Genomic DNA, 72,089 nt, shown 5'->3' with positions numbered 1-72,089 from the left:
ATGGTAGATCTGTTCGGGTTTTCTCTTTCCCGGCTGGTATACTTTGTAATTAACCTCATTCACTTTTTCCCTAATCTCAAATGGACCCTGCCATTTAGCTAGGAATTTGCTTTCCACAGTGGGTACCAAAACAAGAACTCTATCTCCAGGAGCAAATTCCCGTATCTTGGCACTCCGGTTATAGACCCTCTGTTGAGCACTTTGGGCCTGTTCCATGTGCTCTCTGACAACAGGTACCACGGCTGCAATCCTATCCTGCATTTGTGTTACATGCTCAATAACGCTTCTATAAGGAGTGGGCTGTCCTTCCCACGTCTCTTTGGCAATATCCAACAGCCCTCTGGGGTGTCTACCATACAACAAATCAAATGGAGAAAACCCCGTAGAGGACTGAGGGACTTCTCTGATGGCCATTAACAAGTAGGGCAACAAACAATCCCAGTTTTTCCCATCTCTCTCAACAACCTTTTTTAACATACTTTTTAATGTTTTATTAAACCTTTCCACCAACCCGTCAGTTTGGGGATGGTAGATGGACGTCCTGAGGTGAGTGACCTTAAATAACTTGCACAATTCTTTCATGATCCTTGACATAAATGGAGTACCTTGGTCAGTCAAAATTTCTTTTGGTATTCCCACTCTACTAAATACCTGCACCAGCTCCCTAGCTATCGCCTTGGTTGTGATAGTGCGTAAAGGGACAGCCTCAGGATATCGAGTGGCATAGTCCATAATTACCAGGATATACTGATGGCCCCGAGCAGACTTTAACAAGGGCCCCACGAGATCCATGGCTATTCTGTCAAACGGGACCTCTATAATAGGCATGGGAACTAGTGGGCTCCTGAAATGGGGTCTAGGGGCATGATACTGGCATTCAGGACAGGAAGAACAATATTCAGACACTTCTTTATAAACCCCTGGCCAAAAGAACCTTTGTAAAACTCTTTCAGTGGTTTTTTCTGCCCCTAAATGTCCTGCGGTAACGTGACTATGAGCTAAATCTAGTACCGTTCTCCGATAAGGCTGGGGAACTACCAGCTGTTCCACCACATCCTCACCCCTTTTGACAATGTGGTACAAGAGCTCATTACAGATGGCCATGTGGGGATACGTAACCCTGTCACCTGGTACCACAGGTTCCCCATTAACAATCTTAACATTCTCTCTAGCCTTTATTAAGGTAGGATCCTTTAACTGTTCAGACGCAAACAGATCCTTCTTTACCTCCAGGTCAGGCACGCTTTCAGTTCTAACTACTATGTCTCTGTTCCCGGCAAGAGGGTCCTCACTGGACTCCCCATCTGTCACTTCCCCAGCCAAACTAGCAAAAGGCAAAGGGCCAGAAAGTTCCGAAGACCCACGTACATCCATAAAATCACCGGTATTATCAACTGGCTTTTTACTTCTCACATCTGTTGATAACCGTGATTCCCACAGTTTCCAAAAATGAGGAAAATCCCTCCCTATTATGGCCTCATGCACCAAGGTAGGGACCAGTCCCACTTTAACCATTGCTGACCCACAACAAGTTTCTATATTCACCTCAGCAGTGGCATAATGTTGGGTATCCCCATGTATGCAAGTTACCCCAATAGGTATTTGCTGGACCTTTAAGGGGTTCACTAACCCAGCTTTCACGAGGGTAACTAAACTTCCTGAATCTAGCAAGGCCTCTACCCGGTTACCTTCTAAGAACACATCACACATTTGTTTTTCCAGCTCAGGTGAAGGTACCACAGTACAAGCTAACCTAGCAAAGAAAGACATTCTGCGACATTCAAAGGCAGCATCACATTGCATGGGTTCTTGCATGACTGGGCAATTGGCAATAACATGACCTGGCATACCACACCTAAAACATTTAACCACACGATTATCAACCCATTTGGGCAGCATAGACCGTTCTAGCCCCATTGGCCTGTTTCCAGGGCCAGTGTTTACAGTCTCTCCAGCCTTGCGTTCTCTTAACCGCCCAGCAACGTTTTCCCACGGAACAGTCTTACCAGTCTTTACTGAAGGGCGCTGTCGAGGACCTATGGGTTGCTGGGTGGTCATCAGTAGTTCCTCTGCTGCCAAATACCTCTCTACCATGTCCACTAATTGGTCAGCAGTACCCGGGTTTCCATGGCTCACCCACTTGCGCAGGACCATGGGCAAAGATCTCAAGTAGCGGTCCATGACGACTCTTTCCACCATCTGGGGACCAGTTAATGTCTCTGGCTGCAGCCATTTTTTTGTTAGCTGAATAAGGTCGTGCATCTGGGAGCGCGGAGGCTTCTCCATGGCGTACAGCCAACGGTGCACCCGTTGTGCTCGTACTGACAGCGTGACTCCCAGGCGGGTCAGGATCTCAGTCTTTAGTTTATCATAGTCCCGAGCCTCAGCAGGGCTTAAATCAAAGTAAGCTTTTTGGGGCTCACCTGACAGGAAAGGTGCCAGCAGACTGGCCCACTGTGCTTTCGGCCAGTTCTCACGCTCGGCAGTCCTTTCAAACGTGGTCAGATAGGCCTCCACATCATCAGCCTCTGTCATTTTCTGCAGGAAGTGACTGGCTCGTATAGAACTAGAGCTGGTTGGAGCACTGACGGCCACATCTCCAACCCGAGCTGCAAGTCTCTGCACCACTTCTGTTAAGGCCTCTCTATCCTGACGCTGTTGCCTGTAAAGTTCATCAACAACTGCCTGCTGTTGTCTCTTATTTTCCTCCATTGCCACCTGCTGTAGTCTCCAATTTTCCTCCATTGCCACCTGCTGCTGTCGGTTGGCCTCCTGCTGAGCCGCTGTAGCTTGCAGCAAGGCTTTAAGCAGATCCTCCATGTCGACAGATTTTTCAGGCGGCTTTGCAGCTGATTTCACCCAGGACATATATCAAACCCTCAGGGGTGAGTCTCAGTAACTTCACACTGGGCTGTATCTGCATAAACCACCGTTTTCTGCAGGCCTCACAAAGCTGCTGCTTTCACTTATGCGCAGAACGGCCTGCTCGCATTCTCCACCAAGTTGTAACACTGTAGGGGTGCAAGGTGCCTTTTCCTGGGGAATATGGCAGCCCGCAGCAGCTGAGGAACAACACAAGTCCAGTTTCTGGTACAACTGACCCCGGCCAGTTTTATTGAAACAGAAAATAAAACAAACCCCAAAATAAAAATACCTTGCCTGTCCGGCACTAACTAAACATAAGATGTTCCTAACTGTCACTAAACAAAACACAGAGTTCTTCAGTACATACTGTATAGCTTACTTGCATCAGAAAGCGTGTCTCTCACACACAGATCCTGCAGCCTTCCCAGGCAGTCTGCCCATACTAATCAGGTTAGAAGCACTATATCACTCTTACACAGCTGAAACCCTGATTAGCCCTCTGTGAGGCCAAAGACCCGAACTGGGCCCAATGTCTAGAACTCGCCTTATCTCTCTCTCAGAGCCTTTTCCCAGCTTTTACAGCAAACTGAAAAGGTTCAGACAAAACAAAAAGCATTTTTCCTAGAAGTTAACATTTTCTAAAACATGTAAGACAAGAACCTGGGACAAATATACCTGCCCTCAAACACTATCCCAGTGTTCTTGTCACAATACATACATACTAGTTACGAGTATACTATCTCTTTATCAACCAGTCTATATATTAGCAGCAGACACAGTACAGTGCGGTAGTTCACGGCTGTGGCTACCTCTGTGTCGGCACTCGGCAGCCCGTCCATAATTGTATATACCACCTAACCGTGTTTTTTTTTTCTTTCTTTATACATACATACTAGTTACGAGTATACTATCTCTTTATCAACCAGTCTATATATTAGCAGCAGACACAGTACAGTGCGGTAGTTCACGGCTGTGGCTACCTCTGTGTCGGCACTCGGCAGCCCGTCCATAATTGTATATACCACCTAACCGTGTTTTTTTTTTCTTTCTTTATACATACATACTAGTTACGAGTATACTATCTCTTTATCAACCAGTCTATATATTAGCAGCAGACACAGTACAGTGCGGTAGTTCACGGCTGTGGCTACCTCTGTGTCGGCACTCGGCAGCCCGTCCATAATTGTATATACCACCTAACCGTGGTTTTTTTTTCTTTCTTTATACATACATACTAGTTACGAGTATACTATCTCTTTATCAACCAGTCTATATATTAGCAGCAGACACAGTACAGTGCGGTAGTTCACGGCTGTGGCTACCTCTGTGTCGGCACTCGGCAGCCCGTCCATAATTGTATATACCACCTAACCGTGGTTTTTTTTTTCTTTCTTTATACATACATACTAGTTACGAGTATACTATCTCTTTATCAACCAGTCTATATATTAGCAGCAGACACAGTACAGTGCGGTAGTTCACGGCTGTGGCTACCTCTGTGTCGGCACTCGGCAGCCCGTCCATAATTGTAAATACCACCTAACCGTGGTTTTTTTTTCTTTCTTTATACATACATACTAGTTACGAGTATACTATCTCTTTATCAACCAGTCTATATATTAGCAGCAGACACAGTACAGTGCGGTAGTTCACGGCTGTGGCTACCTCTGTGTCGGCACTCGGCAGCCCGTCCATAATTGTATATACCACCTAACCGTGGTTTTTTTTTCTTTCTTTATACATACATACTAGTTACGAGTATACTATCTCTTTATCAACCAGTCTATATATTAGCAGCAGACACAGTACAGTGCGGTAGTTCACGGCTGTGGCTACCTCTGTGTCGGCACTCGGCAGCCCGTCCATAATTGTATACTAGTATCCAATCCATCCATCTCCATTGTTTACCTGAGGTGCCTTTTAGTTGTGCCTATTAAAATATGGAGAACAAAAATGTTGAGGTTCCAAAATTAGGGAAAGATCAAGATCCACTTCCACCTCGTGCTGAAGCTGCTGCCACTAGTCATGGCCGAGACGATGAAATGCCAGCAACGTCGTCTGCCAAGGCCGATGCCCAATGTCATAGTACAGAGCATGTCAAATCCAAAACACCAAATATCAGTAAAAAAAGGACTCCAAAACCTAAAATAAAATTGTCGGAGGAGAAGCGTAAACTTGCCAATATGCCATTTACCACACGGAGTGGCAAGGAACGGCTGAGGCCCTGGCCTATGTTCATGGCTAGTGGTTCAGCTTCACATGAGGATGGAAGCACTCAGCCTCTCGCTAGAAAAATGAAAAGACTCAAGCTGGCAAAAGCAGCACAGCAAAGAACTGTGCATTCTTCGAAATCCCAAATCCACAAGGAGAGTCCAATTGTGTCGGTTGCGATGCCTGACCTTCCCAACACTGGACGTGAAGAGCATGCGCCTTCCACCATTTGCACGCCCCCTGCAAGTGCTGGAAGGAGCACCCGCAGTCCAGTTCCTGATAGTCAGATTGAAGATGTCAGTGTTGAAGTACACCAGGATGAGGAGGATATGGGTGTTGCTGGCGCTGGGGAGGAAATTGACCAGGAGGATTCTGATGGTGAGGTGGTTTGTTTAAGTCAGGCACCCGGGGAGACACCTGTTGTCCGTGGGAGGAATATGGCCGTTGACATGCCAGGTGAAAATACCAAAAAAATCAGCTCTTCGGTGTGGAGGTATTTCACCAGAAATGCGGACAACAGGTGTCAAGCCGTGTGTTCCCTTTGTCAAGCTGTAATAAGTAGGGGTAAGGACGTTAACCACCTCGGAACATCCTCCCTTATACTTCACCTGCAGCGCATTCATAATAAGTCAGTGACAAGTTCAAAAACTTTGGGTGACAGCGGAAGCAGTCCACTGACCAGTAAATCCCTTCCTCTTGTAACCAAGCTCACGCAAACCACCCCACCAACTCCCTCAGTGTCAATTTCCTCCTTCCCCAGGAATGCCAATAGTCCTGCAGGCCATGTCACTGGCAATTCTGACGAGTCCTCTCCTGCCTGGGATTCCTCCGATGCATCCTTGCGTGTAACGCCTACTGCTGCTGGCGCTGCTGTTGTTGCCGCTGGGAGTCGATGGTCATCCCAGAGGGGAAGTCGTAAGCCCACTTGTACTACTTCCAGTAAGCAATTGACTGTTCAACAGTCCTTTGCGAGGAAGATGAAATATCACAGCAGTCATCCTACTGCAAAGCGGATAACTGAGTCCTTGACAACTATGTTGGTGTTAGACGTGCGTCCGGTATCCGCCGTTAGTTCACAGGGAACTAGACAATTTATTGAGGCAGTGTGCCCCCGTTACCAAATACCATCTAGGTTCCACTTCTCTAGGCAGGCGATACCGAGAATGTACACGGACGTCAGAAAAAGACTCACCAGTGTCCTAAAAAATGCAGTTGTACCCAATGTCCACTTAACCACGGACATGTGGACAAGTGGAGCAGGGCAGGGTCAGGACTATATGACTGTGACAGCCCACTGGGTAGATGTATGGACTCCCGCCGCAAGAACAGCAGCGGCGGCACCAGTAGCAGCATCTCGCAAACGCCAACTCTTTCCTAGGCAGGCTACGCTTTGTATCACCGCTTTCCAGAATACGCACACAGCTGAAAACCTCTTACGGCAACTGAGGAAGATCATCGCGGAATGGCTTACCCCAATTGGACTCTCCTGTGGATTTGTGGCATCGGACAACGCCAGCAATATTGTGTGTGCATTAAATATGGGCAAATTCCAGCACGTCCCATGTTTTGCACATACCTTGAATTTGGTGGTGCAGAATTTTTAAAAAAACGACAGGGGCGTGCAAGAGATGCTGTCGGTGGCCAGAAAAATTGCGGGACACTTTCGGCGTACAGGCACCACGTACAGAAGACTGGAGCACCACCAGAAACTACTGAACCTGCCCTGCCATCATCTGAAGCAAGAAGTGGTAACGAGGTGGAATTCAACCCTCTATATGCTTCAGAGGTTGGAGGAGCAGCAAAAGGCCATTCAAGCCTATACAATTGAGCACGATATAGTAGGTGGAATGCACCTGTCTCAAGTGCAGTGGAGAATGATTTCAACGTTGTGCAAGGTTCTGATGCCCTTTGAACTTGCCACACGTGAAGTCAGTTCAGACACTGCCAGCCTGAGTCAGGTCATTCCCCTCATCAGGCTTTTGCAGAAGAAGCTGGAGGCATTGAAGAAGGAGCTAAAAGGGAGCGATTCCGCTAGGCATGTGGGACTTGTGGATGCAGCCCTTAATTCGCTTAACAAGGATTCACGGGTGGTCAATCTGTTGAAATCAGAGCACTACATTTTGGCCACCGTGCTCGATCCTAGATTTAAAGCCTACCTTGGATCTCTCTTTCCGGCAGACACAGGTCTGCTGGGGTTGAAAGACCTGCTGGTGACAAAATTGTCACGTCAAGCGGAACGCGACCTGTCAACATCTCCTCCTTCACATTCTCCCGCAACTGGGGGTGCGAGGAAAAGGCTCAGAATTCCGAGCCCACCCGCTGGCGGTGATGCAGGGCAGTCTGGAGCGACTGCTGATGCTGACATCTGGTCCGGACTGAAGGACCTGACAACGATTACGGACATGTCGTCTACTGTCACTGCATATGATTCTCTCAACATTGATAGAATGGTGGAGGATTATATGAGTGACCGCATCCAAGTAGGCACGTCACACAGTCCGTACTTATACTGGCAGGAAAAAGAGGCAATTTGGAGGCCCTTGCACAAACTGGCTTTATTCTACCTAAGTTGCCCTCCCACAAGTGTGTACTCCGAAAGAGTGTTTAGTGCCGCCGCTCACCTTGTCAGCAATCGGCGTACGAGGTTACATCCAGAAAATGTGGAGAAGATGATGTTCATTAAAATGAATTATAATCAATTCCTCCGCGGAGACATTGACCAGCAGCAATTGCCTCCACAAAGTACACAGGGAGCTGAGATGGTGGATTCCAGTGGGGACGAATTGATAATCTGTGAGGAGGGGGATGTACACGGTGATATATCGGAGGGTGAAGATGAGGTGGACATCTTGCCTCTGTAGAGCCAGTTTGTGCAAGGAGAGATTAATTGCTTCTTTTTTGGGGGGGGTCCAAACCAACCCGTCATATCAGTCACAGTCGTGTGGCAGACCCTGTCACTGAAATGATGGGTTGGTTAAAGTGTGCATGTCCTGTTTTGTTTATACAACATAAGGGTGGGTGGGAGGGCCCAAGGACAATTCCATCTTGCACCTCTTTTTTCTTTTCTTTTTCTTTGCATCATGTGCTGATTGGGGAGGGTTTTTTGGAAGGGACATCCTGCGTGACACTGCAGTGCCACTCCTAGATGGGCCCGGTGTTTGTGTCGGCCACTAGGGTCGCTAATCTTACTCACACAGTCAGCTACCTCATTGCGCCTCTTTTTTTCTTTGCGTCATGTGCTGTTTGGGGAGGGTTTTTTGGAAGGGACATCCTGCGTGACACTGCAGTGCCACTCCTAGATGGGCCCGGTGTTTGTGTCGGCCACTAGGGTCGCTAATCTTACTCACACAGCTACCTCATTGCGCCTCTTTTTTTCTTTGCGTCATGTGCTGTTTGGGGAGGGTTTTTTGGAAGGGACATCCTGCGTGACACTGCAGTGCCACTCCTAGATGGGCCCGGTGTTTGTGTCGGCCACTAGGGTCGCTAATCTTACTCACACAGCTACCTCATTGCGCCTCTTTTTTTCTTTGCGTCATGTGCTGTTTGGGGAGGGTTTTTTGGAAGGGACATCCTGCGTGACACTGCAGTGCCACTCCTAGATGGGCCCGGTGTTTGTGTCGGCCACTAGGGTCGCTAATCTTACTCACACAGCTACCTCATTGCGCCTCTTTTTTTCTTTGCGTCATGTGCTGTTTGGGGAGGGTTTTTTGGAAGGGACATCCTGCGTGACACTGCAGTGCCACTCCTAGATGGGCCCGGTGTTTGTGTCGGCCACTAGGGTCGCTAATCTTACTCACACAGCTACCTCATTGCGCCTCTTTTTTTCTTTGCGTCATGTGCTGTTTGGGGAGGGTTTTTTGGAAGGGACATCCTGCGTGACACTGCAGTGCCACTCCTAGATGGGCCCGGTGTTTGTGTCGGCCACTAGGGTCGCTAATCTTACTCACACAGCTACCTCATTGCGCCTCTTTTTTTCTTTGCGTCATGTGCTGTTTGGGGAGGGTTTTTTGGAAGGGACATCCTGCGTGACACTGCAGTGCCACTCCTAGATGGGCCCGGTGTTTGTGTCGGCCACTAGGGTCGCTTATCTTACTCACACAGCGACCTCGGTGCAAATTTTAGGACTAAAAATAATATTGTGAGGTGTGAGGTATTCAGAATAGACTGAAAATGAGTGTAAATTATGGTTTTTGAGGTTAATAATACTTTGGGATCAAAATGACCCCCAAATTCTATGATTTAAGCTGTTTTTTAGTGTTTTTTGAAAAAAACACCCGAATCCAAAACACACCGGAATCCGACAAAAAAAATTCGGTGAGGTTTTGCCAAAACGCGTTCGAACCCAAAACACGGCCGCGGAACCGAACCCAAAACACAAAACCCAAAAAATTTCAGGCGCTCATCTCTAGTGCTGTGACTGCCTACCAGTGCAATGCCCCACCTACTGGTGTGATCTCCACCTCCTGTGACATGATCCTCCTGCTGGTGCTGTGACTGCCTACCAGTGCAATGCCCCACCTACTGGTGTGATCTCCACCTCCTTTGACACGATCCTCCTGCTGGTGCTGTGACTGCCTACCAGTGTAATGCCTCACCTACTGGTGTGATCTCCACCTCCTGTGACATGATTCTCCTGCAGGTGATGTGACTGCCTACCAGTGTAATGCCTCACCTACTGGTGTGATCTCCACCTCCTGTGACATGATTCTCCTGCAGGTGCTGTGACTGCCTACCAGTGCAATGCCTACTGGTGTGATCTCCACCTCCTGTGACACGATCCTCCTGCTGGTGCTGTGACTGCCTACCAGTGCAATGCCTCATCTACTGGTGTGATCTAAACCTCCTGTGACAAGATCCTCCTGCTGGTGCTGTGACTGCCTACCAGTACAATGCCTCATCTACTGGTGTGATCTCCACCTCCTGTGACATGATTCTCCTGCAGGTGATGTGTCTGCCTACCAGTACAATGCCTCACCCACCGGTGTGATCTCCACCTCCTGTGACAAGATCCTCCTGCAGGTGATGTGACTGCCTACCAGTGCAATGCCTCACCCACCGGTGTGATCGCTACCTCCTGTGACACGATCCTACTGCTGGTGCTGTGACTGCCTACCATGCTGCATTAGCCTTGCTTACTACCACTGTGGGTAATGCTAACGATTTGCTTAAGCCCAATTTGTGTTGGGCCCCACTTATAGCTGGCGTACTCCAACCTACATGAGGCCACTTTTCATATATTTCCAGGGCCACTTTACGTTCCCAATCCGCCCCTGTCTGGCATGGAAGAAATGTGAATGATAAATCAATGTAAATGTACCAGGAGGTATTGACAAGTCTTTATAACATTATCTTATACAGTGTACTGTGAATTTCTTACCCTGTTTCCAAGACAATTAATTAATTGAATTGTTGATTAAGTGAAAGGAAGACGTGATATTTTCCGGGAGATATATCAAGCCGTGGAGAGAGATAAAGTTGAGTATATGCCCAAATCAAATGAAGCTTCTAACTACCGGTATCATTTCATGTACTGTGCTAGATAAGTGACAGAAGATGATTGGGTGGTTTGAACATCTGCACTTTATCTCTCTCCAAGGCTTGATACATCTCCCCAAGAGTGCTGTATATAAAATATATGTCTGGTTGCTATACAGCAGGCCAGGAGCACCAGTAGGATAGTAGAGTAAAAGTCATATCAGTAATAATTTGCAGACCCTGTGAAATTAGCATTCAGTAAAGACGGGAGACTCAGTCAATGAATACATAAAATTTTTTTTGTTTATGTTAAAATATAAAAAGTTTATTAAGTGGAATATTTAATAATAATATTTGCGAGACATCTCCAAAAACAGTCGTTTTGGGGGGCTGCCCACAAATATTAACCAGCCCCTGAATGTATGTACTGGGGACTGCAATGGATATTTGAGATACCTATTGCGTTCCTCCTATTATGAACACAAAAGCAGCCACCAAAAGTTTCTACGGCAGATGGTAAACTGTGAAACTCGCCAAGCTCCAGAATGCAAAGCATTTCTGAGCTTGGCCCGGCAGCTAATGCCATTTCTAAATGGCTTTTGTAGCCTGTAGGCTACATTATGCAATAATTCTCAGAAGGATCCTTGGGATCCCTCTGCATTACTGTCTGCTCTCACATACGCAGTCTGACGATTGCACATGTGAACTAGCGCAGCCGGGGTCTAAACCCAGAAGTAAAGTGATCGCATTAGCAATTATTTTACTTCTTATACATTGCAGGGACGGGCATGAGATTGGTACTCATTATGGCATAAAAGCTACACCTCTGGACTCACAAAGAGTCATCCTTCAGCACTCAGTAGAGGAAAAACCCCCTTGGGGAGAAACCTCTGGGCAACCATGGCCTCAGGAACACCCTTCCCTCTGGGCCTTAAGAGGTGTACTAATAGAGGGGTCAGTATGCTATCTCAGTGCATGGGATCCCTGGTGGTTGTCACACCGATGCCGGGATCCTAGTACAGAAAAGACCAACAGGGGTGATTAAGGGGTGTTCTCCCCTCTCCCCACCCCCCTAACCCTGCCTGCCTGCAATCTAACCCTAACCCAGTGGTTCCCAAACTGTGTGCCGTGGCTCCCTGGGGTGCCTCGGGACACTTGCAGGAGTGCCTTGGATTGGTAGTCAAGGACCAATTAAAATTATGGTCAATATAATAGGCAAAACTAGTGCTAGTAGCTGTCCGTCATAAAATATGGGGACAAACAGAAGCAAATCTTGTCCCTCACCACATAATTGAGCCTAAGGATGACATATAAACACAATCTACTTAATTTAATATTTCTTTCTAAATTTCTCAATAAGAAATTTTTGGCCTAGGGGTGCCGTGAAAAAAATTCTGATACTCTAGGGTGCCGTGGTTCAAAAAAGTTTGAAAACCACTGCCCTAACCTCTTCCCTTTGTGCCTAACCCTCCCGCGGAGGTGCCTAATCCTAACCTTCGTCCCTGCAGCCTAACCCACCCTACCCACAGCCTAACCCTAACTTCCCCCCACGTGCAGCCTAACCCTATCCTCCCCCCACCTGCAGCCTAATCCTAACCCCCTGCCTGATGCCTAAACCTAACCCTCCCATCCCCGCAGCCTAACCACCCCCGGGGGTGCCTATCCCTAACCAACCCTACCCACTGCTTAACCCGAACCTCCCCCCACCCACAGTCTAATCCTAACCCCCGCCTGACGCCTAAACCTAATCTACCCACTTGATGCCTAAACCTAACCCTCCCTCACTCGCAGCCTAACCATCCCCAGGGGTCCCTAACCCACCCTACCTGCAGCCTAACCCTATCCTCCCCCCATCTGCAGCCTAACCCTAATCCCTCCGCCTGATGCCTAACCCTCTCCCTCTCCCCACCCCCTAACCCTGCCTGTCCGCAGTCTAACCCTAACCTACCCCTTTGTGCCTAACCCTCCCGCGGAGGTGCCTAATCCTAACCTCCATCCCTGCTGCCTAAACCTAACCCTCCCACTCCCGCAGCCTAACCACCCCCCCTCCGTCCCTGCTGCCTAAACCTAACCCTCCCTCCTTCGCAGCCCAACCACTCCTGGGGGTGCCTAACCCTAACCCACCTTACCCGCAGCCTAATGCAAACCTCCAGCGCCTGACGCCTAAACCTAACCCTCCCTCCCACGCAGCCTAACAACCACCGGGGGTGCCTATCCCACCCTATCCGCAGCCTAACCCTAACCTCCCCCCACCTGCAGCCTAACCCTAACCCTCCCGCCTGATGCCTAAACCTAACCCCTCTGCCTGATGCCTAAACCTAACCCTCCCCTGCAGCCTAACCACCCCCCCCCGCCCGTGCCTGATGCCTAAACCTAACCCCCCTTGCCCAGCCCTAAACCTATGATCGTGGGTATACGGCCGTCGGTATCCTTGCCCATTCGGAGATCCAACGTAGGGATTCTAAAGAGTGTCGGGATCCCAGTGTCAGTATTCTGACTGCCATAAACCCAACAGCCGGCATCTTTACCGCTTCTCCTAATAGGTAATGCATATGTCCCAACATTTGGAGCATGTGTCCGCAGCTCTCCCCCCAGGGCAGCTATTCAGGGATCACCCACTGCGTGTAGACGAAGAGGAAGAGATGAAAAATCATTGTTAGTGGATGAACAAGCAGAGAGACAAACTGCAAACAGTGGTGTGGTTGTGTAGAGAGAAAAATCTCTCTATGTAAATATGTTACTCTAACTACTGAGGACATGGAAAATACCTAAAATAAGGACAATTGTCCCAAAGGGCCAATTGTTTTTATACAATACACACATTGGGGGGATAAGTTCTCTCTTATAGTAATTAGTGGGTACCTTCAGAAAAGAAATATGACCAGTAAATAATAAAAGCTATAAATTGCTAACATTTAGGGGTCAATCCAATTAGGTACGAGTTACCATTGCTGCGATGTTTCAACAGCATCCAAACTCACACCCTTTGTGGCCAGATTCAGCGTATGGGGCTACCAGAAAGTGCGGCTGTTGTAAGACAAACTCGCACCTAATTAAAGTGACCCCATAGTTGTTAAATGTGATAAAATAGTAAAACGTTATGGTGTAATTGTGGGCCTGATTCAGTTGTGGTTGTTGAAGCGATCACTGCTGCAGTCTTGCCATTCACAATTGCATCGTAAGTCTTTGCAGTCGTAGGCTGAGCAAGTCTCCTAGACACATGGGGCTCTCCAGCAGCAACACAGGTCACAATGGGTAATTTATGCACGCACATGGAGCGGCGTTTGAATGGACCTGACACGCCTGTATACAGTTAGCCATCCCCGTTACCACCTCAGACGCTGACTTCCTGTCAATCACTTTGTGATGTGATCCTCTATGTGAGCTTGATTTAATTTTGTGCGCATGCACAGTGAAAAAGCATTGAGCCACTTGGTGCAACAGCAGCTCTGCGTCCGCATCTGAATCAGGCCCCCTAAGCGGTAATGAGAAGGACTGTAGGTAAAGGACTGTCACCTTTATTATATGTAAAAATAGGGAAACAGTCACTTGTTACAGCTCCAATTCAGATCATTTATACCATTCTGTACCATTTCATCATTTGGTTATTCTATGGGGGAGATGTATTAAGCCCTGGAGAGTGTTAAGTGGAGAGAGGTAAAGTACCAGCCAATAAGCTCCTAACTTCCATCTTACATGCTGTGTTTGAAAAATGACAACTAGGAGCTGATTAGTTGTTAGTTTATCTCTCTCCACTTTATCACTCTCCCAGGCTTTGTACACCTGCCCCCAGTTCACTTATATACTGTAAATGTCAGCCAATTCACTATCTCCCCCGATCTGTATTGTTCTTCCCCCGATCTGTATGTTCTGTGTCATGCTCTCCCCACCCTTCCTGTTTTACTGTATTATAGTATGTTCTACATCTCGCAACCCCCAAAAGTGTATGTCCTTCCTCTATATGTCCTATAGAGAAAGTCACAATTTCTATGTTTTTGTCTTGTGCACCCACAACATCTGAATGTGCTATACCAAGTTGCCCCCTTCTGCATGTTTTGTATTGTTCACTCTCCCCCACCATAGACCCTATGTTTTGTACTGTGCTCTCAATACCCCCCACCACACACACAATTAAACAAGTGTGGTAACTTACCTCCTGCATGCTATTCTCCAGTCACTAATTCCTCTGTGACCCCTCCCGTCGTCTTCAACTGACACTCTGCAAATCTCTTTGCCAGAACTTTGCCAAATGATGATCTAAATAACCAGAATTTCCTGGTCAGATATACTATGTGTATAATTATACTACTACATTTTGTTATGTACTTTCATTTTTATTCATTTGCAATTTATCTATTTTATTGACTTTTTATCCAAAACCCAAGATCCTTTCTCATAGAGACCCAAGTTATCTGCTTCAGGTCTTCCCTAGGGCTAGGACCATGTTAGTATTATACACTGGGCCTAATTCAGACCTGATTGCAGCAGCAAATTTGTTCTCTAATGGTCAAAAATATATGCACTGCAGGTGGGGCAGATGTAACATGTGCAGAGAGAATATGATAACTTACCTCCTGCATGTTATACTCCAGTCGTTGCTACCTCTGCGACCCCTCCCGTCGTCTTCAACTGACACTTTGCAGATCTCTTTGCCGGTCACCCGACACTCTGCAATTCTCTTTGCCAGATGATCTGAAAAACACAAAAGACTATCATTAAGCATAGTGCTAGTTTAAGTACAATAAAATGTCCATGAGTCAACCAGTTTTCCAATTTTCCTTAAACCAAACAAGATACTTTCAAAGTTATCAATGTCACATTTATCTATTTTATTAACTTTTTCATCCCAAAGCCACGATCCTGCCTCATAGAGACCCAGGTAACCTGCATGTGTGCTTATCCTCCATACTGCCCTCTTTATTCCTATTACGCTACATTTTTATTCCTAAATTATGTAGTTCCTTCCTGCGCTTCTCCTATTTATGTGTCCTTGTACCTGTATTCCCTGTTCTGTCTATCTTGTCTTGCCTTTCAGCTGATTATACTGCACTCTATCTTCCTTACCCCTCTCCATGATACCCTGCTATGTAGGACTCACCTCCTCCTACCTGTCTCCCTGCATGGAAACTGGAAACGTCAGCAGCTGTAGATAGAATGTTACAGGAAGAAGCATTGTGATGTCCATGATGATGGGCCTATTTATGCGGTGTCTACGTATGTAATGCGGTGTCTACATATGTAATGTGGTGGCTATGTATGTAATGTGGTGCTGATCATATAATGTGGTGCTATACGTGTAGTGCGGTGCTATACCTGTAATGCTGTGCTATTTGTGTTATGTGGTGCTATTTGTGTAATGCAGTGCTATACGTGTAATGTGGTGCTATACGTGTAATGCAGTGCTATTTGTATAATGTGGTGCTATTCATGTAATAATGAGTTGGCTATGTATGTAATATGGTGGCTATGTATGTAATCAGGGGCGGATTGGCCACTGGGACAGATTCTGCTGCACTGGTCCCCTGTGTCTGTGTTTCACTACTTGTGTGTGCTCCTGTGGAGATGTGCCCTGTACTACACGGCACATCGTGGCAGCGGCGGGTGTCCGGTGCAGGGACCAGATATTTCCCTGCACCGGACTGTCGGCAGCGGCGGGTAGCGGCGCGGCGGCGCTTTAAACTTGGCGCCACTTGGGCCGCCATAGAGAAGCACCGCCGGCGTCTGTTGAAACCCGGCGCCGTCCGCGAGCCAATCGCGGCTCGCGGGGCACCGGCCAATTGGAGGCGGGCGCGGCGAGCCAATAGGCACTCGCCGCGTTATGGGCCCCACCCCCTGGCGTCTGACGTCAGACGCCGGGCGGGAGCCTAAGAAGAGGACCGCGTGCGGGAGCGGAGAAGACGCCGGACGGGAGCCAAAGAAGGAGGCCGCGTGGAGGAGCGGCGAAGAGCCGGACGGGGAACCGAGGCGGCGTAGAAGAAGAAGACGGCGGCCGTGGGGAGAAGAGCTCCGGCGGCCGCTAAAGAGGCCGGAAGATGTCGGCCTCCTGAAAGAAGATGTCCAGCGGCGGCTGGACTCAGAAGGATGGCGGAGGCGGCGCTGCTGGCCAGGACGGGTCAGCAGCAGAAGAGGGCGGCGGAGATCTTGTAGGGACTACAAATGAAAAAGGGGGGGGGGGGGGAAATGTGGAGATGTGCCCTGTACTACAGGGCACATCGTGGCAGCGGCGGGTGTCCGGTGCAGGGACCAGATATTTCCCTGCGCCGGACTGTCGGCGGCGGTGGGTAGCGGCGCGGCTGCGCTTTAAACTTGGCGCCACTTGGGCCGCCAATGAGAAGCGCCGCCGGCGTCTTTTCAAACCCGGCGCCGTCCGCGAGCCAATCGCGGCTCGCCGGCCAATCGGAGGCGGGCGCGGCGAGCCAATTGGCGCTCGCCTCGTCATGGGCCCCGGCGTCTGACGTCGGACACCGGGCGGGAGCCTAAGAAGAGGACCACACGCGGGAGCGGAGAAGACGCCGGGCGGGAGCCGAAGAAGGAGGCCACGTGGAGGAGCGGCGAAGAGCCGGACGGGGAACCGAGGCGGCGTAGAAGAAGAAGACGGCGGCCGTGGGGAGAAGAGCTCCGGTGGCCGCTGAAGAGGCCGGAAGATGTCGGCCTCCTGAAAGAAGATGTCCAGCGGCGGCTGGACTCAGAAGGACGGCGGAGGCGGCGCTACTGGCCAGGACGGGTCAGCAGCAGAAGAGGGCGGTGGAGATCCCTGGACCAGGTGAGGCCTCAGTGTGGCTTATCCCACCCCCCTTCCTTCAAGGACCACCAAGGACGGGCATTAGGCCCGGGGGCACAGTTCAGGCACTAGGCCTATTGCGCAGTTGAGTTTGTCACCCCCTGATTTGGTGGTTTGGGCATTAGGCCCAGGCACTGTAATTGGCTGTGTAGGCGGGCATTAGGCCCGAGGGCATATAGTGGGCATTAGGCCCAGATTAATAGGTGCGCCCCCCCAGATGATAAGGGTGGTACTGGGCGCTAGGCCCAGGCCATCCCAACGTGCACAGAGTAGGCAGGCTTGTAAGCCTGAGCCCCACTCTATAAGGTGACCCTGGGCATTAGGCCCAGATCACCCAACGGGCACCAAGATAGGCGGGCACTAGGCCCGAGGATAAAGTCAGGCCTCTGGCCTGGGTGCAGATAGGGGGCAGTAGGCCCAAGTAGGGGCACGGGAGGTGGGTGAGCTGTACAGCGCCCACTCCCTGGCGGTCTGATTTAGGTCGTTAAAGGGACAGCACCTTGGTTGTTACACTGTGAATGTGATTGCATATGTGTGTTACCGTGCAGGGCAAATTGTAAGCTTGTTAAGTCTGTGTTTAGTTTTGTTGCACCACACCCACAGAGCTAGTTTGAGGGCTCTGCCGTTGTAGTTAGTATAGGTGTGTGACACTAGGTTAGAGTTAGGCCCTGCACAGCTGTTTGTTTGCCTCCTTACAGGGACCTGTAAGAGGAGAAGACGTTCACAGTGCGGAACTGACGGTGAGTAGCATCTGTGCACGTTTGTCCCTTTGTCTGTCCCCGAGCGCCGGAATAGGGCTTTGCTCACGGACGTGAAAACCCCTTCATCACACTACGCGCGAGAGTGCGAGTGTGTGAATTCTCGGTGGCTAAGGCTTTGTGCCTGTGATGACCTTTCACGCAACCGGTGAAGGTCGCCGTCACCCCTGGGGTATCCCCTTTCCCGGTGGAAGAAGGGTTGATACCCCCCCTTAAGGTAGACTATTTTCTCCTCAGCTCGCTCGTCCGTCAGCTCCGAGAGGGAATCGCCGTGTCCGGATCCGACTAAAGATTGCCAGGTCCGTTGAAGGTTCCGGTACCTGAAGGTGAGAGAGAGCGGCGCCTGGTGAGTAGTGAAACTACACCTGCACGGCAGCAGGCACTACACGCACCGCCGCCACCCTCTTACACTCCCTCCCTGTACTGTGCTGTATGTAGTATGTGCTCCCCCTCCCTGTACTGTGCTGTATGTAGTGTGTGCTCCCTCCCTGTACTGTGCTGTATGTAGTGTGTGCTCCCTCCCTGTACTGTGCTGTATGTAGTGTGTGCTCCTCCTCCCTGTACTTTGTACCATATAAGGTTAAAAAAAGGGGTTTGTAGAATGAAAAATCAATAAAATCAGAAGTATATTAAAGGCATGACTGCAGTGTCAGTTGACACTGAAAGTGGGCATATCAGTCCTTGTATATTCAGACGTACAGATGTGCATCAGGGAAGGGTATTGTAGCAGCATATGCATAACGGGGGTTATTCCGAGTTGATCGCTCGCTGACGATTTTTGCAGCACTGCGATCAGGTAAAAAAATTGCAAAACTGCGCACATGTGCATTGTACTGGTACAAAGAGCATCGTTGTTGTGCAATGCCTTTAACGACAAATCCATTCGCACAGCCGATCGCAAGGAGATTGACCGGAAGAGGGCGTTTGTGGGTGGCAACTGACCGTTTTATGGGAGTGTTTGGGAAAAAGCAGGCGTGTCCAGGCGTTTGCAGGGCTGGTATCTGACGTCAATTCCGGGACCTCCGTTGCTAGAATCATCGCACAGATAAGTAATTACAGAGCTGGTCTTGTTTTGCACAAAATGTGTTTGTGTCGCCCGGCTGCACTTGCGATCGCACACTTGCAAAGCGAAAATACACCCCCCCCGTGGGTGATGACAATGCGTTTGCATGGCTGCTAAAAGTAGCTAGCGAGCGATCAACTCAGAATGAGGGCCACAGTCACAGGTAAACGATAGCATAACGTAAAGCAAAGGAGGCCCCAACTGTGTCTATCTCAGGATCAGGACCTCTGAGGAGTGGCCCCACCCTCTTGACAGGCCCCTCCCCCTCAACAGACTCCACCCTCATTAGGGCTGCTTCCATAAATTTCCCGGGCTGGTGTTCGATCCCAAACCGCCCCTGGGTTAGAGTATTACGGATAGGGTAGAGTTGATTTAGCAGTTTGGGTTAGGATATTAGGCATAAGCTGGATACACACTGGAGCAATGGGGATTTGTTAAGACATCGGAACGAATCCCCGTCAGCCCGGATTGCCTGTACACACAGGAGCGACTTTAATGAAGGACGGAACAATCATGTTCTGTCCTTCAGCAGCATACTACAGGATGCTAGCGATATCGTCAGATTTGATGTGCTGCACATGAAAAGTGATACTGTCACTAGCAATGGTTTGTTGAGCCCAGTGATACTGCTGTTGCTTGTTTTCTTCCTCATAGTGTTTCAATATTGCTATAAATAGTGATATGAATTGCTTGGGGGCGGGGGGAAAGGGGGATGACAACCAGTATCTTGCCTAGGGCCCCATGAGGTCTAAATCTGGGTCTGACTATTGGCAATATCTCCAATTTGTAACTCCTATAGATATACAATATGATACATCTCCCCCATTGTGTCTGATGCCCATGCTGGATGGAATTCAAAAGGCCAAAAGGCCAGATAATTGTAGTCCCTTTGGGTCCTTTGCAGGAGGTACTACACTAAAGGGGGGTACTCACGGAGTGATCGCTGCTTAAAATCTAAGCAATCTGACTAGATTGCATAGATTTTATGTCTGATCTCTCCGTGTGTAGCCCCTACAGCGATAGCGACGCGCATCGCTATCGCTGGTGCTAGATTGGCTTGCCGTGCAGGCCAATCTAGCGGGTCGCTCAATTCACCCGCTGGGTGAAATGAGCGGCCCCCCCGTCTCCCCCCACACGCTCAGCACAGATCGCGCTGTGCTGAGCGGCGGGAGAGATGTGTGCTGAGCGGTTCGCTCAGCACACATCTCTCCCGCATCGGCCAGTGAGTACTGGCCTTAAGATTTACTGATTTCTCTTCCCCCAATAAAATGGGCAAGCATTTTCTAACAGTGCCTCCCATCTGCTGACATTTTCTGAGACTCAGCAACCACCAATTTATATTGTATTCTTGTTACACATTTTGGATAGAATTATCTCATCATCATCTGCTGAATCTGCCAGTTTATCAGTGGGTTTGTGTCTGAAGGCTGGCATGTCAGCTGAGAAGCGGCGTCACATTCCAGTCTTTTCTGAGGATAGACACAATAGCAGTCCGTGGCTTTGGACAAGTTATTATCTCGTCAATCACATCGGCCTCTTTCTCTTCTTCAGTGGGCCCAGTTTCCTTAATTTTAGGATTGGACAACACACTCATTATGGCTGGCTGATTGAGGACCTAATTAGTTCTTTTAGCTTTCGAAACCTCCATCTCCTTCCTTTGCGAACTAGCAGCCAGTTGACTTGGGTTGATGCTCCTAGAATGATGGTTGTTGTAAATGTCTCTTTAGATGACTAGCTCTACATCACAGGGGATAAATCCCACTGCCACACTTTCACATCCAGGGGGAGATGTATCAGACCTCAGAGAAGAGAGAATCCCCGGGGTGGGGGGGGGGGGGTGGGGGTGGGGGGCATGTCTAGCACCGCCTTTTGGGCATGTCTAGCACCATCCAGGGACATGACTAGAACTATTTTACATTCTCTCAGTAAAGTCACATGGCTTAATCTAATTTCTCCCTAATAATAAAGTAGATATAATACACCCCAGAGAAAAAAATGAAAAAACACAATGGTGCGACCACCATGCAGTACTGACGGCCTGCTACGGCATAGCCCTGAGTGCTAGCTGCCGCTGCACACTATCACTGCTTACAGTTCCCTAATCTATACCTGACCGAGTGGAGGAACTAGAGAGTGATGGGCCTAGGTGCATATGCATTCCCTTCCCCAGCCCTTGCACAATCACCAGGCAAATGGGAGGTGATCACGAGACCGCCTGTCGGAATACCGGCGCCACAGGCTTTTCTCCCTCTGTGGGTGTCCGTGTCTGCAGCGTGGCGAGCCTGCAAGGGGCTTTCTAATGCTCATCCCGCTGCCAGCATACTGATGGCCGGTATCCCCCTGTCGGGATCATGACAGCCGGGATCCCGGACGTTGCTAAGAGGTATGTATTCTAGGATGAACATTTCCATTTTAATATAACACATGTAAGTTTATAATTTACACATGTGCCATAAGAGCCACATTTGCCTCTTTCTATGCCAACAGACCCCTCCTCTGCAGGACACCAGCATTTGTCACAAGTGCACCCATGCTCACCAGCTACTGACAGTAGTGCCCCTTATTCACATTATGTCACTCATACTCAAAATTCACATTATGCCACACAGTATGAGCCGAAATTCACATTACGCCACACAGTATGAGCCGAAATTCACATTAAGCCACACAGTATGAGCCGAAATTCACATTACCCCACACAGTATGAGTCGAAATTCACATTACGCCACACAGTATGAGACGAAACTCACATTATGCGACACAGTATGAGCCAAAATTCACTTTATGACATACAGTATGAGCTGAAATTAACATTACGCCACACAGTATGATCCAAAACTCACGTTATGTCACACAGTATAAGCTAGAATTCACATTATGGCAAACAGTATACCCCCAGCAGTGCCAGATACACATAATACCCCCCATAGTGCTCACCGTAATTATAAAAGTATAACACATTATTAATAAATATTTTGAGGGATATAAATAATCCATAGTAATAAAAAATCCAAAATTAACATATATTAAACAGAACTGTCTCAGTGACACACTGACAGATAGTGTGTGTCTTACCCTCTCTGCTAAGTGCTGAACTGTCTCAGGCCCACTCAGCTGTGTCCTCCGCTCCGGCGGGGACTCTGATTCCTTCTGAGAGGAACGCTGCCTGGGCGTGGTTGGTGGCGGCAGTTGCAAGACACTGCGCAATGGCAAACGCAGGATTTTATGGGGGTTTTCCGTATATATATATATATATATATATATATATATATATATATACACACACACACACACACACACACACACACACACACACACACACACACGTAATTTCAGCAAAAACAATGGCAGGCACTCCAAGGAGATGTTAATAATTAAACCACATCACAGCATGTCACCAATCACATAGTCCACATACATGCACAGCATACATGCACACAGGAAACTCACATGATAGTATACATACATACATGATATACTTACATACACACACACACACACACACACACACACACACACACACACACACAACATGCATACATACTTACAGTAGACACATACAGTAGCATACATATACACAGCAGACACAGCTGACACCAAAGTATAGATACTGTACACTCATCTCTTTCACACAAAAAATAAAACACAGCCACCATAATTGCATATAGACGCAACCAGCCCCTGCCGGGTCAGCGAGAGCCCGCCCGCCCAGCATCTTTAATCAAAGACGCCTGCTTACCGATCCCCCCACTGGACCTGCCACTACTGCCGGCACCCCCTGACATGCGTCTCATACTTGCAGACAGGAAGCGCTGCATCCGACTGGGCCAGTCCACTTCAGCCCCATGAGTAGGGAAATGCCTGAGGAACCGCCCCTGCATGCTGCTGGAGGAGACTGGAGAGCGCGCTGGGAGGCGGAACTTGACCTCAGTCACCCCCTGTGTGGCCGTTCGGCAGCCATTAGTGACAGCAGCATGTGCGTCTATAAATATATTGTCCACGGTGGCGGGTGCAGCAGCACAGTTGGTCAGTGCAGCAGGCTGAGATCGGTGGCTTATCGCAGCCAGAGCCAGCCCTAACCGATATGATGCCCTAGGCAAGATTTTGGCTGGTGCCCCCTAGCACAACTGCTAGTTCCGACTCTGACCCTGCACCCCTTTCCCAGCACCATCACCCCCCACCCATAGCAGTCCTTTTTTTTATCTACCCCCTGTAATTTAAATAACAGTGTGCACATTCGGCGCACAGGCCAAAAAGGTATGTGTTTTTGCTGGCAAGGGGCATTGCCACACAATAGTACCCCCAATTCAACTTATGCCTCACAGTAGTGCAACTTTATTCACAATGTATAATGCGAGTGTCCCTTATTCACATTACATCACACAATAGTACCACTTTACCTTATATACGTTACTCCTCACAGTAGTGCCCCTCATTCACATAATATCATACTGAATTGCTCCTTATTCACATTACACCACACCATATTGCTCTTTATTCTCATTACACCACACCATATTGCTCCTTATTCACATTACAGCACACTATATTGCTCTTTATTCACATTAGACTACACAATGTGCCCTTTCTATACATTACGCCACACAGTAGATCACCTTATACACATAATGCCACACATTGGTAATGCATTTATACACATAATACCACACATTAAATGCCCCTTACACATATGACACACATTATTAATGTCCTTATAAACATAATGCGCCTTACACATTATGCCAACCCTTATTAATGCCCTTATACACATAATTTCCCTTACACATATGACACACATTGTTAATGCCCTTATATACATAATGACACACATAATGTCCCTCACACATATGCCGCACATTATTAGTGCCCTTATACACATAATGACACACATAGTGCCCCTTACACATATGTTACACATTATTAATGCCCTTATACACATAATGACACATATAGTTCCTGGCGTGAGTCATCTGGCAGCTTTGCTAACGTTGGGTGCCTATTTTTTATGAAAATGCATCTTATTTGCATTGCTATGTAGCTAGGATGCACAAGCAGCTTCCGCTGATTAAAATGATATGCGTCATGCCTATATACTGTGTGCGACTGTGACTGTATCTACATACAAAATGCTACACACAGAATATAGGCATGCCGCATATAATTTTAATCAGCAGAAGCTGCTTGTGCCCCTAGGCATACCAGATGCCCTAGGCAATTGCCTAGTTTGCCTATGCCTAAGTCCGGCTCTGATCGCAGCCCCCCACGATCATCGCAGGTGTGGAGTGCGGAGTGTGCCGGACATTAGGGGGTTCCTGTGCGCACCAGTCTATGGTTTCATTTGCTGTGTTTGGAAGCTGATTGGTTGGTACTTTATTTATCTCCACTTTATCCTCTCCAAGGTTTGTTACATTCCCCCTCCCAATAACAGATTTGTAGCGACTTTCTGCATCTTCACAAGTTTTATATGGTAAACATAACTTTGCTGTCCTGCGTTCAGACAGTCGCCGCCCAAGGGGGAGTGTATTTTTGCCATGCAAGTGTGCGATCCCATGTGTATGCCGAGCTGCAAAATGCGCCGCCCAGAACTTACTCCTACAGTGCGATGAGAACGGGCTGATCGGGGCCGGAGCTGACATCAGACACCCTCCCTGAAAACGCTTGGGAACATCTGCGTTTTTCCGGGCACTCCCAGTAAACGGTCAGTTAGCACCCACAAATGGTCTCTTCATGTCAAACACCTTGCAAACGCCTGTGCAAATTAAATTTTCGCACCATCCTGTCGCTGACCGGCGATGCCCGTTGTTGTCCAACGTGTGTGTGCATTGCCGTGCATACGCCTGCGCAGTTTATTGCTGATCACCTGCTGTGTGAAAACTCACAGCAGCGATCAGGCCTGAATCACCCCCTATGCAGTAGCAAATTTCCCATTAGGCACGAGGAGCTTGTTTGTGGGCAGCCCTTGGATGCTTGTGTTGGTTCAGTCAGCCCAAAAAGTACCAGTAACGGCAAAATATTTCCACTGTACTGCACCATATGCCATCCTGAATGGAGTGTAAATGGGTTGGACATGCACATACTGCCCCTGTAAGCTATCCCATTTAGTAAGTATGTATATATAATAAAAAAAGACAAATCATAGTTAGTGGCTTTTTTAAATTATTCTATTAGATTGTCTATCATCAAATGAGGTTTTCTAACCAATAAAAAAAATGCAGGTGGGGGTGGGAGGGGCAAGCCGTTACTGTAGTGACTAGGGGCGCCCTAACCCCTAAATCCGGCCCTGCCCCTATGCAGATGGTGTCTGACTCTGATTGCTCCTCTAGTCAAATGGTTTCCTCCCAGGAACAAGCAGCACTGTAACACTGTGGTTGTATTCTTCTGGGGAACAATAGTAAACTGGCTAAATAAAAAAAAATAAAAAATATTCAAAAGTAGACTGACTAAATTTTTTTTTAAAGTTTACTACATTCAGAGCTGATCATAAATGTGCGAAACAACGCACATCTACGATCAAATTCTTTTACATGTGGGGGGGGGGGGAGCCTCGCACAGGGCAAGTCCGCCTCTCATGCCGGATTCTGCCCCCCGGCAAGGCAGTGATGCTTTTGCATGTTTCGAGTAGCAGACAGCTACCTGCCACATTAAGGGTCGCAGCGGCTGCGTGTGGTGTCACGCACCCGCTGCGACCCACCCCAGCAATGGTCTGGACACGCCTCCGTTGTCTGGACCATGCCCATTAAGCGGAGCGTCGACGCCCACAAAACGCAGCGTCAGCGCCCTTTCCCACCCCCCTCCAGGTCTTATACTGCTTTCTGAAGAGAACGCAGTTTAGGACCTTGAACATGCACATATCGGAGTACGCGCATGCGTAGATGTGCAAAAATCGCTTCATATCTTTTTTGCACATCAGCAACAGGGTCTGAATTAGGCCCTAAATGCAAATCACTGTGAACAAATGTGAAGTGTGTTTGTGTACCAAGAATACAAAATAAAGTGACTGACATTCATGGGGTCTTTTATATCTTGTGTCATAAAAGCAAAGACAACTCTGATACAGTGTTATACAATAAGCCTAGAGTGCCCTCACAGCAAACAGGTGGTGTTATAGCAAATACAGTATAGAGTAAATGTAGCTTATCTGAGAGCTGCACGGATCTAGATCTTTAAATCCAGGAGGCACACAGACCTCTATGTTGTCTAGAATAAGGATATGGAACTGCAATTAAATACAAATACACCAGTACACGTACATAAACAATGCAATAGTAGTGTATCTAAAAAATCCTATGTGCATCCCAGGATCCAGTATTATGTATGGCAAAGTTCTTTCAGATGGAACAGATAATGACTAGACACCAAAGCTATAGACATCAATTTGGCCCAAAGTGGAGGCAGTGCACGGGTGGCACTGGGGTTGGTGACACCTGGTGCGCCCAATAGCCGTCCCTGTGCGCAAAAGTCATGCGTATCTGAAAAGGGGCATGGGCCCATGGAAAGGGGTGTGGCCTCACCAGAGCCTCATTCTACATCACTCTGGGGGCATGCCCAGCATCCCTGGAGATGCTGGGCTGCCTCCAGAGACTATTACTTCACTGTTGGCTCCTTCTCAGTGAGAGGAGCCAGGCACTGCAGTATAATGTCGCTCTTCAACCCCTGGCTCCTATCACTGTGGAGTATCCAGGTGCAGTACACATCCCCTACATCCTTCTTGTGATGCCACTGAGGCAGCGTCACTTTCTGTGAGGTGTTCTCATGAGTTTTACAACAGTTCTCAACCTCCTCAGTAGTTGAAACATATATACTGTATGTATGTCATATGCATTTAACCAGCGGCTGCAGCACCGACCGCACAGTGCAGGGATTGGTAAGCGCTAAGCACATATAAACATACATGTTATGCTGTATTATGTACTCGTATATGTGCTGCATAGTTATCCTGGGGATTGGTAACGCTGTGTGTATCACAGTCAGGGCAGTCGAGAGCCAGGCTGGGACCAGGTACTTTTCAAGGGGTGTGGCCTAATCACAGGAGGCGTGGTCATGTTCTCTTAGAAAAAATACTGAAAAAAAAAGGTATTTTAAGCACCTCCCTGGCCACACTGCAGCCCAGCACACAGCAGCGTGTGCTGGCCTGAGGGGAAGAGCTGCAGCTCTTGCTGCCATGTAAGGGGGAAGAGGCCTGGGCCCCTACTGGACACTCTCTGGGCCCCTCCATCAGACCTGGGCCTGGGTAATTTGTAGCCTTTCTCCCCTCTCCCGGCACCACTGATCACAGTCAACGTGCGGCACCCGGGATTCAGTAGCATTATGCTTCACACTCCTTCCAAACCCATCCCTAGATACCCATTAGCTAGTCTGGGGGTGGGCTTAGAGGGAGAGTGATGCCTAATGCGGAGTCCTGGGGGCTGCACAGTGGCTTTACACACGCTGCCGATCCCCAGGATAACCAGCCAGCACATATATTACATACTGCATAACATGTGCTGAGTGCCTCCCACCCTTCACTGTGTGGTCGGTGCTGCAGCAACCACTGCATTTATCTATTTAATGTTTTATAACCAACCTATGTAACTGGTCTACTTGCGCTTTACACCACTCACAAAACCATAGTGATAGCATTCTAAGGCCCTTCTGCATGCATATATATTTTTTTATTTTTTCTTTCAGAATACTACTTATCCTAAATAACCTCCTGCATTCAGTTCTACTGACTCTAGCACTGCAATGCGGTACTTTTTATAATTTTTGAGTGGTCCATATAGTATCTCCATTATCCCAAACCTTTCGGACAGTATCAATGTTATCTTACCAATGAAAATGTAAATAAAAATTATTTTTAAGCCTACAAGTAGCAACATATCATCTAAACTTATTGAACTCCATGTCAAAAGACACAAAAAGATATATAGCTGTCCGTTCATTTCAGTGACTAAAAGAAACTTGAATTCTAGCCAGAAATCCAACTTCTCATGTTATGCTTTATGCTTACTAGAACATACAAAAAGTACTCATTCTCATATGAACTCAAATTCTGTTGTCTTATTGATCAACAATTCCTTTCCATTAGAAATGGAACACAAAGATACTGAATAAAGATGTATTGTTTTAATATCTAAACTTCTACAATTTGATCTAACTATAATAAATTTGTATGTAACCAGTGCAAGGCACTAAACATTTATCTCTGGTCCCTTCCAAAAAGTAATAAAAAAAATTACAAAAAGCTATATTATTCTGTTTGGAGACCGTAACATTATCATGGACATCAGAACGGAAAAGTCCACTTCTAAACACCATTTACTTCCCTATCCTGACTCTAAGCTCTATGTAAACACGTGAAAATCTTCAATATGAATTTGAGGTCCTTCATACTAAAAGCCTACAATATTTGGATTTCAAGGAAAATTCTTTACAGCAATCAAAATATCATAATTCCTCTACAGTAGTCACTACTGTTAAAATGTCATTTTCTCCCTTTAATATCTAAAATGTCCTGCCTTTTCCTTGATTTATGTAAGTACTTCTCATAAAGTTAGCTACTTGTAAATATTACTCATTGTAACTAATCTTTTTCAAGAAGTGTCCATCCATGGCTTATTATCTATCTACACAATTAACAATCAGAAATCATTCATACATATCAAGTATGTACTTAATTAATGGAGCTCAATTATGACTTAAAGCAAATATGGGGCTTTAACTAGCAAACGGATACAAAGTTTAGCCAAACTCATTATTTTTTTTTTTTTAATTATCAATCAAATAACCATCCATGAAAATGAATGAATAAATAATAATAATAATAATAATAATAATAATAATAATTATTATTATACTGTCATATTTGCTTTAATCTATATAAAAAACTACTTGTTCAAATTCCAGATTCTCAAATCAACATTCTTTAGGTAATCACTTTTTTTGGGGCAGACAAAAAACCCCAAGGACCAAATGTAAAATATTAGCAAGATCTTCAGTCACAGGAGGCATATATCTCTCACTTTTTTACAAAAATATTTCAAAGTGGCACAGCTCAGCCAAATCATAGCTGAACCAAACATAAAGGGGCTAATTCATAGATTTACACAAACTGATAGTTTATGTACATCTCCCATGATTACTGAACTGCACAGGACCCGTACTGCTCATGAGCAAATCAGATCCTGCGTCACTGGACGCAGTGCCACCTAAGCCGCAGCCTGACTGACTGAGCATTTGGTGGCAGCGACAGAGAGCATTCTCAAATACAGCGTGCCTAGGCCAGTGTCTGCCGACACAGCTTCACTGGACCCACACATGAAAAACACGCATCTACGTCTAAAGACAGCTACTGAGTGATCTGCGTCTCTGAATCAGACCAAAAGACAAATCAAGACCATCAATATCTTACTCCTTGGACTTTTTGAAAAAAAAAAAAAAAAAAAGTAGAAGCATTATCTGGTACCCACCCTCCAACTCAGCATGGCATTATGTAGCTAAATCTCCAAATTTACATTTCAGAAATAAACGATAATAAAAAAAGATCATACATTGAAAAACCCTTTACATTTGAGCCATGCTTTCATTTATATATTTCAAATCTTAATGTGATTTACTCACAAAAGCATTTTACAAATATTTGCAGAATGTTTCTGTTTCTGTTAGAAGAATGTCTATTGCCTCTTCATACAGTAACCTATTTCAAATGTCTATACCTTGCTTTACTGAGCCTGAAAGAAGCAATATCATCACTCAGACACCCAACATTGACACTCATGAACATGGTGAGAGCCAGGATAGGGAAAAAGGATATGTAGAGATGGATCACCAATGCTTGGCGGTGATGTCATCTCCAAGCACCAACAGTGGGAAAACGTCATCCGGGTCCAGTCTGTGGTGTGAATTGGGTTTCATCCCGCTGTGATATGGCTTGATACAGGTTGGGTGGTTTGGTGTTAAAGGCAGTGATGGATTGGGGATGTTATTCAGCCCTGGCAGTGTACTATGCGCACGCGCAACAAGGGGGCATTCCATGAGTCACAGGGGTCTCCATCTCTCTATGCCAGACGGCCGAGCAGAGCACTGGGAGGCAGAGATACTCAACCAGTCACTGTCTCTCTGGATGCCGGGCGGCCCAGCAGAGCACCAGAAGACAGAGCAGCTAGGCCAACCCCTATCTCTCTGGGTGCCACGCAGAGCTACTCAGCCAGACTTTTAGGCCATATCGTCCCATTAGGCCATCGGTGCTTCTGACATTTGCCAGAAGTGCTAGATGGCAAGTCCGGCCCTGGTGAAAAGGATATAAGTGAAAAGATATATAAACTGCCAGAGAACAAGCACTAAACCCTCATACCGGGCACCTCTTGTTCCACTACCATTGATATAGGGGCCCTTTGAACAAATCGGCATGGGCTTGGTTGGGCCCCTAGAGAAGTTGGTTCAAGGCCACTAGTATGTTTTGGTGGTGCTAGAGTACGCAACACACTATACAGAGGCAATACTCTTATGAAATGTAAAGTCTACATGATATCAAGGGAGCTGGTTCACTTGTATGTCCAATTGGGAGTCCCTAAGGAAATTCTTATTGAACATGGTAATCCATTCATGTCCAGGCTAATGAGGTATATGTGTCAACTGCTAGGGGTGAAAACGCTCTGCACTTTTGTTTACCATCCACAAAAGGATAGACTAGTGGAGAGGTTTAATCAGACCCTGGAGCATATGATCAGGAAGACAATGATGCAGCAAAAGGAGGATTGGGACACCCTTCATCCTCACCTGTTGTTTGCTGTCAGTGCAGTACCCCAAAGCCACAATAGGATTTAGACCATTTGAGCTACTGAATGGGAGGCAAACCTGCATTTTGGATATGGTAAAGAAGGGTTGGGAAAAACAGGGGCTAGAGAACCAAATGTGGTGCAATTTGTTTCTCAAATGTACGAGAGGTTGGGGAAGATAAGCCCTTTGGTGCACCAACACATAGAAGGTCGACAGAAGAAAAATCATGATACTACTGCGATAACCTGGTCTTTCTATCCCGGGTATAATGTTTTGTTTCTAGTACTGACCCAAGAGAGCTAGCTCTTCGCTCATTGGCAGGGGCCCTATGAGGCGGTAGAGGCAGTTGACCCTGTGAACTATAAGGTCCGGCAGGCCGGGAGGAGTAAGGAAGGGCAGATATATCATGTTAATCTTTTGATGCAATGGCATGATGAGGATCAGTGCCAGGGTTGTTGAGTACTGTAGTGGAAAAGTCCTTGGTTACCATAGAACCTACCTTTTTCACAGACCAAAATTGGCAGCTGGAAGGATGTCTTCTCTTTCCGACCAAGGTGCACAGCTTTGATTTAGCCACCCCTCATATCACAAGAGGCTATTTGCAGATTCCTCTTATACCCACAGCCAAGGAAACAACTGCTTTTCCTACCACTGAAGGACTTTTCCAGCACAAGGTCCTTTGCTTTGGTTTGCATTGAGCGCTGGCCACTGGCCAGTGACTTCATACTGCCTATGGAGCTGCCTATCTAGATGACATAGTTATACACGCACAAGACTGGGAATCATATCTCCCTAAGGTTGAGGTGGTACTGGCCTCATTGAGATCTGCAGGTTTCATGGCTAAACCTGAGAAATGCGCAGTTGCCCTAAGAGAAGATAAGTATTTTGATTACATAGCTGGACAGGGTCAGGTGAAAACTCAGAAAGGAAAGGTTGAGGCAGTTAAAAATTGGTCAAAGCCAAAGTTGAGAACCTTCCTGGGCTTGGTAGGTTACTATAGGCAGTTTGTCAGTCACTTTGCAACTAGAGCGGCTCCATTAACAGACTTGTTAAAAAAACAAACGCTACCCTGATCGACTGGACTGCTAAAACAGCATGGGCAGCTCTTCATCTGGTACTACACACACATGATTTAGCTGGCACATAATTCCTGCAGATATACGCCTTTGATGTTGATAGGTGCAATCCCGACCAAGGAAAGTGAGGTGATAGAGCAGCCCGTATTGTACTTAGGCAGGAAATTGTTGCTGAGGGAACAGAACTACGCTACCCTGATTGACTGGACTGCTAATACGGCATGGGCAGATCTTCATCTGGTACTACAGGTACACGATTTAGCTGGCAGATAATTCCTACAGATATACGCCCTTGATGTTGATAGGTGCAATCCCGTCCAAGGAAAGTGAGGGAATAGAGCAGCCCGTATTGTACTTAGGCAGGAAGTTGTTGCTGAGGGAACAGAAATACGCTACAGTAAGGAAGGAGTGCCTGGCCATGAAGTTGGCCATAGAGGCGCTTCGGCACTATTTGCTGGGGAGAGAATTCTCCTTAATCACAAGCCATGATCCATTACAATAAATGCAGAGAAGCCAGGTTTCCAGTTGCTTTTTGGCATTACAAACTTTTAGATTTACAGTGGAACATAGACTAGGGATCTTACACAAAAATGACGGTGCCCTGTCCCGGACATTTGTGCTTCTTGCAAGGTCCACGTTGTCTGCCTTGTCAATGTCAACGTCATGTATTTGGAGGATAGAAAATAATAATAATAATAATAATAATAATAATAATAATAATTATTATTATTATTACTAATTTATTTAAATAGCGCTCTTTCTCCAATAAGACTCAGGGCGCTTAACAGATCCATAGCTTAATATATTACAGAAAATAATGAAGTACAGAACAGCTTTTCATAAAATACAGAAGCATGAAGATACTAAAGGGACATTATGGAAATGCTTGAGTAAACAGGAAAGTCTTGAGTGTACTTTGTGTAAAATGTGTGTCTTACCTGCAGGGCACCTCTCCCCTGCAGTCTGGTACAATTGAAAGCATGTCAGTGATCAACCAGAACACCTTTAAAGATCTTCCTTATGAAGGCAGGGTTGGTGTGTCGCTTGCCGGTCAGGCTGAGAAGAGGTGGAGTCTAAGGTATAAAAGGCTGCCTTTGCCATTTATCTGTATGACAGATGCTGGAAAAAGCTGGCTGGGGACTAGGGAATAGATCTCTGTTAGCTAGTGTTAGTGCCATGAACATTTACTGTGTGATGGATACTAGTTTGCCATCAGACTACACACAAATTCTAGCCTATACTCTTCCTCTGCATAGTTGTAAAATTTTGTGAATATCACACAGACTCTCAAACCCCCAATGCTATAGAAATGTATATTCCCAGCTGGACCTCACCAGATATCCCATTTGTGCATACAGGAATATTGCTACCATGTTTAGAGGCAGCCTAGTAATAAGGTAGAAAAAACCATGAACATTTAAAATGTTGTATTAAATGTCATTGCCACACAGCGGCGGCTGCCGAACTTACCCTGATGCATGTCCTGGTCCCTGGGGCGTCCTCTCTCCCCGCCGGCATCTAGGTCTCGGTGTGCGGGTAGCGCTGCCGTCTGCGCTTCCCCACTCCGTGGGCGCCGCCATGTCTAGCCCACGTGGGGCGAGGGGGCTGGTGAAGTAATCACAGCCCAAGGAAAAATAAAGAGTGGAGACTCCTATCAAAATGGCGCCTACAAGCTGCCCTGAACTGTGTCCCCCCTTAGAGTATCACCACACTCCCACACAAACGGTAAGTACAAGAAAGTAGAAGGGATGCAATCCTTAGCGCTATATTATAATACTTTAAGTGTACATAGATCAACAAATGCACAATACGTCCCTTTTAGTAGATCCTCCAAATTTTTCTTCTTTTGTATTCTTCTTATAGTCATCCGATATTGTATTCCCGTGATGTGAATAATATATAAAAGATAAAAAATGGTATATGTGTAGAACAGTCTATATTTTCATAAACCACACTGTATAGCAAGTCCTTTAAATGGATGATCAAAGACGTAGTCTAGGCGTACCCCAACTCACACTATGCAGCGTAAAATTGTATATATAAAGGTATCTTTATCTTTCATTCCTTCACCAGATCACCAATTTAACTGTGTTTCTGAATTTGCGTACCCCACTCACTAGATAAATAGAATGAGGAAAGCACATAAAGGTATCTTTGTCTTCAGATGCGTACCCTACTTACAGGGTTTAAAGATGACCATAAGCGTATCAAGGTTTCTTTTCCCCTTTTGATTTTCCACTGGTGGTAGCCTTATACTTCTCCACAGTCTCTCTCGCTGTCAGGTATATGGGAGAAAAAAAGGACAAATGTGTAGACTGAACCAGTGAATTAGTGCAAAAAATGTGCAAAAAAGTTTTGATTAAAAGATACCTGTATATAAAGGTATCTATATATATGTGTCTTAAAATATAATGATCCTTATACAAAAAATACTCATTCCAGTGTATTTAGTTTCTTTATGAAATACACCCTAGTGCAGGGATGTCAAACTCAAATTCATCGGGGGCCGCATCAGCAGTTTGGTCCCCATCAAAGGGCCGGTTGTATCTGTAGGTCTATCCAAAATTTACCGCTCCACCTGCCTTATATGTGCCCAGCCATGTGCCCCCTTTTATAGTGCCCAGCCATGTGCCCCCTTTTATAGTGCACAGGTCCCCATTTTACACATTGCGGCAGGCACAGGTCCCCATTTTACACATTGCGGCAGGCACAGGTCCCCATTTTACACATAGCGGCAGGTACAGGTCCCCATTTTACACATTGTGGCAGGCACAGGTCCCCATTTTACACATTGTGGCAGGCACAGGTCCCCATTTTACACATAGCGGCAGGTACAGGTCCCCATTTTACACATTGTGGCAGGCACAGGTCCCCATTTTACACATTGTGGCAGGCACAGGTCCCCATTTTACACATAGCGGCAGGTACAGGTCCCCATTTTACACATTGTGGCAGGCACAGGTCCCCATTTTACACATTGTGGCAGGCACAGGTCCCCATTTTACACATAGCGGCAGGTACAGGTCCCCATTTTACACATTGTGGCAGGCACAGGTCCCCATTTTACACATTGTGGCAGGCACAGGTCCCCATTTTACACATTGCGGCAGGCACAGGTCCCCATTTTACACATTGCGGCAGGCACAGGTCCCCATTTTACACATAGCGGCAGGTACAGGTCCCCATTTTACACATCGTGGCAGGCACAGGTCCCCATTTTACACATTGTGGCAGGCACAGGTCCCCATTTTACACATTGTGGCAGGCACAGGTCCCCATTTTACACATAGCGGCAGGTACAGGTCCCCATTTTACACATTGTGGCAGGTGGTGGAAGGAGGGAGAGAGAGAGAAAGAGAGGAAGGGAGAGGGGCTGACTTACATTTGAAGCGGTTCTCGCCGCTCTTCAGCCGCCTCTCCCTCCTCGTCTGCGCGGCTCCCTTCTCCCTCCTCCGACGGGGTTTCGTTGAATGACGCGTTTGCGCCGTGACGTCACGACGCAATCGCGTCATTCCGCGAAACCCCGCCCCCCCCAGCTGGGCACTCGGGAGAAGGGGGTTTCATGGCGGCGGCACCGCGGGCCATCAGACGAGGTCTGGCGGGCCGGATTTGGCCCGCGGGCCTTGTCTTTGACACCCCTGCCCTAGTGATATAAAGTGATATAAATTTGTAGTGAACGTACCCCACTTACACAAAGTGGGGGAAGTGTTATATATATAACGGTTTCTTTGTATAGAAGAAGAAAAAGAGGTTCTAGCGGGCGTACCCCACTCACAGTCTAGCTGATTCTTGTCATACACATCAGGGTTTCTTTTATATCCTCTCTCATACAGCTCTTCTGGAAATCTTCCAGCCAAATGCATGCAATTCCATAAATTTAAGAATCCACGTGAGGATAAAAAAATTCTTATATTTTATTCCACACCACTCGCCACATGCGGGTAGGTAAAAACAACAATGTCCAGAACGATACAGTACATACAAAGGTATGGAGGCAGAAAAAAGGTGGAAATTTTTCTTCTACATCGAAAACCATGAAAAAAAGTAAAAAAATTATTAAAAATTAAAAAACAATTCTTTACCTTACTGAGTCTTTAAAGGTAAAACTGGAAAAAATGGCTGTCCACACCACACCTACTGGGAGTGAATCTTAGCTTATCAAAATTGCGAACGAAAGATTAGCAAAATTGTGAATAGACACTTCTTAGCAGTTTCTGAGTAGCTTCAAACTTACTCGGCATCTGCGATCAGTTCAGTGCTTGTCGTTCCTGGTTTGACGTCATAAACACACCCAGCGTTCACCCAGACACTCCTCCGTTTCTCCAGCCACTCCCGCGTTTTTCCCAGAAACGGTAGCGTTTTTTCACACACTCCCATAAAACGGCCTGTTTCCGCCCAGAAACACCCACTTCCTGTCAATCACACTACGATCACCAGAACGAAGAAAAAACCTCGTAATGCCGTGAGTAAAATACCTAACTACATAGCAAATTTACTTGGCGCAGTCGCAGTGCGAACATTGCGCATGCGCATTTAGCGGAAAATCGCTGCGATGCGAAGAAAAATACTGAGCGAACAACTCGGAATGACCCCCTCAGTCCGATAATACTGTATCAATAGCTCCAGTCCAATATTCCAATAATAGTCAGATAAAAAAATAAATAAAAAAAATTATAATAATAATAATAAGAATAAGAATAAATAATCCTGTATTATTGGTTCCTTTCAATAATCATGTAACATTGGTTCCAGTCGAATTTCCTGTGCCATCGGTTCAGTCCAATAAACAATGCCATCGGCTTCAGCCTGATCAGTTGGTGTCATCGGCTCTAGTCCGACACTTTGTGCCTTTGGTTTTAGTTCTATAACTTGTATCATCGCTCCTAGTTCTCATCTAGTACCCTCAGAATCTTAGTTGACAGAGATCCACAATTGTCAGAACTGGGAAACCCAGGCAGAGGGCCGTGCAGGCACAGCGAAACCCAAATCCCCTTGCGAGGATCCCTGGAGAAAACCACCTATGGGTTAGACTCTGCACCTCTGTCCTGGGTATTCGTCAATTCCGTAGTACCCGTCTGTGACCTCACCATTCAGCATCAGATACTAGTCTGCAAGCATCAAGATACAGTTTTCCTATTTCCTTTTCAGGCACAAGAACTACTAGTAGCCTCCGAGTTTCCACTTCTCAGTATCCACCACTGACACACTAAGGTCACAGCTGGGAACACAAAACCTCACAGATCTGACGTTACTAACTACATTATTGGGTAGATATAATTGCGTGAAAGTAACTTGGTATCAATAATCATAAAAAAGGGTTTGCTTTCCTATCTGTTTTTCAGTATATACAGTAATGCCCATAACAACAGGTTCATCGGCAAAATGTAGAAAAAGACTTAGAAGCAATGAAGTAGGAGAAGCCATCCAATCATGAAGGGGTCGGATTGTAACCATCCAATCATAAGGTGATAAACACATGGGTTGAATAGGACTTTAATGATTTATTTTATTTGTAATTTAATCACTTCAGAATGATGTAGAGAGTACATTGAGGATAACTGGGAGAAAGAGGTGTAACAGAAAATGTGGCTTGGGGACATGACTTAAAACTGGGACTACCTGTGGGGAATCCTAAATTCAATGTATTGATGTGCATTGCCTACAGAGCACTTCTTGCTAGAAAGGTAAAATATTCCAATCTGTACTCTAAAGAATGTTTCATTTCATTCATTTGCAAGTTTTCATTTAGATGGAGTATTTCAAAGTAGCGTGGAGTGCGGAGATGCTGGCTTTTGTTTTGCATTACTGTGCTGCATATTCATGAGTTTGTAGTGACAACCTTACTTTTAAATTTCTCAGTGCATTTTTACTAACTCATCTTAGGTGGCTTGAGTGCTATCATATGAAGTGTTAAGTAAGTCACTTATTCCCTTTTGTGATAACATCACTTTTTAAGTGTTGTATAAAGAGAAATGAAAGTGGTATAAACTATGGCACTGTTTATACAACAAATTACAAGTAATGTTTTTGCAAGTGAAAAGTAAGTGATTTATCATTTGTGACAATAATACTCCAACTACCTCAGCTGAGGTCTGCCTAAATAGAAGAAAAGACTGCCTGACGATCGTTACTAGTTTGTCTCAGTCATTAAAAACAAAATATTGACATGCAGGCAGAATTTTTCTCTACCTCTATGCTGATTAGTGGATGGCTGGAGCTATCCACCAATCAGAGTGCTGACAGCCATTCACTGTATGGCTGTTAGAAAAACAGCACAGGAGTGCAGGAGGGGCATGTTATGATATTTTTTTATATTCCCATCAGTGCTTAAAGTGGTCCGAGAGAGGTGGGGGAACTCCCCCCCCCCCCCACCCCCGTAGGTGCCAGGGCCACACCCTAGCCCCTCCCACCTTGAAAATGCCCCTCCCACCTGTTGTCACACCCCTAGCCCCTCCCCTCAAGAGAGCAATGTAACAGCATCACTCACCCTGCCATTGTATAATAATCACAGTTTATGATATAATTGCAGAGTGAGTGATGCTGCTACATTGCTCTCTTCCACCCAATATTGTTCTCTTTAGCAAGGCCAGCAGACACATTTAATGGCAGATGCTCACAGTGTAAAGTTATTTATTATATGTCATGTGAAGGTAAAATTACATATAGTGCATACAATATGAAACATACAGGTATGTGGTGATACAGGTTAAAAAAACAGAGGACTGTCCACTGCTTTAACCTGTATAATCACATACCTGTATGTTTAATATTGGAAAGAGACAGACAGACAGACAGACAGACAGACAGACAGACAGACAGACAGACAGAGAGAGAGAGAAAGAAAGAAATAGAAAAAGAGTAAGAAAAAGAGAAAGAGAAAGGGGTCAGGTCTGCTTACACCCCTATTTATGTGACACATGCACACACAGGAAAGAGGCGGCACTCTCCGGATTTCAAATAGAAAGAACTGTATTCAAAATTTAATCTCAAAGTGCATAACAGGTACAGATATTTCAACACAATTTTGTTATTTGCAGCATTTGTACCTTGAAAAAAACTCCCTGCGCGGTGTTGAAATGTCTGTACCTGTTATGCACTTTGCGATTAAATTTTGAATACACTACTTTCTATTTGAAATCTGGAGAGTGCCGCCTCGTTCCTGTGTGTGCATGTGTCACATATATAGGGGGGGTAAGCAGACCTGACCCAGGGAACCCATCTTTCTCTACTATACATCCTGGATGGCACCCCAGTGGATGTTCATATTTACATTGAGTGCCAGCTATATATGACTTTATATATAACACTGTGTTGGCGGCGCTCAGGAAATAAAGACATTCATGTACAGGTGTAAGCTTCAACGTTTTTTCGTAGGTTTAATCCTTCGTATATATGTGTGTGTATTTATATAATCTTACACTGTGAGCATCTGCCATTAAATGTGTCTGCTGGGCTGGCTAAAGAGAAAAATAATGGGTGGAAGAGAGCAATGTAGCAGAATCACCAACAGAGTTTCTCAGTCGTGTTGTGTCCAAATATATGAAATATATATTAGCATAGGCAGTTGAGATGAGTTATAAACTTACAAATAAATATATAATATGCAATTGCTTGGGTTGTTTTTTTATTATTACATGTGATGTGCAGTAGCAGTGTGATTGAATCCGTCTCCGACTGTCCCATCCCCTTAATGTCAGCGTGGCTGGGTACTTAGAGTCAGGGCAGCTCCTCTGCTCCCTTTAGCTGCAGACGTGCAATGTCATTATTTCCGCCGCCGGCAGAGGGTCTGGAGGAGGCAGGTCACGCTAAATCAATCATTCCTTCTTTAGCGCCACCCACCACCACATCATTGATATTGGTGGCCACGGTGCTGCTGGGCAGCGCATGGGGAGGCCCGGTACTTGAAGCCAGCCTCAGCTTCCTATTGATTCTTTCCGGCTGTCCCTAACCTGGGACTGGAAGCCGCCTCAGCCTGAGCCTTCTATTTTCCTATAGTCCTCTCCGTGCTGCCTGTGTGACTAGTTTAAGTGAATAGTGTTCTGCCTCCAAGTAGAAGTGCCGGAACACAGTTCTACCTCGCTCTGGCCCGATTTAACCTCCGCACACACCCTTTTTTCACTAATAACACCCCAGCATCATTAACACCCGCACCCCTCATTCACTAATAACATCCCCAGCAGCACTAACACCCACACTCCTTATTTATTAATAACACCCCTAGTAGCACAGACACCCCACATTAACTAATAGGATCCCAGCTACACCCCTTCCCCACCCTTCATTCACTAACAACTCCCCAACCTCAGAATATCACTCATAAACCCAGAAACTTGCCCACTCACTTGCTTGCTGATGTATGCTCCACAGCCAGAGCAGAGGGAGAGGGTCCCGTCACGGAGGAGGAACCGAATGAAGAGGTAGAGGCTGGGCAGGCACTGCTGTCTGCATGCCCGCTCTTAAACTGCAGCACAGCGCGGTCCTCATGTCTGTCTGCCCCGCTCCTCTGCACAGCTGCGCGCCACGGGAATAAGACGAGATGTCGCTCCGTGACGTTATCGCGTCTTATTCCCATCATGCCACTGAAAGGGGGAGGTGGGCCATGTTCCTGTAGTGCGCTCGCCTACCCAAGCAACATCTATTGTGATTGGAGGGCCGGGCTGCACACACTGGGATCGCAAACTACACCAGGCAGCCGCAGAGCTGCCTGTACAGTTAGCTGCGGAGATCGGGCAAGGTGGGCTGGCGGAGGCGGAACGCGTTCCGCCTCCGCCCCGTTCCGGCCCACTTTAACCCCTGATTCCCATGATTGGGTGGGTAGGGGCCCCAGTGCATTGCTTTGCCAAGGGCCTACAATGTTGTTAAGACAGCCCTGTAAGCAGCAGTACAAAAAAATGATTTTCTTTTTGTGGAAACGGAACCTGTGGGTCAAAAACAAGTGGCATCCAGAATTTCTCTTGGGTGTATATTTACTAACTAGCCAGTTGTCAAAGCTGACAGTCATTGGTGGATTTGACTGACAGGTGAAAAACTGCAATAAAAATAAATGCTAAGCAAGCTTGATTTTGCATTTATTTCTATTGCAGTTTTAAATCGACTGGTCAATGATTGGTGGCTTTGACAACCCACTGGTTAGTAAATATGTACAAAACATTTGCTGGTATATGATTTCATTAAGCTCTGTGTAGATTTATAGAACATTGGGGGTCATTCCGAGTTGATCACTCGCTGACGATTTTTACAGCGTAGCGATGAGGGCAAAAAATGGCATTTATGCACATGAAACTTGTGCGTAGATTTATAGAACATTTAATGTAAGAAAAACAAATGATAAATTCACAAATGTATCATTGTCCCTTTTTGTTTTGTTTCATACAATAAATTTCAACAAGAGAAGAAAAAGAAAGAAAAAGTGTGTGTAGAGAAGTGCAGAAAAAAAATGGTGATGTGCAACAGGGGCGGATTGGGATCGAAAACCAGCCCGGGAAATGTATGGAAGCAGCCCTAATGGGGTCGGAGTCTGTTGAGGGGGAGGGGCCTTTCAAGAGGGTGGGGTCACTCCTCAGAGGTCCTGCTTCTGAGATAGACAGTTGGGGCCTCCTTTGCTTTATGTTATGCTAATGTTTACCTGCAACTTTATGCATAAGCTGCTACAATGCCCTTCCCTGATGTACATCTGTACATCTAAATACACAAGGACTGATATACCTACATTCAGTCTCTACTGACACTGCTGTCATGCATTTAATCTACTTCTGATTTTATTGATTTTCATTCTACAAACCCCTTTTTTTTAACCTTGTATGTTTCAAAGTACAGGGAGGGGGAGCACACACTACATACAGCACAGTACAGGGAGGGAGCACACACTACATACAGCACAGTACAGGGAGGGAGCACACACTACATACAGCACAGTACAGGGAGGGAGCACACACTACATACAGCACAGTACAGGGAGGGAGCACACACTACATACAGCACAGTACAGGGAGGGAGCACACACTACATACAGCACAGTACAGGGAGGGAGCACACACTACATACAGCACAGTACAGGGAGGGAGCACACACTACATACAGCACAGTACAGGGAGGGGGAGCACACACTACATACAGCACAGTACAGGGAGGGAGAGCACACACTACATACAGCACAGTACAGGGAGGGAGCACACACTACATACAGCACAGTACAGGGAGGGAGCACACACTACATACAGCACAGTACAGGGAGGGAGCACACACTACATACAGCACAGGGAGGGAGCACACACTACATACAGCACAGTACAGGGAGGGAGCACACACTACATACAGCACAGTACAGGGAGGGAGCACACACTACATACAGCACAGCACAGGGAGGGAGCACACACTACATACAGCACAGGGAGGGAGCACACACTACATACAGCACAATACAGGGAGGGAGCACACACTACATACAGCACAGTACAGGGAGGGAGCACACACTACATACAGCACAGTACAGGGAGGGAGCACACACTACATACAGCACAGTACAGGGAGGGAGCACACACTACATACAGCACAGTACAGGGAGGGAGCACACACTACATACAGCACAGTACAGGGAGGGAGCACACACTACATACAGCACAGTACAGGGAGGGAGCACACACTACATACAGCACAGTACAGGGAGGGAGCACACACAAGTAGTGAAACACAGACACAGGGGGCCAGCGCAGCGGAATCTGTCCCAGTGGTCAATCTGCTCCTGATTACATACATAGCCACCACAGTACATACATAGCCACCACATTATTACATGAATAGCACCACATTACATGTATAGCACCACATAACACGAATAGCACCACACTACAAGTATAGCACCGCAGTATACGACTAGCACCACATTACACGAATAGCACCACATTACACGTATAGCACCGCACTACACGTATAGCACTGCATTACACAAATAGCTCCACATTACACGTATAGCACCACATTACATACATAGCCACCACATTACATACATAGCCACTGCATTACATAAGTAGGCCCATCATCATGGACAGACATTGGGCAGCTATAGGGCTGAAGGACGTTGCATTAGAGATTGTCCCAGGGCTGGCTGTGAGTGCTGCCTGATTAGCTGGCATCCTGAGAACAAGGTACATCCTGCTCCTGTCCAGTCCCCAAACCATACACTGTGACCGGGGACGCCCTAACCCTTACAATTATGATAATGCAAATAATGTCATTATAAATAACCTCTCTGCCGGGTCTCCTTCAGTGCTCAGTTGCCGCTCGGGCCAATTCAGTGAGAGTGTGGGAGCTAGAGCTTGTGTCTAGTGAACTCCACTCCAACCTTCGCTATGCTACTGCTCCCAGGCCGGGCTTATTGAAGAGACTTTTGACCGGGGCCAGAGAGAGGATGCTGCTCGGCTGGTTAACTTTCTCCAGGTACCCCGTTGGTAAAACAGCTTCACCAAATTTCATGGCTAGCGGCACCCGGTAGTCCTTTCTAGCCTATCTTCCGGATTGCATTTCAATGAACCGCAAGTACTGGGAGCAGTGTGAGCCAGCCCAGCCTGAGTGTGAATCGGCCTGGCTGAGGGGGATATGGGACCGGCCCATCGGAATCTGCCATGGTGTCCTGGTGGGCCAATCCGCCTCTGATATGCAGTATTGCCCGCTGACCCAGAGAGCCCAGGCACAGGATTAGAAAGTCAGGCCAAGATCTACAGAAAAGTTAAGAATTTAGTGATAGAGGGATGGAAAAAGGCTTAGTTATATCCATTTTATCCCATTAGAAGAAGGAAGAAGAGACGAGAGTGACAGTGTCTTATGGTGTCTTAGGGCCTTATTCAGGTTGGATTGCGATTGAGACAGAAACTGCGATCTTCTCAATATTGCTTCTGATAAAAATTGCATGTGCAGAGCCCCTCAGAAAAGTAAAAATCAGATGTTTTGCAATTTTGCAACTGAACCTGAAGAAGGCCCTTAGACCTGACTATAATGCCCACAATACTAGTATTTTCAGTCACTCAGCCTCAGAGCAGAAAGTATTGTCATTTCCAAAGATATCAAATTCATACTTACATACTCTCCTGGATTTTGCAGTAGACACCCGGTTTCGTGGGTAGTATCCCGCAGCCCTGGAAGAGTGGGCACTGCCCCGCATTCTATCCACTTACTAGTGAAGTGTGCTGAATGGGGAGATAAATACAGCAAAGTCGTGGACAGGTCCTAATGATGCAACTTCCCTTCCCTCCCTTACCCTACACACATATGTTTCTCATCTTCTATGTGTCTATCTAATTCATTTGTCTACTACTTCCAATCCTGTCAAAATGGCAGAACAACTTAGCAGCTGTGTGCGCCTGATTGGAGCAACGCTTGAATTGCTCTGTCAGGTGCCATCTTGGGGCCACTAGCACTAATAACACTTGAATTCCTCTCATAGAGGTGAGGAGCAGCATTAGCCTTTTATTATATAATATATGTATCTTTTTTATATCTATATCATACAGTATCTATCCATCTAACTTTTTCATACAGTATGTCTATAACTGCTATCTATCTATCTATCTATCTATCTATCTATCACTAAAAACCCACCTGTTAATCTCTTCTTAAAGTTTATCCGTCAACCATGTAGCCATGTCACTACATAGTCTACTCAACCTTCTTGCACCCTCTAATTCTCCCACTACTGCTTCCTGAGCTTAGTCCTCCCTTACACTGGCTCACTCCATTTGTCTTGCTTTAGTCTCCCCCTTTATGAGTAGGGCCCTCATCCCTCCTGTTCTCATTACCTACTGCTCTTACATACCAGCTAACTACACATGGACTGACTTTGAAGCTCTCGCTGGGATTACTCTACTGCACTCACTCTCCCTGGTTACAGGTACTCCTCTCTGGGCACCCCTTCATCAGCTGTCCCTGCACTATAGGGCAGATTTATTAAGCCTGGTGAACTGATAAAGTGGAAGGTGATAACGCACCAGCCAATCAGCTCCTAACTTCCATGTTACAGGCTGGGTTTGAAAAATGACAGAAGCTGACTGGCTGGTGCGTTATCTCCTTCCACTTTATCCCTTCTCCAGGTTTAATAAATCTGCCCCGTCCTGCAATGTCCTACTATAACAGGACACAGTAGCTTTGGACTTCCATACAGTAGAAGTGCCCTCTACATCTTTCTTTCACCTCAGTAGTCCCCTCAGCTCTCTCATCCACCCACCTCTGCAGGACATGACTATGTGACAACAGAGGAACAGAGGCTGGGGGAATCAGACATACTGGTCCTATTACTCTCCTACCACCTGAGCTATTTTTAAACTCTACATAAAAATAGAAGTTGTTTCACATGTTTTTACACATGCACACCCTATATACGTATCAAATTGAAACCTTTAAGGAGGTGGGCATGTACCTCACTATCCAGAGTGATCTTACATGCTCTCTGTTATTCTGGGCACAGTATATGTGTCAGAGATTATTGGATAAAGGCTTTGTTTATTGAAAAGGACATTGGGCATATGATCGTAACTGTGGTGACACTATACATTTATGTTGATCTATTCTACGGTATGTTTACGTGCTTTGGTGAGGCTGAAACAATTGAAATGTGTGTATATATTGTATGTCTGAACCTTTAGGTTCAAACTGTGGTGTTAATTCGCTCTGATACCAAGTACTGACCAAGCTGGGATTAATGTACTGACTAAACTGGGATTATAGTAACCCAGAGCATTTGTAAATATTGTGTATATTATTGAATTGAATATATTGTGGTTTCTAGGAAGTTTTAACTGCTTGTATGAGTATAAGTGACCTTTTTAAAATGTACACAATGGAAACCTAAGAACTAACATTAGGATGACACTAGATACGATTCAATTCAGTGACAGCAGAATAGCTGGAATTATCTTCCGCCGCTATTCAGTACAGTGCAGTGGTAAATCGGAGAATGCTCGTTCTCCCGGTCTAAACAGGGTGTTTTGTCGGGAGAACGAGCATTCTCCGACTTAAGTGCCCGGCGAGACGCTGTTTTCGCCGCGCTAAGGGAAGAAATCATCATCGCGGCGGTAATTTTGTCAGATTTCTGCTGGCACCACTCCGGAGGTGCGAGAAGAAATCCCGTAATTCGGTGTCACATGGCGCCGTATTGAATAACGCCAGTAGCTAATTCCTGGCACTATTCAACTGTCACTGAATTGAAACATGGCCATAGTGTGAATGCCTTGTATACTACAGATTGTAACTCTGTCAACTATTATAGACATATAACTGTATGCGAATAGGGTACTCATATATACCCCCATGCTATTTGGATAAGCCCTTTATTTCGAACTCCAGTAAATGAAGGAGCTCCTTGTCACAGTGGGAAAAACACAAAACTAATAAATATTTACAAAATCCATTCATTGGGTTAGTACCCATTTTAACCTGTAAAAATTCACCTTACACGATTTAATAAGAAAATACGTATTTAAGAAATGTATATGACTTACTCAAAATGATCTATTAATCAAGTGGTCTAATACAATTTGTTTAAATTTTACTTTTTTAAGTTTCTCACATTATATTAAAATTATATATAATAAGGTTAAAAAGATTGCCCCTAAAAAAAGAGTCTTCTTATTTTCCCTAACTTACCATAAATATAGCCCTTGTAAAGTGGTCAGCATGCAAATTGCCACAGGAATTAGAATTTTTGAAATTCAAGATGGACACTGCGAGCCGATCGCAGCTCACCGCACCCCCCTTGGGGTTAACCCACTGCCACACCCCCCTTGGGGTTACTAGCCAGTGCCACCCCAGCCGATGACCTCCCTGCATGTCACTGTATCTAATTCATATCTGTCTATCTATTTATGGTATCCGGATGATAGATCATTACTGTCTAGATAGACAGTCAATAGGTCAACACCATATGGTACATTATGTCGACATGGTCAAAAGGTCGATAGGTAAAAGGTAGACAGTGCTTAAGGTAAACAGCTATAAAAGTCTTTTTTTTTCCAACATATATTTTATTGAGGTTTAGAAAATACAACAGTCAATGTCATAAGTAGCCATAGAATCCAGCCTAATACAGAAATATATTGCGACAGATACTTTCTAATCATATGGATATCAGTGCCTAGAAGAAAACCTCACTTTTTCCATTTTCTAATATATAATAACCGAGCTGTAGACGAAACAATTGCAAGAATTATGAAAAAAGCCACTCCACAAAAATACTGCTCGTCAATCAGATACAAAAACAAAAATACAAACAGTATAAACAGTTCAACATACTAATGCGTTCTCCCCAGTGGAGAACGAAAAACTAATAAAACAAAAAAAACAAAATAGAAAAACATAGGAAAAACAGTACCTGCCGGGGCATAGGGATCGCCGACCCATCCATGGAGACATCATCAGAGCGAGAGAAAGCATGTAGACAACGGAGACGCATGGATAAAATGTAGCGGGGGGGAAGCGAGGAAAGCTAAGGGAAGCTGCAGCAAGCAGTGTAGCAGTGAGGAGGGGGAAATGGGAAAGATAAGGAAGATGAGAGAATTATGTAGTCACGGGAGAGAGATGGGAGGATTATCAGTCAGGAGTTGATGGCCGTACCATGTGGGACATTGGAAGCCCTGCTTAATAGCCAATTTCGTCAGGGTGGGCAATCGGTTTATAAATCGTCCCCAGCATTGGAATAATGTAGGACTCAGTGTTTCTTTATTTAGAGTCATTTCCAGCCAGTCCATCGTGAATAGGAAGAGTAGTCTAGAAGTAGCTAGTGACAGCGTAGGGGGTTGAGAATGCTGATTTTCATACAGGACTAAAAGCAACACTTTAAAAAGACATTTCATACACTTTAAATGAAGCCGCTGCGGGCGCTATACTTAATCTGCAACCTACAGACTTTTTACACCGTTAGCGTACAGAGTCCCGTACCGAGTACGGACTTTGCGTACAAACGCCGCGCTGGCTTTACAAAGTACACACAGCGCGTACACACCCAATGATACACCGTGAACCCTTAACAGTTATGCAATGCGATAATAATACACTTTAAACCTTAGCAGGGAAAGGAAGACACAACACCAGATTGTAATTAAACTACTGGGTTCCGACACCACAGCGTATTATTACTGAAAGGGGGGTTACAATAACAAAGCAATACAATCCAAAAGAATAATGGCTACAGTCAATGATACATACTTGTTTGGATTTCGCCGCGCTACCAAGTCTGGTCCTCGGTCATCTAGATAGATAATTTTGTGAGTCTTGTGTGACCAGGCCTGCAGCAGGTATCTTTTATACAGTAGATCAAAACATAATATAATAGACACTGTGTGCTCTTCTTCCATTGGTTCGGGGGTGGGACATATCCTGTGCACTGGAGATCATTGGTCAGCTCAAGAAGTGGGCGATGGCTAGGACTTGAGATGTGGTTTCTGTTGTTTGCATCTGAGTTCCTGCCCCATGACCAGTTAAACCCATCACATTAATCATACATAAATCTGGTATTATTAATAACTTAATGTGGTAATATATAATAATATTCCTATTCCCATCAGATTTGTCTCTGAACAATATGATCCCACACATGATATGATTATCTATTTCCATCCTCAAGATATACATATATCCCCATATATCCATATACTCATATATATATATATATATATATATATATATGTATACACACACACACACACATACTCCTGCTATTACAATTTTTTAGGAATTATATATATAGCTTAAATATCCAGCTGTACATATATAAGTAATTAGTGAGGAACAGTTAAAAGTTCTTTGGTTCGGTATATAAAGCAGGATTTATCCTGCAAGCTATATAGCTTAATTGTCATATACTTTAATTGTTTTATATGGTATGGGTGTGTAAGATGTATTTTAATATATGATATTAAATCAATGACTTTGTAGTGTAAAAGTGCCAGCGCTGTTCTTTTTTGTGTGTTTCTTCTTTGTCTATTTTTAGGCTATGAACCAAGTCTTTGGAACGTAGCAGCAGGCACTCTTGCAGTAACAATAGCGCCAGACTATCTCTATATATTTTTTAGTGTAAATAAGGCCATTGTATTTTAGTCTCTGGGAGTTTTAATTTATGTGTGACCGATCTTCATGCTATTTAGAAGAAAAAGCAGACAGTGTGGGATTTATGTAATATATAGATTAGATTTATGATATGTCTTTGTGGCTTTTCCATGCGAGTACAAATTCCACTGTAATTACTCATACCACGCTCTAATGCGCAGGACCGCGGGAGCGACCATACGCAATTTGCGAATATGTGCACGCACAGCCGAACATGTACGCACACGGAGGCCATCTATGTGGTGTTTATACGTAATGTGTGTGTTGTAATATTTTTCTGACTTCGACAGTCCACCCTTTGGCAGTCATCAATAACTGCCACTAACTAATCAATAAACAGGAAAAAAATATTACCTATACAATATATTCAAAAGCTTGGATGATTGGGGAAGAGTTGTAGGTGGGAAATGTATGACCTAGTGGGATAGTAAAAAGCATGTATGTATGAATCCATGTCTGAGGGGCATGTATCATCGTGCCGTATATGTTCTAGATAAGCTTCAAGGTATTGCGAAGTATACATTAAATCCTTCTCATCCCGTATTAAGGGTCTGTAAATGGGACAACAAACACTACTGAGCTCTTTTCGGCTTCTTGTTCCATCAAATGGGGTGCACATTTAGTTGATGATACATGGAGGGGGAAACATATGTGAGTGCTAGTATATGTGGATATCACCTGTCGACTATGTGTGCCATTAACTGGAGGTTGCAGAGATGAAGATAAGACACATATATAAAATACATTCACATAAACATTTTGTGTAGGGCTGATGTCTTTTCCGGATGGATGTATCTGGGCAGAGGGGGAAACAAAAGAAAAACGGGTGAAAGAAACAGGCCATGAAATTCATTTGAAATCCTTATCATAACACTGTCTCTATGGATGGGTCATAAATTAAATCTGCTGCTATAACAGCACCCTCGCTCCTTAGACTCATCAGAGTTGTGCCGTGCTTGCGCCGCATTAGAATTCGAACACACCTAAATATCGAACCAATAATTATGACGACTCCCAGGATACAAAGGAGAAACTTCCCCACACTCATAATAACATTCTGAGCCCACTCTCCTAAACCTGAGAACCATTTGCGTGGGTTCAACCATGAGACCCAGCCATTCAGTTCATTACTCACAGTCGCTAAGGTAAGGTTGTGCTTCCTCCTGAACTCCCACTTCAACTGCAAGATATCGTCCATCTTTCGATCGATAATCTCCGTTGGGTCGTCAGTGCTGTTTGTAATATAAGTACAGCACTTCACACCATATTGAGTTGTCAGAGTAACACAGTACCCACCTGTCACGGCTGTGACATAATTAAGGACCATCCTGTGCTGAATCAGTTCCTTCTTGTAAGCTTGTAGCTCCCTTCCCGTATACCTGAAGATGTCATCATACATCTCAGTGATATTATCTATCAAGTTCGCTAGCGCATGGATATACCTATAATTTATAGTTCCTCTGGCAGTACGGGTAATGTCTAATGCGAGAAGGAACTGAATCCCGGTGGATTCGTGGATCAAATCAGAGGCTGCGTGCTCTGCCCTATCTATGAGCTGTCTCTTGATGATGTGTTCATAGTGAGTATGAGTATAAGGAGCCTGAGCACTGCGGTGAACGTCTTTAATTTTATCATGGGTTATGGTCATGACCTCTGGTAGTACTCTCCCAATATAACACAATTCCTCTGAGCTCGGGGCAAGCCACTTGTACGCCTTCCTCCCACATATGAAATAGGCATCATCTGGGAGAACATAGGGGACAAAATATAACATCACCATATTACAAATTTCTCTAACGTCCTAGTGGATGCTGGGGATTCCGTAAGGACCATGGGGAATAGACGGGCTCCGCAGGAGACCGTCTATTCCCCATGGTCCTTACGGAGTCCCCAGCATCCACTACGGACTACGAGAAATAGATTTACCGGTAAGTAAAATCTTATTTTTCCATGTAAAGAAACCAGTCCCTAGTTCTCCCATCTGCTCAGTACAAGTATTGGGCTGGATGATATGAGCATAATACCCTGGCGATACTTTTCCAACCCACATGGTCTTGCTTCCACGAGTATACCTATACCGGAAATACCTCCCACTGTTGGCTATTTGGCGTACAAGTTCAGAGTCTATGGGTATCCTATCAGCTCTATGTGCAAAGGTCATTGTCTGGTTATTCCACGTCACTTCCCAATTTCCCGGTTTTCGGTAATTGGTAATATTAAAACACAATAAGGACCTGTCTACATGATACTGGTGGAGCTTCAAACTAGGGGGCCTAGAGATATTGAATTTCTTGTCCACCGGTCTCCCACCACGCAATTCGAGTACCTCATCTATTGCTAAAGGGTATGGTACTAATCCTGACTTACTCTGACCTTGAGGTACTTGTGAGCACACCCAGCATTCTGTCTGGTTTAAGACCTTACCCACTAGTGAGTGGTAATCACTCAACGGATGGCGGTCTATATTAAGGTTGGACTGACATCTCTGGATGCACCCATCCTCTACTATATTCTCACAATTCCTACAAATACAATATTCATCAGACAATAACCCCTCACAGTGCCTCCGAGCTCCCTGACTACCAGAGCGCTTACTGATGCCAGCCTTTACTAAAGTGATGTGCTGATCCTGAGATCCTACAAATTCATACTTGCCATCAGAACCCATTCCAGATCCCTGCTCGACCTCTCTGGGACCCTCACCAAAACAAACTGTCCTTATCAGAACCAGAATTACTAACAGAACCCGAAACGCAGTCTCTTGTGATCGATCCATTTCGTTAGGGGAAAGGAGTAAAATAAGGAGGAGAAAAGAAAGAAAAAATGCAGGGGGAGGTGAAAAAAGAAAGTGGTACGACAACCATTCTAGGTCTTGTTACTCTCTGTGCTCAGATGCCTTTCAACAGTCCTGCCTCTCAACTTTCCCGGAACAAACACTCCAGTGATACGAGATTCTCTATACTCTGCTCTTTGTCACGAGTTCTCTCCGGGTCAGCGACCTTCTTGCAGTGGGACGAGTGGACCCAAGTCTCTCTTTCGGCGACCTTCAGTGCTGTCGTGCTGGTTAACAAGACTTGGTATGGTCCTTCCCACCTGTCTATGAGGCAACCTGAGCGTAAGAAATTTCGAATCATCACATAATCCCCAGGCTCAATGTCATGACAATTACTGTTCAGTAGGTCAGGAATCACCAGCTTTAAATTTCTTTGTTGATTTCTCAGCTGCTGGCTCACCCCAACCAAATATTTCACAGTCACTTCATTATTGCATTTCAAATCATCCTGGGGGTCTATCATTACATGAGGTTGTCGACCAAAAAGAATTTCGAAGGGTGATAGGTTAAGGGGAGACCTGGGAGTGGTTCTGATGCTGTACAACACTAGTGGCAAAGCTTCTGGCCACGACAATCCTGTTTCAGCCATTAATTTGCTCAGCTTGTTCTTAATAGTGCTGTTCACTCTCTCCACCTTTGCACTCGCCTGTGGACGGTACGGAGTATGCAGCTTGCTATTAATTCCCATCAGTTTGCACATGACCTGAAAGACTTCACCTGTAAAATGGGTACCCCTGTCACTTTCAATTATTCTAGGAATACCATATCTACACACAAATTCCTGCACAATTTTCTTTGCAGTGAGCATAGCAGTATTTGTGGCATCAGGGAACGCTTCTACCCAGTTGGAAAATACATTAATACAAACTAACACATATTTCAAATTCCTATAGGGTGGTAATTGTATGAAGTCGATTTGTATTACCTGAAAAGGTCTGTCTGTAGGAGGGATATGGGATGGCTCTGTTGGTATTGTCTTTCCAATATTCTTCCTCAAGCAAGCAAAACATGTCTCTCTTACCTGCATGAGAAAAGAGAAAAGAATCCTGGTGCACAATAGTAGACTCTCATCAGCCTGCACATACCCTCTTTGCCTAGATTAGTCAGACCGTGTGCCACCTCAGCTAGATTTGGAAAGTATGCTCTGGGGGCTACTGGCTTACCATGTCCACCTGCCCACAGTCCTGAGGACTCCTGGCCATACCCCTTTGCCCTCCAGACTGCCTTTTGCTGTAAAGAACACAAATCTTTTTCATTTTAATTTACTATAGTGTGTTATCAGTTGTGTGAAGTAAACCGTCACTGGATGAGAGAAGAGAGGGGGATATAGTAAATAAAGAAAAGAAAAATTTCAGATTTGGAAATGTCAGGTTTGGCATTCACCAACAGGCTGTCACACCATCATGCATATCCGTGTCTGTGCACAGTCTCCCTTCACCAGTATTCTCATTCTCCACCCTTTGTGCATGACCAGGCACACTGCATAAATACTGGTGTCCTTATGTCCTTATGCTACTACTCTTACAATCTATAGCAAAATGTCCTTTATTTTTACAAGTGTAACATATTGGCCTTTTCTTACCACCAGGGTTTTGGGGTTTAGGCTGATGAGACTCTGGTGTAAGAGCCTGTATACTTTCAATCCTCAGCCTCTCCTCCTGTTGTTTTCTACGCCTAACAATATTCTTGTGGTGTTCAATTGCGCACTCTCTAAGACAAGCTACTGTGACCCCTCTCCAATTAGGCAAAGATGTTTGTACCCTGTCCCTTACTGTCTTATTGAGTCCGTCCATTAGCACAGAGACAGCCACCTCCCTGTAATTCGCATCGTTCCCTGTATCTGATACCCCAATGTATCTATCCATTATTTGCAGGGCTCGATGGAAATATTCAGATGTCATTTCATTTTCCCTCTGTTTTATGGAGAAAATTCTTCTCCACTTAACAGTTGTGGGGAAATACAACTCTAGTTGCATGTTAATTTGCTCTAAGTTCTCCTGATTGTGTTTCAGTCATACGACTATCCGACTCTAATCTACAATCAGTGATACATTTTTGGGTGTCAATATTAGGGGGTAGGCACGCTTTCAAAAATATCCGCCAGTGTTTGTTTGTCGGTTCATACGCATTACCCAGATCTCTGATAAACTTCTGACATCTGGCTAAATGCTTCCGAGGGTCGGGGAATTCTGAAATTATTGACCGCAGCTCATCTCTGGGCCACGGGCAATACATTGCATTATTCCTGGTGAGGATTACTCCCTGACTATCAGTTCCCCCATTGGAAGTTACTATTTCCAAGACAGGGTGTAATTCTACCATTCCGTTCCTAATCTGTTTACTGTGAGGTGTTGTTGTCTCTGTGTAATGAACTGTCTCACACTTACTGGTAGCTGTGACCTCACCAGTTCTTTCAGTGGGGAACACTGGTACTGCTCTAACTGGGTGGCAGGCCCCACCTGAGTTTCCTGCAAAGTGACTGCCTGAATGAGAGCTGTGATTTTTCTGGATTCTTCATCTTCCAGTGACCTATGACCTTGAAAAGACTTCAAAACAGGATACAACTTGCAAAGGTTAGGGTTAATACATTGCTCTTGCATACTACTATCATTTACAGATGTACCATTGATTGTAGCCATGTTTTTCCCTTCGACCTGTGTCGGTAATGGTGTGTTTGTGTCTCCATTCCTGCTAGGTTTGGAACGTGCTTTACAAGTTTGTTCCCTTTGCATCTCCCCCTCTTGCTGCCATAAATTTAAACAATCATTATGTCTAATCCTTTGTTTTCTGGATTTAAGAAGACATATTTTACTGCTTACATTCTGCAGTGCCTCGGGTTCAAAGCTGCCCACCTTAGGGAATGGTACCCTATCTTTGTCAGTCATACGTTCCCATTCAGACAAAAAGTCTTCAGCATGTGGACCATATTTCCCACACATAATACTTTTTCCTTTAAACTTTGCTGACCCCCTGGGCCGCGGCTCTTCAACCTGAACCCTGGTTAAATGTCCCTTACTTGAGCAACTGGCTCCCATAATTGTGGGCCTTTTCCCACAAACACCAAAATACTCAATATAAGGTGACGGTGAAAGTTCTCTGAGCGCTCTTCACCCGCTCACGCTCACGTTGGCCAGTACTACCATACACTGTCGATAGCGAAGGCAATGTACCCAACTTAGGGCACCTATTGACCTATATTTAGTGGAAGTTTTTTAGGAATAATTTACTTTCCAGTAAAGTATCTGTCGTTGGAGATTTTCCTGAGAGAGACCAGCGAAAACTCCCTATACGCTTTATTATACACAAATCACGCTTGCGTATGCCCTATACAGCGCTAATGATACCGCGATTTTACGCAAAAGCTCGGAAAAAGGATATCACGTTGCACTATATATCGCACCCACAAACGCGCGGCCCAATCGCACAGCATATAGGTACTTGTTACTTATCTGCCGTACGACCACTGGAATCGAATCACAAGCTGCGAAACCTCAGCCGGAGCGTATCAAAAAACTATAAGGGTCACAACACAATTCACAATTCCCTACCATGCTCCTGTGTAAGTCTCCTCATGACTTACGTATTAAACCTTATACTAGCATGAGTCAGCCGCCTCACGCCACCAAGCCTCCACTCACTCGGTGTACCACACAACGGGATCCCAAATTCCCTGGGTTCGAATATCCACTCACTCCTACGTTCGCTCACTCAAATACACTTTGTTTTTCTGTACAGAAAATTTTAATTCATTCAGATAGGCAGCTTTACCCCCAGAGGCAATACAGTTTTAAACAAGTTTTATACTAATCTGCTTTAGAAACCGTGCAGTTTTGTGCTATTGTAGCATGGCTACTGTCCCACCTTTTAGCTAAATGACACTATTGTGTAATTTGTACTTAGCGCCCGTACTCTTACGCACTTTGCGTAAACACACGACCGTGCCTGTCTCTTACGCTGCATGCGCAGTCCTGTACTTTGTCCGAGACACTTGTACAAAACCGTACGTCCGCAATAAAACAAATCCCACAACTTCTATAAATGTGAGCAATACTAACTATAATCGCTCACTTAACACAACACACAGTTTTTTCTGTATAAACCTTTACAACTAGGCCAGACTGCATTTGTGCTTAACACTTACTTCCTTAAACATTTATTTTAGTTTTAACTATATAGCAACAAATGTATCCGGTTTAACACAGATCTAAATGAATCTAGCAATCTGAGTCTTATGGCAACAATGTGAGAAGGTGTTATGCACACCAGTGCCAGCAGGAAAGTACTGGTGTCAGAACTGTTATGCACTCCAGTGTCTGCAGGAATGTACTGGTGTTTGAACTGTTATGCAAAACAGATGGACTCACAGACAAACTGGGGGATATGACATAACGTACACAGAAGGTGATAGGGTAACAAAATACACACAAAGTGAACAGAGAAGCCCAGAGGCTAAGGAACTGGGTATCTCCCTTGTATTAGAACTGCTAAGATGGAAAAAGCAAGATGTTGTGTTTTAATACGTAGAGTACCCGAAATGCTGTTGCTAAGGGCAACAGCAAAACCCTAAAGGGTTACCAACGGGTGTGGCAGTAAACTCCTTGGTCAGAGATGGAATGATAGACACAAGGAGAATCTCCACAATCCAAATTCTCACTTGCAGTGCACAGGTTTTAGCTTACTGCCACTAAACTGACCCCTGACACCTAGCACAGTGAGACAGGATTAGACAGGCAAGTCTTAGAATACAGCCGCAAACTTGCTAAGTTCACAGAGTAGTAACAGAACCCCAGCAAGCTAAACGACTGACTCCAGTCTTACTGCTAGGTCTGGATTGGCAGAGTGTAATACCAAATTCCCAGGCCTATTTGCAGTAAGCAACAAACAAATACAAAGCTACACAGTACTGGCTAACGTTCATGAACTGACTAACCAACAAAGATTCAGCAGCATCTGCTTACCCTGAAAAGAGGCCTTATAAAGCAGGTGCTGTCCACGCCCCACTCAGACCTCACAGACTGTGAGCACAAAAACCAGCACCGGATCCCCTGCCGTGCACAGAGCCTATAACCACTGCACAGCAAAAGACCCGAACCGGAGTATCAGCTGCGCTCAGGTTACTCCACTAGCACTTGTCTCCCGGTTGCCATGACGACGTGGCAGCACAGGGCAGGAGACCCTAACAGTACCCCCCCTCTGACGAGGGGTCAAAGAACCCCTACCACCGGGTTTATCGGGGAACTGCGAGAAGAAAGAGCGTATCAGTCTGGGGGCATGAAGATCACAACTGCGCACCCACGACCGCTCCTCCGGGCCATACCCCTTCCAGTGCACCAAAAATGACAGCCGACCCCGAACCACCTTGGAGTCAAGAATCCTTTCAACAACAAACTCCCTCTGGCCACGTATCAGAAGAGGGGAAGGTCTTCCACTGGTAGAAGGATTACTAATCGCCCATTTTAAAAGGGAACAATGAAATGTTTTATTGATACCCAAAGAACGGGGCAGATCTAACTGAAATGCCACCGGATTGATAACCCTGGTGATCTTATAAGGGCCGATGAACCGGGGCCCTAACTTATGAGATGGCTGTCTCAACTTCAAATTCTTGGTAGACAACCAGACGAAGTCTCCTAATTTGAAGCTGCAGGGTCTTTTCCGCTTATCAAAAACCCTTTTGGTCACTAATGACACAGACACAAGGGCTTTCTTCACTTTCCGCCAAATACCTCTAAGGACCGAAACCACAGAGGAACCACCAGGTGTGGAGTCCACGGGGTCAAAAGAATTGGCCTTAGGATGATGCCCATACACACAAAGGAAGGGAGAGATCCCTGTAGCAGAGTGAGCCGCGTTGTTATAGGCAAACTCCGCCATGGACAGATGAGCAACCCAGTCAGTCTGACACTTGGAGACATAACACCTGAGGAACTGCTCCAAGGACTGGTTCACCCTTTCAGTCTGCCCATTAGACTGCGGATGGTAGCCTGACGACAAGCTGACAGAAATCTGGAGATCGGAACAAAATGCCCTCCAGAATTTGGCCACAAACTGGGATCCGCGGTCAGAGACCACATCAAGTGGCAACCCGTGGAGACGCACAACATGCAGCATAAATAATTCAGACAGGCGTCTGGCTGATGGCAGCCCAACCAGTGGAACGAAGTGCGCCATCTTCGAAAACCTGTCAACGACAACCCAGATGGCTGTCATCCCCGAGGATTTGGGCAAGTCCACCACAAAATCCATTGAAATGTGGGTCCATGGCTTAGATGGGATAGAGAGTGGATGTAATGGGCCAACAGGAACCCCTCTAGGAGTCTTATTTCGGGCACAGATGTCACATGCCCGAACCCACTGATCCACATCCTTAGCCACCGAGGGCCACCACACCGCCCTAGATAGCAACTCCCGAGTTCTGGCAATACCCGGGTGACCTGCCGACTTCTTGGCATGGAATTCCAGGAACACTCGCTGTCTTAACCTAGGAGGCACAAACAAAAGACCTACCGGAAGGTCTGGAGGAGCCTGCTCCTGTGCTCTAAGGACTAATGATAAGAGGTCCTGGGTAATGCCCACTTTAATACATGATGGGGAAACAATGGGCAATGGCTCCTCGGTGGTCTCCTGGATTGGAGCAAAACTCAGCGAGAGCGCATCAGCCTTGATGTTTTTTGACCCAGGGCGATATGTTATCAAAAAATTAAAGCGAGCAAAAAACAAAGCCCATCGTGCCTGCCTGGCATTGAGACGCTTCGCTGACTCTAAATATGCCAGATTCTTATGGTCAGTGAGAATTGAGACCACAAACTTAGCCCCCTCAAGCCAGTGTCTCCACTCCTCGAGTGCATCCTTAATAGCCAACAATTCCCGGTTACCCACGTCATAATTCATCTCGGCAGGCGAAAATTTACGGGAAAAGTAAGCACAGGGATGAAGGCGATTATCAGACACTCCCATCTGAGAAAGCACTGCCCCAATACCCATCTCAGAGGCATCCACCTCCACCACAAAAGGACGCTCTGGATCTGGGTGTCGCAGCACCTTGGCCGAAACAAATGCCCTTTTGAGACGGGCAAAAGCCGCTTTAGCCTCACAAGACCAGTGAGCAACATCCGCCCCTTTCTTAGTGAGTGCCACCAAGGGCGCCACTATAGACGAAAATCCAGCGATAAATCGTCTATAAAAATTTGCAAAGCCCAGGAAACGCTGAAGCGCCTTCAAACTAGTGGGCTGCACCCAATCCAGGACTGCCTGTACCTTGGAACCCTCCATTTGGAAACCTTCTGGGGAGATAATATATCCTAGAAATGCGATTTGCTGAACTTCAAATTCGCACTTCTCCAGCTTTGCCCCAAGCCGGTGGTCTCTGAGTTTCTGGAGGACTAAGCGTACATGCTTCCGATGTTCCTCCAGGGAATGGGAGAAGATTAGGATGTCATCTAAGTATACAACTAAGAATCTATCCAAATATTCCCTGAGCACATCATTCATGAAATCCTGGAAGACTGCCGGGGCATTACAGAGCCCAAAAGGCATCACCAAATATTCATAATGCCCTGAGTGGGTATTAAAGGCAGTCTTCCATTCATCCCCCTCTCTTATTCGGATTAGATTGTACGCACCGCGTAGGTCAATCTTAGAAAAAATGGTGGCAGTACGAAGCTGGTCAAACAAGACCGAAATGAGAGGCAGTGGGTATGAGTTTTTAATCGTGATACGGTTCAATTCCCTGAAGTCGATGCAGGGTCGCAACGAACCGTCCTTTTTACCCACGAAGAAGAACCCCGACCCAACTGGAGACTGTGAAGGTCTGATAAATCCCTTAGCCAAGTTCTCCTGAATGTACTCTGCCATAGCCTGAGTCTCAGGACGTGACAGGGAGTACAACCTGCTCTTGGGAAGCTTAGCATTTGGCAACAAATCAATGGCACAGTCATAGGGGCGATGGGGAGGTAGTACCTCTGCAACTTTTTTGGAGAACACGTCCGCAAAATCTGCATAACACCCTGGCAATCCTGGCAAACTTAGCTGCGAGAGCCTGACTGGAAGGCTCAAGCAACTCCTGAAACAATCAGTACCCCAACTAAGAATCTCCCCAGAGACCCAGTCAAATTGAGGATTGTGGGCCCTTAACCAGGGTAACCCCAACACCAATGGGGCAAAAGTACAGACAGTCACATAAAAGGACAATTTTTCAGAGTGTGTAGCTCCAATAAACAAAGAAATCTGGCTAGTGCAAGAGGTAATTTTACCTTGGGATAATGGTTCCCCGTTTAACCCACAAATCTCAATTTCCGATGCCAAGGGTACTAAGGGAACAGAGTGTTTCAGGGCGAATTGGCTGTCCATAAAAACCCCGTCGGCCCCACTGTCCACAAAGGCCTCAGTCTTGACAGTTTGACCGAGGATCTTCAAGGTCACCGGAATGATAAAAGTCTTCTTGGGAAATTCTGACTTCTGGCCTGACAGGATATTTCCCATCACCCTCAGGCCCTGAAGTTTTCCGGCTTTTCTGGGCATGATACTACCACATGACCTTTATTCCCACAGTACAAACACAACCCCTGCTGTCTCCTCCGCATCTTCTCACGCGAGGAGAGGCGGGTAGCCCCAATCTGCATAGGCTCCTCAGAAAATTCCTCAGAGTCTGAGGTTCCCTTGGGAAGGAAGGAAATCTCAGTCTCCCTTTCAAGCCTACGCTCTCTCAGCCGTCTATCCACCCGGATGGATAACTGCATGAGCTGATCCAAGCTATCAGGCAAGGGATATTGTACCAGTTGGTCCTTTATCTGGTTAGAAAGACCTCTTCGGTACTGGTGTCTCAGGGCTGGGTCATTCCACTGGGTATCATGGGCCAACCTCCGAAACTCCGTACAGTAAACCTCAACTGGCCTGCGCCCTTGCTTAAGGATCGAAATCTGAGCCTCGGCTGAGGCCGTCTTGTCAGGGTCATCATACAACATGCCCAGTGCCGTAAAAAAAGCATCAACACTTTTAAGCGACGGACAGTCAGGCTGCAACCCATATGCCCAGACCTGTGGGTCTCCTTGTAGCAAGGAAATCACTATGCCCACCCGCTGAATCTCCGACCCAGAAGACTGAGGCCTAAGCCGGAAGTATAGCTTGCAGCTCTCCTTGAAACAAAAGAACTGCGAGCGATCTCCAGAAAAACGATCCGGGAGATTTACTTTCGGCTCCTTAACCCCTGCAGGTGCTGCTGCTGCGGGAGCTCCGCCAGCAGCCTGGGAGGTGTGCATTTTAATGGACAAATCATTAAATTGTCGAGTCAGGACCTGCACCTGATCGACCACCTGTTGCAACGTATTTTGAGGGGTATGCTCCATATTCCCACAAAATTTCAACAGGAGTATTAGGCTGCTGAATATGTTATGCACACCAGTGCCAGCAGGAAAGTACTGGTGTCAGAACTGTTATGCACTCCAGTGTCTGCAGGAATGTACTGGTGTTTGAACTGTTATGCAAAACAGATGGACTCACAGACAAACTGGGGGATATGACATAACGTACACAGAAGGTGATAGGGTAACAAAATACACACAAAGTGAACAGAGAAGCCCAGAGGCTAAGGAACTGGGTATCTCCCTTGTATTAGAACTGCTAAGATGGAAAAAGCAAGATGTTGTGTTTTAATACGTAGAGTACCCGAAATGCTGTTGCTAAGGGCAACAGCAAAACCCTAAAGGGTTACCAACGGGTGTGGCAGTAAACTCCTTGGTCAGAGATGGAATGATAGACACAAGGAGAATCTCCACAATCCAAATTCTCACTTGCAGTGCACAGGTTTTAGCTTACTGCCACTAAACTGACCCCTGACACCTAGCACAGTGAGACAGGATTAGACAGGCAAGTCTTAGAATACAGCCGCAAACTTGCTAAGTTCACAGAGTAGTAACAGAACCCCAGCAAGCTAAACGACTGACTCCAGTCTTACTGCTAGGTCTGGATTGGCAGAGTGTAATACCAAATTCCCAGGCCTATTTGCAGTAAGCAACAAACAAATACAAAGCTACACAGTACTGGCTAACGTTCATGAACTGACTAACCAACAAAGATTCAGCAGCATCTGCTTACCCTGAAAAGAGGCCTTATAAAGCAGGTGCTGTCCACGCCCCACTCAGACCTCACAGACTGTGAGCACAAAAACCAGCACCGGATCCCCTGCCGTGCACAGAGCCTATAACCACTGCACAGCAAAAGACCCGAACCGGAGTATCAGCTGCGCTCAGGTTACTCCACTAGCACTTGTCTCCCGGTTGCCATGACGACGTGGCAGCACAGGGCAGGAGACCCTAACAGAAGGTATACAAAGTATGGGTGCCTTTTGTTGTGTACACTTTTGGCGCCAAAAAAAATTCACAGATTTTTAAATAGCTTTTTTCCTGTTTGTTTTACGGGTTCTACCAGCATCTCTACAAACCATACAGAGCAGACGTCATTTAATCAGCACACAAGTAGGGTTTTCAGTGTATCCATCGACCAAGAAAAGGTTACGTAGGATACTTTCTTTCCGCCCTTTTGCTGATAGATTAAGTCTGCTGTGACCTGTTAGGCTGTGAGTATGTGGAAAACCGGATGATGCCCCCAATTGAGAATGCTGATTTTCATACAGGACTAAAAGCAACACTTTAAAAAGACATTTCATACACTTTAAATGAAGCCGCTGCGGGCGCTATACTTAATCCGCAACCTACAGACTTTTTACACCGTTAGCATACAGAGTCCCGTACCGAGTACGGACTTTGCGTACAAATGCCGCGCTGGCTGTACAAAGTACACACAGCGCGTACACACCCAATGATACACCGTGAACCCTTAACAGCTATGCAATGCGATAATAATACACTTTAAACCTTAGCAGGGAGAGGAAGACATGACACCAGATTGTAATTAAACTACTGGGTTCCGACACCACAGCGTATTATTATTACTGAAAGGGGGTTACAATAACAAAGCAATACAATACAATACAAAAGAATAATGGCTACAGTCAATGATACATACTTGTTTGGATTTTGCCGCGCTACCAAGTCTGGTCCTCGGTCATCTAGATAGATAATTTTGTGAGTCTTGTGTGACCAGGCCTGCAGCAGGCATCTTTTATACAGTAGATCAAAACATAATACAATCGACACTGTGTGCTCTTCTTCCATTGGTTCGGGGGTGGGACATATCCTTTTCACCGGAGATCATTGGACAGCTCAAGAAGTCGGCGATGGCTAGGACTTGAGATGTCGTTTCTGTTATTTGCATCTGAGTTCCCGCCCCATGACCAGTTAAACCCATCACATTAATCATACATAAATCTGGTATTATTAATAACTTAATGTGGTAATATATAATAATATTCTTATTCCCATCAGATTAATGTTTACGTGACTCTGAACAATATGATCCCACACATGATATGATTATCTATTTCCATCCTCAAGATACACATATATCAACATACTCATATATATATATATATATATATATATATATATTATTTATACACACACATACTCCTGCTATTACAATTTGTTAGGAATTATATATATATATAAATATATATATATATACAAACACATACATCTCCAAGAGTTTAAACTATGAATGTTAATATCTCAGATTTCTAAATGTCTGGTTTGTATTTTGGTTAGCTATTTGCTAATTGAGTTTCTCGCAGCTTAGGTTCCTGGGTATTGTCTTATTGTTTTAAATAGAAACTCAGCTACCTAGTAAACAAAGGTGTTTGCCTTCTTCATAGAATTTCAAAGCTTAGTGTCTATTATAACAACTAAGGAAACAGAGTCATAAGTCGGACATATGCATTGAATGGTACCATTCAGCTTAAATATCCAGCTGTACATATATAAGTAATTAGTGAGGAACAGTTAAAAGTTCTTTGGTTCGGTATATAAAGCAGGATTTATCCTGCAAGCTATATAGCTTAATTGTCATATACTTTAATTGTTTTATATGGTATGGGTGTGTAAGATGTATTTTAATATATGATATTAAATCAATGAGTTTGTAGTGTAAAAGTGCCAGCGCTGTTCTTTTTTGTGTGTTTCTTCTTTGTGTATTTTTAGGCTATGAACCAAGTCTTTGGAACGTAGCAGCAGGCACTCTTGCAGTAACAATAGCGCCAGACTATCTCTATATATTTTTTAGTGTAAATAAGGCCATTGTATTTTAGTCTCTGGGAGTTTTAATTTATGTGTGACCGATCTTCATGCTATTTAGAAGAAAAAGCAGACAGTGTGGGATTTATGCAATATATAGATTAGATTTATGATATGTCTTTGTGGCTTTTCCATGCGAGTACAAATTTCACTGTAATTACTCATACCACGCTCTAATGCGCAGGACCGCGGGAGCGACCATACGCAATTTGCGAATATGTGCACGCACAGCCGAACACGTACGCACACAGAGGCCATCTATGTGGTGTTTGTACGTAATGTGTGTGTTGTAATATTTTTTGACTTCGACAGGGTGTATCAGAGATCCACTGTTGGGAGTATGGCTTTCCTGCCTACCGCTGATAGAAGCATTATCAATTTCGTATCCTGAGAGGGGAGTTCGAGCTGATCTCGGGTATGACCAAAGAGAGCCCAAGAGGCAGTGCATTGAAAGTGTAAACCCAACTCGGAGGCGCCATATAGTTGCAGCTCAGCCCAAAACCCTTGAATAAGGGAGCAATGCCAGAAACAATGCATAAGGTCGGTTACTGGCGCAGAGCATTTCAAGCATTTCGCCGAGTCCGATAAACCCATCAAATGGCTCCTCTTTGGGGAGATATAGGCTCTGTGCAAGATCTTATAGGACATTTCCTGATATAAGCTAGCCGGGATGAGTTTAAGGGAAGTTTTAAAACTGTCCATCACTGTTTCTGGGGACATGAAGGGAATTTGAGAGGACCATGTGAGTACTTGGGTCAGGTCAGTTTCGGGAATATGTTCTGTACGAACGCGGGCATAGATAGATGAGATGGAGCATGTCCCGGAGCGCAGGAGCGTATCCAGGCTATTGACAAAGTCGGATGCACAAAGATGAGAAAGGACTGAATGTATATAATGTGAGGCTTTAAAGAAGTAGAATCCATGGCTAGGATTGATGTCATATTTGGTTAGCACTTCAGCAAAAGTAAGTGGCTTTTTTCCAGAGTCGAGAAGGTCACCGATTCGTGTAATTCCTGCAGCGTGCCAGGCAGTGAAAGGGTAAGAGGCCTGGCCCCGTTGAAAATGTGGGTTTCCGACTAGGGGAAGAAATAAGGAATAAGTGTACTGTAACTTTAAAGATTTCCTAGATAATCTCCACGCCGCAGCAGTGGAGGTTAGGAGTATATTGTCCAAAAAAGGAGACGACAAATCAGATTTGGATGCATGTAGGATGGAACTAAGAGACAGAGGGGAACAGAGTTGGGAGTCAATCAGTGAATCAGTAAAGATCGATGTATCGTTGAGCCAATCCGTGGCAAAACGAAGAAGGCATGCTCTGTTGTATTGCTCTATATCTGGCAGATTTAGTCCCCCATTCTGCACCATCTGAGACAATTTAAAGAAACTAATTCTGGGTCTCTTATTGGCCCAGATGACTTTAGATATGGATGAGTTAAGGAGGGAGAGGTCAGACTTAGAGAGCATGATGGGTACCATTTGAAGGACATAGAGCAATTTGGGGAAGCTAGCCATTTTCACAAAGTTACAGCGAACCATAAGATTGAGAGGTAGATTTTGCCACAATGCTAATTCTGTCTGGACTTTGGTGAGAATAGGGTGAATGTTATCAGAGTAAATACGAGCAGGGTCAGAAGGAAGAAGGACTCCAAGATACGTGATATGAGTGGGAGCCCACCGAAATGGAAAAGGAGTGTCCCATCCTGTAACAATTTGGGGAAAGATAGCCAAAGCCTCTGATTTGTCAAGATTGATCGAGAACCCTGCAAAAGAGGAAAAAGAAGAGATGGCGTTCTGCAATGCCATGACGGATTGTCTCGGATTGGAGGTAAAGAGAAGAATGTCATCCGCGAACGCTATTAGTTTAACCTCTTTATTGCCAATCCTAATACCTCGGAAATCAGGGAGGTTGAGGATATAACGTATAAAAGGTTCCAGGGCTAGATTAAAAAGGAGAGTGGAGAGAGGACATCCCTGTCTGGTCCCCCTTTCAAGGACAAAAGAAGAAGAGGCAGTGTTGTTAACCATTACCTGCGCAGTAGGGTCGGCATAAATGGAATCGACTAAACCACGAAAGTTATCCCCAAATTGCTGGTAAGACAAAACTCTAGCGAGATGGGGCCAGGCAATCTTATCGAAAGCCTTTTCCGCATCAAGGTTAATGAGGATATTATCTGTAATATTGTGAGTACTCGAATATGTAATGGCCGCTAATACGGTCCTGATACCCCGCACGGATTGCCTATGTTTGATGAAGCCCAACTGCGCAGGCTATATAAGGCAAGAGAGACAGAGCTGTAATCTTTTGGCCATTAATTTCGTAAGAATTTTAAAGTCCTGATTGAGGAGAGAAATCGGCCTGTAAGAGCCAGGTAGGGAGAGATCTTTTCCAGGTTTCGCTATGACTATAATCGTGGCCTCATTAAATCTAATTGGAGTTTGTTTGGAGGTAAGAATGTCATTATAGAGAGACGTAAGGGTAGGAGCCAGCTCATCTCACAGCATTTTATAAAAGTCTGCGCCAAATCCATCAGGACCAGGGCTTTTATTATTCGGTAAGGTCTTAATGACGTCAACAACCTCCTCAACCGTAATGGGATTCTCTAGAGAGTCTCTCGCCTCCTGAGTCAAAACCGGGAGAGCAGCCTCTTCCAGAAAAGAGTGGTTGGCAACCGAGTCGTCAGGGCCTTTGGTGTACAGAGATTGATAAAAGTCCCTAAATTCGGTGCAGATGGTGTCAGGGTCAGTGCTCAGCGAGCCCGAGCTATTGATTGCGTTTACCCATGTGCGGGACTTAGGGCCTTTGATCAGGTTGGCCAGTAATTTGCCCGATTTATTGCCCCACCTATGAAATCTGTTGCGTTGATAGTCACAAGATAATTGGGCCCATTCCGTGAGGAATGTATCATAAATAAGTTTGGCCGAAAGATAAGCCTCTTTGTGGGCGGGGGTATCATATTGGAAATATTTCCTGTATGCCGAGGTAAGCGTTGCGCTCAGGGACTGTAGTTGAGACGAAAATTTCTTCCGTCTAGAGTGAGTATATGACATGACATGTCCTCGGAGGACGGCCTTGGCCGCGCCCCAGAAGATTGGCGAGTCTAAGCTCTGATCACTGTTATCCGAGTTATAGTTGAGCCAAGACTGCTTCATATGAAGAAGGAAATCAGTGGAATGGCGTAGATAGGTAGGGAAACGCCAATGGGGCAAGCTATGGGGGGATACCGCTAATCGTATGTGGAGAGATATAGGGGCATGATCAGATATGATAATGTTGTCGATGGAAGTGTGGGTGACTTTGGGAAGGAGATGAGCAACAGTAAAGATATAGTCAATCCGAGAGTGAGAAGAATGAGGGTGAGAATAGAAAGAGTAGTCTTTTTGAGTAGGATGAAATACCCGCCAGGGATCCAATAGATCCAACTGGGAGCAGAAAGAGGATATGAGTTGTGCAAGAATCGTAGTAGTGGTGGCACTTACCCTAGATCTGTCCATGGATGGGTCGACCACTAAATTGAAGTCCCCGCCGACAATCAAGTTCTGGCTGCCCCAGGTAAAGAGATTCGTTAAAAGGTCTGCGAAAAAAGAATCGGGTGAAATGTTAGGAGCATAGACGTTGAGAAGGGTGTAAACCGTATTATTAATACATACATCCAACAATAGGAATCTACCCTCAGGGTCACAGAGCTTTCTGATTACAGTATATTGGAGATTGGCATGAAACAGTATTGCTACCCCCCTAGACTTAGAACGGTATGGGGACGAAATACATTCTCCTATCCAAGGGGCTCGTAGAGTATTTCTAGGATCGTCTAACCAGTGGGTCTCTTGTAGGAATACAATGTGGGGAGACATACGTTTCAAGTGAGAGACCACCTTCTTCCTCTTTACCGGATGATTAAGAACCATGATACAATACGAAGTAGCGTAGCATTTGGATCTCCGTCTACATGAGAGTGTGGGTGGGTGTCAGAAGACATGTCAACCCACCCCTACCGGAAAAAAGAATAGGAAAGGAGCGTGGAAGATAAAATAGGGTCCCACCCCGTCCCAGCGAGCGCGGGGGGGGGGGGGGGGGAATCCCCCAATGGGGGGAGGAGGTCCCATCCCAGGCAGGTAAGACTAACAAGACAAACAAACAATAACAAAAACATCTATAAACACCAAAAAGTACAGGGAAGAGATCAAAAGTGTGAACTGATCACACTTCACTAAAACATTATGTGAAACCCGAACGCAGATTCGGGTAGCGGCAAGCTACTGACAGACATAAACAAACAGTAATCAAGTGTCAGGTACAGCAAAATGCAACTTGGCCTCTTCAGGGTCCTCAAAAAACGTGGTCCTCCATCTTCAAAAATCCTGAGACGGGCGGGATAGAGCAATGAGAACCTGATCTTCTTATCAAAGAGGTGTTTGCAAATGGGAGCAAACTCTCTGCGTTTTGTGGCCACCAATGTAGAAAAGTCTTGAAAGATGAGGAGGCGATCACTATTGATAGGCTAGCAGCTTTGCGGTAGTGGTCGAGGAGTCTCGTTTTGTCTGCATAGTTTAGGATATGCATGATGACCGGGCGAGGGCATCCCAAAGAATTTTTCCTCTCAGGCCCCACTCGATGAGCCCTCTCAATGACGAGGGGAACTCCTTTCAGATCCATAGACAGTTGTTCCGGAATGCCTATCGAGAGGAGGTCCGAGAGTTCGCGACCCCTCACCGACTCTGGGATACCTATGATCCGTAGATTAATACGCTTACTGCAATTTTTTCGAGGTCATCTAGCTTCTCCGAGAGGTCCGAGACCTCCAGCTGCTTAGCATGTAAAGAACGTTGGGCTTCTTCCAGATTATCTTCTAGGGTCGATATCCTTTGTTCCACTTCATCAAGGCGGGTAGAATGTTGACTCAGCAGGGTCGAAGAGGACTCGATGGCTTCTTTAATGCCCGCCAACTTCTCATCTAGGAGCGGTCCCAATACCGCCAGCAGGTCTTTATATTTAATCTTCTGCTGTTTAAGAAGCGGTCGTGATTTGCGGGAGCGTTGGGGAAGCGAGCGTGTAGTCGAGTGAGCAGAGTCGGATGAATCGCCACATGGGGTGTCCTCTCGAGAGTGCTGAGTAGTGCCTGCGGACATTACGGGCAAAGGAATCAGGAACTTTTCCATACAGGGAAATCCGAGTGGGGGTGTGGTAGCAAAACACAAAGAGCCTGAATAGTAAAGGGTGTAGCAGGTCTCACATATTAAGCAATTATCCCCAGTGCAGTCTCATCTTGATCAAGATGCGCCAGAAATGAAAGGTGAGGTGAGGGGAGGCTTGAGAGCCTTGCGGTTGAAATAAATCAGGGCGTCAGGCACAGTAGTGGACCTCCAGTTACTGCCGCGTAGTTCTGTGGATAGGAAGGGGCAAAGATCCGGTCGGCGGGAGGCAGGGGAGAGTTCCTCATCGCACTGTGGAGCAGCTGTCAGTTCAGTGCAGTTCCCGTCTCCCTCTGTCTCAGTCTCTAGGCCACTTGCAGCAGGGGTGGTGCCAATATGGCCGCCGGTCACCGTAAACTGCAGGGGGGGGATGCAGAAAAAGTGAAGGCCCCAGCTATGGCCACGGTGTAGGAGAGATAAGCAAGGTAGGAAGGAGGCAGTAGTCCATTTGTAAATGAGCAGGAGGGGGAGTACTGCAGGAGGGATGGCGGGATATATGTGCTCCGGCCGGAGCTAGGGTATCTGCCTGTCACTTTACCTAGAGGTGGCTGTAACGGGTGGGAGGTGTCTGCGGCCTCAGCTCTGGAGGCTTCCCCTAAAAGAGCAGCGGTAAGGCGGGCACGCGGGTTACGGCACCCTATTAACGGTCAGCAGGCAGCTCCGGTGCTTTGGTGACGGTGCAGCAGCCGGTCTCCTGCAGAGCCTTTCATGCAGCCAGGACTGTCCCCCCTCGGAGGGCCCGACTACGGGCAGATCCGGTCACGCCTAGGGAGACAGCAGGGAGAGACAGCAGAGGTATGGGGTGTGCGGTGCAGCTATAAATGCCTTCTCCTATGATCCCCTGTGATCAGCGCTGGCGCAGGCTGTAACAGCAGTGGGGAGGAAGATAGCCACTGGGTCCCGTTGCCGTGCAGAGGAGAGTAGAGACACCAGCCTCTCAAGCAGATCTCTCCAGTGGGTGTAGGCAATCGCGGGATGTGCGTGGCCGGCCGCAGGTCACAATCAGGCCGGTGATTGCCAGGGGAGGTGAGCGAGGTCCGGGTGCCGTCACCGCCGCACTTCCGGAAGTCCAGCGGGTCTTCACCAAAATCGAGGCCCCGACGCGGGGACCAGCGCTCCCCGATTCCACGGCCACGGGCGTTCAGCAGCAGGGCGGGTGGGAGAGTATATATAGCGGTGAGGTAGAACGGGGGTAGAACGGGGGAACGGGTCTGAGCGGACTGGGAGGGTGTAAAGGTGTTATTAAAGCAGGAACTGTGCAAAGCTGCGACTGCTCTCCAGAGTTAAGCCATGCCTAGCTATAAAAGTCTTATTTCTCTTATGTCCTAGAGGGAGGAGCCAGACCACACTCTAAAACTCTTAAAGTGCCAATGGCTCCGGGTGGACCCATCTATACCCCATGGTACTAATGTGGACCCCAGCATCCTCTACGGACTACGAGAAAAGGATTTACCGGTAGGTACCAAAATCCTATTATTGTTTATCCCATTTTTCAATCCATGTTGGAATGCTGGCATCGGCATTCCAAACAGTGTCAGTATTCCGACAGCAGGGATCCTGACTGGATCCCTATCTCATACATATATCTATATCGCATCACTATCTGTCTAATCACACTACAGAATAGTTGCAGGCTTATTGTGAATTATGCGCCAATCTATATTACTCTCCCTGCTGTCTCTAGAGAGCAGACGGCCTGTCTAAGCAGTATCGTAATTTACATACTTAAGTGCAGGTTGTAAAATGCTTCAGAGTCAGACAAGCTAGCACTCCAGCACCATATTTCCAGTGAAATCAAATGAACAATTACAGGTGCAACCTATCCTTGTGTTATTTTCTAATAATGTCTCCATGGTCCTTGCATTACTCTTGCTATCCGTCATATCACTGCCCAGGAGAGGAATAATGACAGTGGCTGAAATAGCATCAAACTGGCACGTTCGTTTTCCTAAAAAGGCTACAAAAGGAAACTTTATCACAGACAGCCTAATAAAGCAATAAATATTTACACAACACAAAAAACATGCTTATCAATAACATAACAAAACAACACCATATTATTTTATGTATTGTGCTAAGAGCAGAATTTCTTTTACCTGGTTCGTTGCCTTAGTGTGGATTACTGTAGGTCATACAGGATGTTAATTTAATGCCATCCAGTAGATGTCGCCACTCACAAAACTATCACTGCAAATACGTAACACAGTGCATATACTGTATAAGCTTATGTGTGTATATATGCACATATGTTCATGTTCATATGTATAGATAGATAGATAGATAGATAGATAGATAGATAGATAGATAGATAGACACACTTATATTCCTCACAAATTCTCTTGGTATGCAGTCACATATTTTGCAAAAAAATAAAATACGATTCTGTATGTTATTGCAGCACACAACTGTGAACGAGTACTTGAATGATACATATGCCATGTTGTGTTGTTTCTCTTATATTCTAATTCATTCTTATTTTTTATGTTTGTTTTTAACTAGAGCAATCAATTTGCTAGGCTGGAAATGACTTGCTAGGAACTGTGTTGTAGGCCACAAAGCCAGGGAAGGGTTAATTAATTTCAGGAGCAGATGGAGATATGCTATTATCAGCAAGATGCTGATGGATCAGAGGTACTTGAAGCTGCTACATCACGTACAATGAAATGCAGCACATCGTATATTACAATCAATTTATAGATTGGATTGCCAAGAACACGCACAGCTCCTGATGCTGTTCCATTGTAGGAGAGAAATCTTGGCGCCTGCTATTTCGTGATTGCTTCTCTGTTCGTGTTTGTTTTCCT

The 72,089-nt window shown here is 45.8% G+C and overlaps 1 long non-coding RNA gene across 2 annotated transcripts; it reads right to left on the bottom strand.

Moving 5' to 3' along the window:
- Positions 1–12,942: 12,942 nt before the first annotated feature.
- LOC135057577 (uncharacterized) lies at positions 12,943–71,416 on the bottom strand. 2 transcript variants are annotated; one of them, XR_010244215.1, is made up of 5 exons: positions 71,382–71,416; positions 67,573–67,667; positions 15,123–15,243; positions 14,705–14,808; positions 12,943–13,169 (listed from the first exon to the last, which is right to left on the bottom strand). It is a non-coding gene; the product is annotated as an uncharacterized LOC135057577 (long non-coding RNA). The 2 variants fall into 2 exon arrangements; XR_010244214.1 differs by lacking the exons at positions 12,943–13,169; positions 14,705–14,808; positions 15,123–15,243 and adding exons at positions 47,031–49,872; positions 52,836–52,931.
- Positions 71,417–72,089: the final 673 nt, after the last annotated feature.

This window comes from Pseudophryne corroboree, chromosome 3 (assembly GCF_028390025.1).
Source record: "Pseudophryne corroboree isolate aPseCor3 chromosome 3, aPseCor3.hap2, whole genome shotgun sequence".
Classification (NCBI taxonomy): Eukaryota; Metazoa; Chordata; class Amphibia; order Anura; family Myobatrachidae; genus Pseudophryne; species Pseudophryne corroboree.
The sequence above is the reverse complement of the archived record's forward strand: the minus strand, read 5'-3'. Positions and strand labels throughout refer to the sequence as shown.